Genomic DNA, 72,089 nt, shown 5'->3' with positions numbered 1-72,089 from the left:
TAACACTCATTTCTTCATCATCGAAAAGCGTATCAAAAGCAACTTTATTTTCAATGCTATCATTTGACATTTTTATTAAGGAATAAGTACATGTATATTACCACCACTGTTCGGAGGCTAACTAAATGTCGAGGCCATGCTAAGTGAGAACCAACAGCTTCGCGAACTTTTTCTCTTTCACCAGGTATCGACACAAGAACTAATGTGCGTGTCCAGGCATTAGTGGCACTCCATGTACCGTAACACTCATTTCTTCATCATCGAAAAGCATATCAAAAGCAACTTTATTTTCAATGCTATCGACAGCCAGCTCACAAATTTGTGGACCCTACAATTATGAATCATAAGTTTATATGTGTTTCATATCCTAGAAAACAGACTGTATAAATAGTGAATTCTATGTACAACTTAGTGATTACTAAGTGTAACTTAGTGATTAGTATGTAAAGTTTTAGTGAATAACATATGTATTATAATATTTTTTACCTTTTTCACTACCCTCGTCTTCCACTTGTTCATTTTTGGTTTGTTGGATGGTTCTTGCTCTTCAAATTGTTCTTCACTTTGTTGTGTCTCTTGTTGTTCAATCTCCATTTCATCTTGACTTTTTTGTGTCTCATGTTCTTCCTGAATATCCTCCGGAGTAGTCTTTGGTGTTTCTTGTGTTGATATTTCATCCTATATAGTTTTTTTTAATTATTAGTATCATATATGGGTGACAAGTAAGGTGAATAAGAAATGGAAAATCGGCAGACTGATGTGGCAAATTAAAAATAATAAAATAAGTGTAGAATATATACATCGTTGTAGTTTTCTGGTCTTCCTGCAGTTTGCTTAAATTTTTTATTTGGTCTTGTATAAACCCTGATTTTCTTTATCGTTTCAGTATTTTTTCTTGGACGAGTATTTGGAACTGCATCATTTATAAGAATTATAAAACTAATGGAAATATGAAATTATTGTAAGCAATTTTTAAATATATTATACCTTGTTCCATTGTATTTTCTTGATATGTCGAATCTTCCAAGTCAACAAAGACAGGTGTGGTTTGTCTTATTTGTCGGGTTGATTGTCTTATCCTTGAACTTTGTCATGGTATTATTGTAGAAGCTCCTGTAAAGATTGAACTGAAACATAACAATTTTCTCAGGAATAATACTAGAACAGAACAGAGCAAGGCTAGTTTACGACACTAGGGCCAAGCACATAAGAAACTTTGGCACCAATGGCCAAGTATTTTGTTCAGTTCACTAATACAGGCAAACAACTACCATGCAAAGAATCTATAATTATATCTGTATTACTTTAAATCTCGGTTGTTATAAGAAATTTAGTAAATAGTCACAACCCACAATAATCTGTATACTTTCCTTTTCCACATCCTCGGTTCAAGAAAAATAAAAAACTTAAGTGCCTAGTTTCAAGATAAATTAAAAGTGAATGGTTCTAAATAAGTGATTTCAAGATTCTTCAACAGCAGTTGACTTGTATTTAACTTACATATGCAAAATAACAAAAGTTTTCACGAAAGAAACATCAACATTAAGTGATAAACCAATAAACATTCCACAGTAAATTAAGGATTTTATAGTAAACATCAACATCAATATTCCACAGTAACAACGTTAAACATAACCATAAATAGCAAAACCACCAATAAACCAAAACATAAGTCAGAACAAACAGTAAAATCTCATCATATCGAAGCACAAATTATCCTCAAAACTTATTATCATAAAATTTTCTGTATTAATCCCTAAATCGAACTTAACAAAATTCTATAATTCACATAATATGTATTTAATCTAACTTAAATAATGGAAATCACTAAAATACAAGCATCCATTCATCAAATTAAGATTATATATAAATTTTTGCAGTTTAATGTTATGAATTTTCATTAATATATACGTTCATCTAAATAATAATCTACAATCTCATGTAACTAAATACGTATAATTAATCACTAAACTATGTCTAATATATTGAAGATTCAGTATATATTCTTAAATAATCATTTAATATTTCAACAAAATCAATCAATTTCATTAAAAAAATTATTAAATAAAATGAAATTATGAAATAAAATACTGTAGAACCTAATTCAACATACCTCCTCTAGTCCTAGCCACTTTTGCTTCAATAAAATGCTAAATATGATCTGTTTGAAGATTAATATGTTAGAATACAAAATAATCATTAAAAAAAACCCCTAAAAATCACTAAAATACGAGCATGCATTCATCAAATTTAGTTTATATTTAAATTTATGCATATTATTGTGATGAATACCTCTAAAAGTATGAGATATATACCTCTTCGAGTTGATTTTAGTCAGAAACTTTGAATTGAAGTTCTTCGTTGCAGCAAATATAGAAAAGTAGTTCCGTTGAACTCGTTTTTGAAGGTATACGGAGAAATTATGTTGAAATCGAGTAAATAGATCCAAGAACTCGCGTTGATGGTTGAAATCAGTGATTATTTCTGTTGATGAAGATGATGATGATGCTTATAGAAGATGATGGAGCAGTTTTGTGCAGTTTTATGCGCGTGATTTGTGTAACTATTTTTTAATTTTAATTTTAAGGGAACTTAAAGGAACTGTTTTTATTTTGGGTTGGGTTGGTTTATTTTGTATTGGGTTGGGCTTTTCTAGTTTTTATTTTAAGGCTATTTATATTTGAACAGCCCCCTATATATATAGTGATATTTCATTAGAAATATTTTTATAATGAAAGAAATTAAAATAAAAAATTTCTAAATCACGTTGAAATATAACACATGTGGTATGCAAATCGATCATTGGGAGATGAATAAAAATACAATGAAGTCGGATTTAAAAAAAATTATCGTTTAACGGGAAAAATTAAATTAAGAATGAAGGGGAAAAGCTGAGAGTATGTGTGGTAATGTGTAGTTTAATTTGGTGTTGTGCTTGTGGAAGGCCATTAGATTAGATTGATATAAGAGTGTAGATTAGTTTTTAGTTTTCATTTTAATATTTATTTTCATTTGAAAAATGCTATATATATATATATATGAGCTACTCTAATGAGTAAAAACCAATTTTAGAATAGAAACTTGAAACTAAATATTTTTTTTAAAAAAATTACTTCGAAATATAACACATATGATATGTAAATTGATCGTTGAAAATCGGATTTGTAAATAAATTATTGTATGACGAGAAAAATCAAATCAAAAACGGAGGAGAAAAGCTGAAATTGTGTGTGGGAGAGTGCAAATTAGTTGGGTGTGGTGCTTTTAGGGGCACCATTATATTAGATTGATCTAATACTTAGATTAATTTCTAGTTTTTATTTTAAATTTAGTTTCTATTTGATCATTTCTCCATATATATATAAACTTTAAAATATTTTTATTTTATGTACAAAATATAATAACATTAATAAGTTAATATATTATAACACATGATTCAAATTTTAATATTTTTAATCAATTTGAATGATTTTCTATGTTTGTGAGATTTGAGTTTCTCACCTCCGAAAGTTCTCTGTGAGGTTTTGCAGTGAACGTGACTGAGGTTTGAGATACGTGAGATATTGAATAATATATGATATGTTTAGATGTAAAAGATGATGGAAATGAAAGAATTGGGTTTTGAAGAAATGTAGAGGAGGAGATAAATAAATACGATCTATGTTCAGTGAGACGTTTTCTGTCGGAGAAAAACATTAATAATAGAGCAAATGAAAATAGAGATGGCTAACATTTGGAAACTAATGACAAAATTAATATAAATGAATTGGGATATGGAGTTTTTTGTTTTAACTTTATCATAAGAAATATATGAACGAGGTAATGAATGGTGGTTCGTCGCCTTTCGATAATATCTTGTTGATACCTAATATGGTGCTACCAGGGAAGATCCTCTCAAAGTTTCACTAATATATACTTACATATATATATATATATGAATATATAGATTCAGATTCATGATTTACAGTCAGGTTTCATGTCAAAATCAGTCAAAAATAGTTGTGTATTTTTTCATGTATGATCAAAAAATAATTCGAGCATATGACGAGAATGTGTGCGCATTAAGATAAATCTTGATGTGAGGAAATCATTAAAGAGGAATAAGAAAAGCACACACAAAAATTGGATATAGTTTGTAGTCTAATGCAAATATGAAATGTTAGGGGAATTCTGTTTTTTCGTGTGGCAGGATGATACACACAAATCGTTAATGTAGAAATGTTCTGGATAATAGGGGGATGAATGAGTGAAATAATGGGATAATTCGCTCTGTGCACTGCCTCATTGTTTTGTCAGTCAAGGAAAAAACAAGTAACTCTGGGTCAAGGTAGATTTAAATCCACCAAAACCTAAAGTGACAAATGGTTCAAAAGCACGGAAACACTACACCATTAATTGGATATCGCAACGAGACTGTTAAAAAATCGTTGCGATAAACTGTCTTTTTCAGTAAATTTTACAAAATGTTAGATGTATTGTCGTGCTTTCCAAATTCGTTACAGTTGACTGTGAACAGTGAAAATTTTAAAAATATTACAACAATTTATAAGTTAGTTGCTACAGATTACCAAATTTGGGCTCCAAATATTTGGCGGGCTCCTAAAATAAAAATCGGACTTTCAAATTTTTTTGCGGGTCAACAGGTCAAAACTAAAAAGTATATATCAAAGCTAAAAAGTATATATAACTTGTAATAATTCAGACAAACTAACATAAAACAAAAATTAAAAATTAATTCAGCCATACACACACACACACACACACACTCATAGAGAGAGAGAAAGAGAGCGATAGAGATATCAGCGACGAGAGAGACACAGGAGAAAGACGAGGTTGGCGACGAGAGACTCAAGACTACTGAAAATCGATTGAAGATTAAAGCTCAAAAACTTTTGTACCAAAGCCCGAGAGTTAAATTTTTAAGCTCGAATACTACTGAAGATAAAGCTATATATATACGAGGTATGTCCAATTTGATTTGGGGTTTTGTTTTATAAGTTTAAAATTTTGAATTTTCTGTTAATTAGGGTTTATGTTCAACCGAACTTGGGGGTTTGAGTTTAATAAGTGACTATTTCGATTGGGGGTTTTTGTATAATTAAGGTTCTTATTCTTGAGTTAATTAGGGATTCTTTTCTTATATGTTTATATTTTGTTAATTAGGAGTATTCATTGAATGTGTGAGTTAATTGGAGTGTATGTGTTTGTTAATTAGTGTAAATTTATATTTCTTTTTTCTGCTCTGTTTTTTCTCATTTATTATTATGCTTGTTGTTTATTTTGTGCTCTTCATATTAGTGTACTTTTATTTTTTAATTACTATATATTCTGTTTTTTGCGTTTTTAAGTAGAATTGTCGAGATGATTTCTTGTTCCTCAATAACTATGTCCGGCTTGATCCTCTATAAAAGGAGGTACGTAGGCACATTGTGAGGGCACGTGTTTAAGAGTTCTGAGAAGGCAAACATAACCCTAGCAATCTCAGCCATTTCTTAAGTACAAATCAACGCACTCTGGTAATTTCTCCGATCACCGACCACCACAGCAGATCTTAACTCCGACCTCGAACCTCAAATCTTTGTTGACCAAATTCCTCCGTTAACAGAAGGTTTTGTATTATGTTAGGGAAAATCTTGGTTAGAGATCGATTTTTAGGTTACATGTTTAGTTTAATTCAAAATATTCAATTACAAAATTATTTCAAATATATTAAACAAATATAAATGCGTTGAAGATCATATCGAATTTTGAGTAATTAAATCAAAATATTTTGCTTATATATATATATATTAAAATTGATATAGTTAAAACTGGGTTGAGTTTTTTGAATGGTGATGTAGTTATAATAAAAAATTAATCATAATTAATAATATAATAAGAAATAAATTTAAATTAAGGGCAAAGAAAGTCAATAAAATGATTATGAGGTTAATTTTATTCCTTGCATATTTAAAAATTATAAAATTGTCATCATTTTCTTATGTATACAAAATTAGATAAATTTGTGTTAGGAGAGTATCGTATCACCGACCTCTTTCTTATAATTTCATTTCATAACAATTGTGATACATTGACTTTTTAAGTTTGTTTTAAAAATCTTGTTAGTTAAATCACAATTTCATCCAAATCCAATATTTCATTTGAACTATTAATTAAATAAATTATTAGTTTATTATTTATCATGACTCAGTTTTGTTTATGTTTTGTAATTCTATGTATAACTATATATTTAGTTAAAATCTCGGCCGAGCAAATCAAACCGACCATCTTTTGGTAGACTAAAACGGCTTAAAAACAGATAGGTGGTTGGATTCAAAAATATAAATTGAATTTAAAGGGTTGATTAGGCATAAAATATTTTTTTAGCAAAGCCAACTCGATTTATATTTTAAATTTTGCTTAGTTATTTAATATATATTTATATGTTATATCTAACTATAATATATTTACTTTATTTTGTAATTTTATAATTACATATTATGTGTGTGAATATTATTTACAATATAATAAATTTTATTATTATTCATAATTAAATATTAAAAATGAAATTATATATTATTAGTCTTGTAATTTTATGCATACGATTATATTTAAATTTACGAAACTTATTGAAGTTATTTAAGATGACCCAGCCCAATACAAATCAAAAAAATGATGAGTAGGGTTGGGTTATGAGTTTATAATCATTGATTTGTTTGAAAATTTTCAAATTCAGTTAGGCCTGATTATAAAAACGTTTTCAACCCGACCCGTAGACACATAATATATATTCAGGAAATTATAAATTAATCAATCACACACTACATTTACAAAATAATTATATCTTTTACTTAAAAAAAATTAGAATACGTGATATTTTAGAAAGCGAGAATCACAGTTAATCGGTAAGATCACTATTCATAAATTATTCAGATAATTGGACATTGGTTGGAATGAGCAATCAGATACTGACCGAAATCAATTATTAGTATATTTTTAATAATTTTATTAACTTATTTATACATATATAATTATCATGTCTTAAAATATATTTAAAAATAATATTTAGTTTTAAGTTATGTTTGTTCGTGCGGGGTGCTGATTTTAGATATTATTTGTAAATTTATACATACTGTACGATTGACTCATATATATGCAATTATAAATTTTTTGTTTAATAAGAGAAAAAGTAAGAAAATGCCAAGATCGATCTTTATATAATCATAATAAATTATATCATGTGTTCACCATATAGTACAATATATATATCCAATTTTATATTTAATAAATATACGGTTATTTTGTTAAAATAATCGCACAAGTTTATAGACGTACATGCTCTTATTAAAATAAAAAAATTGGCTAAAAATTACTAAAAAATTAGGATAAATTTGAAATATTGACATTTACCGTATTTTTAGTTAAAAAATATTTTAATATATATAGGATCGTTTGAGAAATTATTTTAGTATAAACAGATCTGTGTCTCGCACGAATATAGGGTGTTTGATATTTACTGTTTTGCCCAGAAATATACGAGGGTCATTATGTAAACTAGGGTGGAGCGTCGTTCAGTTCAGGGTGGTTTTTGACCAAACCTGAAACCGAAACCGCATGTTCTCGATTTTTAAAATTGAAAACCGAAACCGCAACCAAAATCATTGGTTCGGGTTCGGTTTCAAAAACCTCGGCTCGATTTTAATAGGATCAGTTTCGGTTTTAAAATCGCATCACCCAAAATTAACAACACAAATATGATTACTAGAATTTTTAAGTAAACAAATTAAAAGGTACATTTGTTGCCAAATAAGAAACTACAAAGTTTTCAATAAATAACTTTACATTTATTTTCAGTAAAATCATAATTCAACAATTCAACATCTAATTAAAACACATTTGTTGCTTTTGACAGAAGCAGGAACAACACAACAGCGGTGAGCAAAGCATGACTAGAGTCCTGAAATGGCAACAATAATAGGACAATAGATTACCAAAATATGTAGCTATTCAAAACACTATTCTGTAAATGTATGCGTGTATGCCAGACCAGAAGGTTATTAACCTGGAAAATAATAAAATAATAATATCCTTTTTGTAACCTAAACTTTCAGACAATGACATTTATCAATTGATCATTTACGTATCATGAATGTCATAACATGAGATTATATATCATTTGCACTTTATAAGTATCATAATCGTGGGCATTCTATCTAAAAGATTTTATCTTGAACTAATTGAGGTCTATTGACTATGCCAAATTTCTGGCATACCTTAGTTAACGGTCATTTATAATTTAATCTTTCCAAAATTTCATTTTTAGGAGTACTATGTGTTAGGTAATGAATTACACACAGAGGGGGGGGTTGTATTTTTGTGTTTTTATGTTTTTCTTGAAGTATTTATGGTTTGAACAAAGTAAATGTAAATCTTGCAGTGATATATGTTAATACTAAAATTAAACAATCAATAAAGTGAACACAGATCTTTCAAAACTCACTTAATTTATATTAAAATTAAGAATGTTTTGCTATAAAATTTCTAGGCTCTTTTTTGATAAAGAGATTAGCTTCTTCCTTAAGAGATATACAAGATTTTCTTAAAAATTATTGTTACTAACAAAAGGCCAGTGTTAACTTTATATCACAGTTAAAAACGGGTTTACACGGTATATAATACGACATGTTATTTACTTTAGTAAACTGTCACTTATCATTTCCATTTTAGGAAAAGTATATCTTCCATTTCTAGCTTAGCATATCTTTCCATATTGTGTTAACTTGATCCTCCTTTGTCAGTTAATCTTTACCCTTGATCTTGCACACTCTTCAAGCTACTTTTTGTAGACTTGTCAATCCAACTGGTTGGATTATTTGTTGATTGTTAATCTTGGATATTGAACTGATCTGCAATTTATACTTTGAGATTTTACCTCGAGATCTCCAGTTAGGCATATAGAGATCTTGACATCTCGATAAGTATATTGACTTATCGAGATCTCTAATACTCCATAGTTAATTTAACTTGTAGAGGTCTCTGAGTTCTCTATAAGAGAATTTAGCTTTTCGAGATCTCGCATCTTCATATCTTTACTTTGTCTTATCGATATCTCTGAGTTCTCTAGTGACTTATTGATTTGTCGATAACTCAGAGTTCTTTAGTCAAATTTGACTTGTTGATAACTCAGAGTTCTCTAGTGAATTTTGGCTTGTCGATAACTCTGAGTTCTCTAGTGAAGAAATGACTTATCGATATCTTCAATCTTCATGACTTCAATTTAGCTTGTCGATATCTCTGAGTTCTCTAGTAGCTTTCTAGAGTTCTCTAGTAGCTTTCCTGAGTTCTCTATAGGTCATTCTGGAGTTCTCGAATGACTTCTCTATAACACTAAACCTGTGACTTGTAGAGATCTTGACTTATAACATTTTTTCCAAAACAGATTTATTCAACTCCATACTTCTTCATAATTCTTCTGAGGCATGATCTTCTTGATCTTCTTCCAGATAGAATTTTTAGGCTTGATAATGTTTTAAAAAAAAAGATTCTAGTCTGCTCTTTTGACATTTTTACAGACTTTAAATGTTACAATACAAAATGCAAACTAAGATTACAATACAACTTACTTAGGGTTGTCAATTTGACTTAGTCTTGTTAAAGTACAGGCATGTCTTGCACACCACTATGGGAACACATTAGCTGGATTTTAGTGAGATTAGTGATCCATTTCCAACGTCTAAGACCATTTAATATATAATTCCCTAATGACTAGACATTTACTGTATTTTGCCATTTTTTAAATCCAATGCTGAACATCTCCTGAGAGAAAGTGATGTTTGATAATGATACATTGTACATACACCTTGTTCTTTCTAAAGAACATATATGCTAAAGAAATTATAAAATTCTAGTTAACTTTAGAGGTATGTTTTTCTTTTTCAAAGTGACAGATAACACAAATGGTTATTCAAATAAATAGATATCACTGAACTGTAATGGGACTCTTCCAAAAATTACCTATTTCTATCTGCTGCAAGTTTTGTTTTGCATAAATAAATAAAACTTAAATTCAAGTAATTTCTAAAAGTAACATAATCAACTTAATAACATCTATAATACATAGCCTTCAAACTCAAATTACCATTTTTAAGAAGGTGAATGATGTTAAAATAGGTAGATCAAGGTTATGTTCGTGTCACAGATAATTTATTATCTAATTACATCACATTGATCACTGTGTTTCTGCGAAAAAAGTTAATCTATAATATGTATCATATTTTTTAAGAGCGAACAAAAAGAAACGTGCACATATTTTGAACTCACCTGATGAAACGACATCACGATACCAAGTGCTCATAAAGTCATCATTTAAACTAGGAACAATTTCACATTGATCTCATGGCATAGGGAAAAACCACAGCTCAGGTACAGACCAACGACATATCAGCTCAAATACATAAGATAAACTTATACAATTTTATTTTTCTAGTAGCAGGCTACAATGCATCATGAAAACTTTTTTTTGTAGTACATAACACATGGGTCGAATAAAATCTCAAAAACTTGACAGTAGAATATCAAGTAATCATACCTCTACGCTTTAATCATCGATGTTCAGGAACTCAAATGATTTTCCAACACATTTCACATCATCTATAAATAAAAAATAAATAAGCTGAATTAGAGAATTTAAAGTAGAAATGAGCAAAATGCATAATTTTCAACATAACACTATATATATAGCATAAATTGGACAATAGATATATTTCGGCAGAACATAGCAGAAATTGGACAGTAGATATATTCCATCAGTTAATAGCAAATTTAGGCAGTTTGACAGTTTTACAGTTTCAACCAGAAAACATTAAACTGGACAATAGACATATCTCAGCAGTTAATAACAAAAATTGAGCAGAAAGTAGGAAACTGTAAACAAGTTGTGAAAAATACCATTTTTCAATTTTTTCAGCTATAGATAATCCTCGGGATCTCCTCCTAGATCAATAACAATCTCGGAATTCCTTAGCCAGTTTTGGCTACAAACTAATGCTTATGTTGTCTTTGGTGAAAGGGAACTTCGATATGCAACAATTTTCCTTCCACCGGTGTTTTCCCGAAGTAACGGAAGAAACCGGCATACCCAACACATGTTTAGCTATTTCAGAAAGTATCGAGAAACTTGTAGAGTTCACCTTCCACCATCCAAGTATATCAAAGCCCTCTCCTTTTTCTTTCTCTTGGATCAACTAAGTACACGTCAAGCTCCGATTTTCCTATCTCTCCTTCATCTTGATCATCCATGTACTTTTCAAAATCAACTTGCTATAATTTACCCGGTTGATTTATTTGAGGGTTAGAAGAAGAATTTTGATGACCATTCAAGTTCATGTAATAGTCAAAAAGTTCTTGTAAACTTTTCAATACTTTATCACACATGATTACTTTTTTAGTATACCCTAAATTTTGGTGAAGCAAAATTCTACTTAACTCGTTTTGTACCTAGGATCTAACACAATTGATACATACAACAAGAAATTGATATTTTTCACATTATCCCAATATTTTTCATACTTATCTACATTTTCTTAGCCATACATCTCATCAATAGATCTTCACTTGAACACAAATTTATAATGGCCTCTTGAACCTTTACAAGTTCAACAATGAAGACATTTTAAGTACAATATTTGGAACCCGATAATTTTATTGTCACGTCATAAAAAATTTCTATGAATTTAATGAAACGATTGACATTACAAAAATCATCATAAAGTGGAGCACCTTCTACAACTTTCTTCTTCTTTTTCTTTGAATTTTCAAGAATCTCAAGATCATTTGCTTTAAAGAATGCTTCATAATCATTATCTTCAATAACCATTCTTATAAAAGCACCATCATATTTGACCGCAACCTCCAACATGGTGTAGGTTGAATTCCATCTAGTGTCAAGGCACACAATCTTCTCACATTTTATATTCTCTCTTTCTACACATTTCATAAATTTCTCAAGTCTTGTCGGTGAAGACCTAACATATCTAGTTGTAGTTCGAATTCTAGCAATTGGATCATGTTGTTCTTTCAAACCATCATTCACCACTAAATTCAGTATGTGAGCCCAATATCGCAAATGTAGAAACTTATTCTCCAATATAACATCCAGTTCTCTAAGAAATTTCTTTAAATGTGAAATTGCTTTATCATTAGAAGACGTATTATCTAATGTGAGGGTGAATATACGATCAATCCCCCATTGTGCAAATATATTAAGTAGCATATCTCTTATGGAAAACCTTTTATGGCTTCCGATTTGAGGAAAGTTTAAAATTTTCTTGCACATCTTCCAATCATCATTAATCCAATGAGCCGTAAGGCACATATAATTAATATTTTGTACGGATGTCCAAGTATCCGTTGAAAATGAGACTTTTTGAAAAGCCAAACTCTTTTTCAATTTCACTAACTCTTCTTCATATATTTTAAGACAATCCCTAACAACGGCCCATCTACTTGAAATCTTAAATCTTGGTTCCGCCTCATTCAATAACTCTCTAAACCCTTCATGTTCTACAATCCTAAAAGGTTGATTGTCTTTAATACACATTAGGGTAACTTTTTTCCTTAACCTCTCTTGATTAAAAGTGTGAGTTTTAACGGTGCCAAATTTATCTTCCTTTGATATTTTTTTAAATTGCAAAGTCTTTTGAAATTTATCAAGATTCTTTCAAAGTGGTGATTTAGGACATGTATTTTTCAAGTGATTTATCATTGCGGATATGCCATTTCGAGAATAGCATACAATCATTACACCGCATAATCTACATCTAGCTTTCTCTTTAACCGCATACCCCATAATTCTATAAAAAAAATCCATGCTTCTGAACCCTTTTTACTCTCATATATTTCATCTGATTTATCATTACGTTTTACTTCTTCATCTTGTAAGTTCACATTTAACTACAAATTAAGCAAATATATCTCAAATTTGTAAAACTTATAAAAGTAGTATAAATAGAAATTACAAATAGGGAAGAACAGAGTATAAAGTGGATTGGTAATTGAAATGTTTACCGGTTCAGCCCGAGGCTCGGCTTGTAGTGAAGTTTAATTCTCTGATGGTCCATCTCCATGCATTACTGCTTAACTTTATGATTCTCAGTCGACTCACGAATGTATCTGTGTAGCCGATTTACTCTTGCCTTAACCTTACGACATATGAATATATTGTAATTAGATTAGGTCTTGAAAGCTTGTTGAGTGAAGTAACTAGTGAAACCGGAAACTGAAAAGGACCCGAAGGCTGAAGGATGAATGCCCGGTTGTAATGGTGTTAGATATATTTGATAATGTCATGGCTAATATGTTTTATGTTTAGATTTCAGATCTTATTTGAACAGAACAAATCAGTACTTAACTGATCAGTACTTATACTGGAAGTCAGAACTTAAGGTACTGGAAGTCAGAACTTAAGGGATATCAGTACTTATGTTATCAGGAGATAGATATCAGAACTTAAGTGCTGAAGGATGATCAGATAAGGACAGTAGCTGATTAAAGTTAAGAAGATCAAGATAAACATAAGAAGAGATATGCATGAAGAAGGAATTCCGTGAAGAATGGAATACTTGGAATAGAAGATATCTGATTGATATATTTTAGGAAGCAGAATTATATTCCATATCAATTAGCGAATATCTTGTAACTGTGTAGTATATAAACACAGAAATAGAGTTTACACTAGAGGTGTTATCATTATCGAGAATATTATTTATTATAACTCTAGAAGCTCTCGTGATATTTTGTTCATCACTGAGAGATAACAGTTCCAGATTGTAACAGAGTTTATTGTTTAAATAAAGTTTGTTTTCTGTTACATAAGTTCTTGAAGTTTGATTTGATTGTAATAAACACTGTATTCACCCCCTCTACAGTGAAAGTGTGACCTAACAAGTGGTATCAGAGCTATCTGTTAACACACATACAGTTAAAGATCCAAACACAATCATGTCTGACACAGAAACTCCAACTAAGCCTACCAAAACTGAGGAATCATCAAAGATATCAACTCAGAGTCGATATGAGACTATCAGAGTTCCCATATTGAGACCATCTGAATATCCCATATGGAAGGTAAGGATGACCATGTTTCTGGAAGCAACAGATCCAGAATACCTTGATAGAATCAGGGAAGGGCCTCACAAACCTACCAAGCTCGCTGTTGTAGTTGCAGGTGAAGCAGCAATGACCGTACCAAAGGAAAAGACTGATTACACTGCTGAAGATATAGCATCTATTGCTAAGGATGCCAAGGTACGTCACTTATTGCATAGTGCCATTGATAATGTAATGTCAAACAGGGTAATCAACTGCAAGACTGCTAAGGAGATATGGGATGCACTGGAGACAAGGTGTCAAGGAACTGAAACAGTTAAGAAGAACAGGAAGACAATACTCACTCAAGAGTATGAACACTTTGACTCTAGGACTAATGAGTCATTGACTGATGTATATGATAGATTTGTCAAACTCTTGAATGACTTGTCATTAGTAAATAAGGAGTATGATCTTGAAGATACAAACCTCAAATTCCTGTTAGCTCTTCCTGAATGTTGGGATTTGAAGGCAACAACAATAAGAGACAACTACAATCTTGATGAAACAACTCTTGATGAAATCTATGGAATGCTCAAGACCCATGAACTTGAGATGGAACAAAGAAGCAAGAGAAAAGGAGGAAAGTCAAGGACAGTTGCTCTCAAGGTTGAAGAGGAATCCCCCAAACCACCTTCCTCAAAGAAAGATAAGGGTAAAGCTCTTATCATAAAATCTGATACTGAGTCATCAAGTTCTGAGAGTGATGATGACTCAGATTCTGAAAGCTTGCCTGAAACTGATGCTGATGAGGAGATGATGAAGCTGTGTGCTCTTATGGTGAAAGGAATCACAAAGATTGCATACAGGAAGTTCAGGAAGGGAAAGATGTTTTCCAGGAAAGGCATAAGTTCTGATAAGAAGAATTTCAGAAGATCTGAAGGAAAAGGAGAAAAGTCTGACAGAGGAGATTACGCTAATGTTAAATGTTATAATTGTGGTGAGAAAGGCCACATATCTCCTGATTGCAAGAAGACCAAGAATGACAAAGGCAAAGCTCTTGTCACAAAGCAGAAAAGCTGGACAGACACCTCAGACTCTGAAAGTGAGGAGAACTATGCATTGATGGCAAATGCTGATAAATCAAGTTCTGAGAGCAGTTCTGAAGCTGCTGAAACAAAGGTACCTCAGACTACTTATGCTTTTCATACTGATGATATTGATGAGTTGAGAAGATATCTTAAAACCATGTTTGTTAGTTATAGAGATCAAACTTTAACATGTGAAAGATTAACTTCTGAAAATCTTGCTTTTAAGAAAAGAAATGATTTCTTAGAAAAAGAGTTAGTCATGTTTCATCAAACTCAGCAGGATAGAGATAATGCTTTTTATATTAGGGATGAAGTGCTAAAAATGAATGAATCTCTAAAAACTGAGTTAGAAAAGGAGAGAGAGATTATCAGAACTTGGACTAACTCTGGCAAAACAACTCAAAATTTGCTAAGCAGTGGAAACTGGAAAGAGGGTTTAGGCTATGGAGTAAATGAAAAAGGAACTGTAGAAATTAAGCCTGTTGATAAGCAAAAGCCGAAGTTAAAACCTGTTAAGTTTGTAACTGAAAAATCCGAAAATGAGAAATCAGAAGTTAAAAAGGAATTAGCTTCTGACAAACTAAAACAGGAAAAGACAGCTGAAGTTAACATAGGCTTAATGACGAAGAAGCAGCTTAAGCATAAGCTGAAAGATGTTAAGGATGCAAACAAGGTAAAATCACCTAGGAAAAACAGGAATGGAAAGGAAGGTGTGAATAAAAGCAATAACTATAAATCTGTTCCTGATGCTCCTAGGAAAGCATGTCATAACTGTGGAAGTTCTAACCATCTGGCTTCTTTTTGCAGGAAGAATAAGAATATTAACTCCTTATATACAAAGTCAGGAGTTAAGAGTCAGTCTGTTAGATACAAACCACAAAATCCTTGTTTTCATTGTGGTAGTTTATGGCATTCCATTTATACTTGTAAGGAATATCATAGTTTGTACTATGATTATTATCAAATAAAACCTTCTTTAAAGAAAGTTTCTGTTGTTCCTTCTAGTATAAGGTCTGATAAGAAAACTGTTAACATAAAATCTGATGTTAAAACCGCTGCAAATGTTAACAAACCTAAAAAGGCCAAAGGATCCAAGCAAGTCTGGGTCCTTAAAACTAATAATTAGTGGTCTTTTTGATTGCAGGGCAACAGGAAAAATATTCTAGTTCTGGACAGTGGATGTTCAGGACATATGACTGGAAATAAGGCCCTGCTATCAGACTTTGTGGAGAAAGCTGGCCCAAGTGTTTCTTATGGAGATGGCAACATTGGAAAAACTTTGGGATATGGCAATATCAATCTTGGGAATGTCATTATTAAAAATGTAGCTCTGGTCTCAGGACTTAAACACAACTTACTGAGTATAAGTCAAATCTGTGACAGAGGTTATCATGTTGATTTCTTTGCAGAACATTGTGAAATAGTTAGTAAATCTAAAGGAAAAATTGTTCTGAAGGGATTCAGGCGTGGTAACATTTATGAAGCTAAGCTTTCAACAAGTTCTGATGGTTCTGCAATCTGTTTAGTGAGTAGAGCCTCAACTGAAGAAAGCTGGAATTGGCACAAGAAACTCTCTCATTTAAACTTCAACAAGATAAATGAACTGATCAAGAAAGATCTTGTGAGAGGACTGCCAAAATCAGTGTTTGTTCCTGATGGTCTTTGTGACTCATGTCAGAAGGCTAAACAAAGAAAATCTTCGTTCAAGAGCAAGACTGAATCATCAATTCTTGAGCCTTACTATCTACTTCATGTTGATCTATTTGGTCCAGTGAATGTCATGTCTATTGCAAAGAAGAAATATGCGTTGGTCATAGTAGATGAGTTCACCAGATACACATGGGTGTATTTCTTGCACACAAAAAGTGAAACTGCATCTATCCTGATTGATCATGTCAAACATCTGGATAAATTGATCAAAGATTCTGTGAAAATTTTGAGGAGTGATAATGGCACTGAATTCAAGAATTTGATAATGGAAGAGTTCTGCAAAAATCATGGAATAAAGCAGGAATTTTCTGCTCCTGGAACTCCACAGCAAAATGGAGTTGTTGAAAGGAAGAATAGAACTCTAATTGAAGCTGCACGAACAATGCTTGAAGAAGCAAAGCTTCCAACCTATTTCTGGGCTGAAGCTGTGCAGACTGCTTGTTTTACTCAAAATGCAACACTCATTAACAAGCATGGAAAAACACCATATGAGATGGTGAAGAACAAGAAGCCAAATCTCAAATACTTTCATGTATTTGGATGTAAGTGTTTTGTTCTCAAGACTCATCCTGAACAGCTATCCAAGTTTGATCTAAAAGCTGATGAGGGAATCTTTGTAGGATATCCACTTTCTACAAAAGCCTTCAGAGTCTATAATTTGAGAACAAAAGTGGTCATGGAATCTATCAATGTCTCTTTTGATGACAAGAAGATCACTGGACTTGAAGATTGCATTGATCATAATAAGCTGAGATTTGAAAATGAAGATTCATATTCTGATACCTCAAGTCCTGACAGTCTAAGTCCTGATACTGTAAATTCTGATGGATTAAACTCTGATGTTATTGAAACTGTGGTGACTACGTCAAAGGAAGATGCACCATTGCAGGGGGGGCATACTCAAGATTTTATCACATCTCAAGAAGCATCAGAACATACATCTGGCTCGTCAAATTCTGATTCGTCAAGTTCTGATAAGCCAAGTACTGACAGTGCTGAAAATCTAAATACTGAAGGATCCAACTCAGAGAGCATAGTTTCAGGGGGAGCATCAGAAAATGAAATCGAAGACAGCATGAATTATGGGGGAGCATCCAGTTCTAGAGAAAATCTTCCATCTGCAAGGAAGTGGACAAAATCACATACACCTGATTTAATAATTGGAAATCCTGAGGCAGGTGTCAGAACTAGAACAGGTACTTCGAATGAATGTCTTTACAATTCTTTTCTCTCTCAGACTGAGCCAAAGAAAGTGGAAGAAGCTCTTCAAGATGCTGATTGGGTGCAAGCAATGCAGGAAGAGTTGAATGAATTTGAAAGAAACAAAGTCTGGACCTTAGTGCCAAGACCCAAGAATAGATCGGTTGTTGGTACAAAGTGGGTATTCAGAAACAAAACTGACAGTGATGGCATAATTGTAAGGAACAAGGCAAGGCTGGTTGCAAAAGGATATTCTCAACAGGAGGGAATTGACTATGATGAAACATTTGCTCCAGTTGCTAGGTTAGAAGCCATAAGGATATTCATGGCTTATGCTGCTCACAAAAAGTTTACTGTCTTTTAAATGGATGTGAAAAGTGCTTTTCTCAATGGAGAATTGGAAGAGGAAGTATATGTTGAACAACCTCCAGGCTTTGTAGATTCCAAACATCCAGATTATGTCTACAGGCTTGATAAAGCACTTTATGGACTTAAGCAAGCTCCTAGAGCATGGTATGAGACTTTAGCTCAGTTTCTTCTGGAAAGTGGATTCAACAGAGGAACTATTGACAAAACATTGTTCTATCTCAACCATGGCAAGGACTTACTTTTGATCCAGATTTATGTTGATGATATCATTTTTGGGTCTCCAAATGCCAAACTTTGCAAAAAGTTTGCCAATCTAATGCAGTCAAGATATCAGATGAGTATGATGGGAGAACTTAGTTATTTTCTGGGCCTTCAAGTCAAGCAGAGTGAAGAAGGAACTTTTATTTGTCAATCTAAGTACACCAGAAACTTGCTGAAAAAATTTGGAATGCAAGACTGTTCAAGTGCATCCACTCCCATGGCCACTGCAACAAAACTGGATAAGGATACTGGTAATTCAGTAGATATTACTGATTACAGAGGTATGATTGGCTCACTTCTCTATCTAACTGCTAGTAGACCAGATATCATGTTTGCTACCTGTCTTTGTGCAAGATTTCAAGCAGATCCAAGAGAACCTCACTTAACAGCTGTAAAAAGAATCTTTAAGTATCTTAAAGGAACAGCTGATCTAGGATTATGGTATCCTAGAGAATCAGATTTTAAATTAATAGGTTACTCAGATGCAGATTTTGCAGGTTGCAAAATTGACAGGAAAAGCACAAGTGGAAGCTGCCAATTTCTTGGAGGCAGATTGGTTTCTTGGTATAGCAAGAAACAAAAGTCAATTTCCACATCAACTGCAGAAGCAGAGTATATTGCTGCAGGAAGCTGCTGTGCACAGATTCTCTGGATGAAGAATCAGTTACTGGATTATGGGTTAACATATTTCAAAATCCCTATTTACTGTGATAATCAAAGTGCTATTGCTATGACAGGTAATCCAGTTCAACACTCTATGACAAAGCACATCAGCATCAGGTACCATTTCATCAGGGAACATGTGGATGAAGGTACAGTGGAATTGCATTTTGTTCCCACAGATCAACAAGTAGCAGATATCTTCACAAAACCACTGTGTGAAGCTACCTTTTCAAAATTGGTAAATGAACTTGGAATGATTTCAGGTTCTTTCTCTAAATCTGCTTAAACTTGTTCTATGTTATCAGACTTTATGATCAGTATTTACAGAATTAATCTCTTTGTATATTCTGTGCATTAATTGATAAATGTCTTCAAGTACTGACTGTTGTCTGATATATGTGTCTAAACTCTGATAAGTGATATGTCTGTTTCAGTAACTATTCTATCCTATGAGGATAACTGTGCTAGATACTGACCTACTAGTCTTCAATAAACAAATGATCCCATGAAAGAAGTAGTTATTTCTGTGGAAATCTTATGACACAAGCAAATTCTGATAACTGAGCTTAGTTAAGTTTACTTTGTATATCTTCTTACTAAGTCACAAATTAGAATAATGCTACTCATCTGTTTAAGTTCTGATTCTAGTAAAACTGCTGAATGTACTAAGTGCTGATAAACCTCACTTATCAAAAGAAGAAGAACAAAAATCAAAGAATAATATCAGGTACTCCTTTGAGATCTAGAGTAAAAATATGAAAGGGACGACCCAAGTGCATTGCTGGTATTAAGTAAATATGCATTAGAAAAGCAAAATATTTTCTTGGTGACTTTTCACACTCTATGATTACTGGAGAAATACTCTGATAATAGCATAAATTCTAATAAACAGTCGTGACTCACTTACACTGAGAAGCCTCTGTAAAATAGAATTTCAAAAGATGCATAAAATTAGCACAAAAACAGTAGAGGTGAACTCATGCATGAACTCATTTATCAGTAGGTTTCAGGATAATGACAGATCTTTAGCAAAATTTTAATTATGACTTATTTCTAAGATGTACTGAAGTAGATCAGACTTTACTCTTTGTCTGTTATTTAGCTTAATGCACACACACATCACTCCATATAAATGATGAAATTTCTGTGGTGGTCTATGTTATTTTAGATAAACAGTCATTGTGTCACTTCTGCACAAATTCTGAGGACAAGTTCTAGTTACACGTTCTGATGATTAATTTCTGACGTTCATAACTAAGAACTTGTATGAGTATTTACTAAGATAGATATTCCTTGTTCGAGTTAAGACATTATGTTCTGATGACTGTTAAGTTCTGGTATAGGTCTAAGTTCTGATTTTTCAGTCTAACCCTTTACTTAACTTATCTGTGAGTAAAATTTGGTAACAGTCTCAGATTAATTTCGAAATGTTGAAGTGAAAGATTAATAGTCTATGGTTAAAACATAATGGCACTCGTCCTTGAACAGTTCACTCTTGTTCCATGTGCACATTCCTTTTCCAATGACTGTTATTCTTTTTCAAAGTCTAGGGAGACGAGGTAGATTTAATTCTACCTGTCTGCATTCAATATCTTCGCGTCTCCTTGCATTCTCTTGCCTATATACACAGCCACTTCACATTAGTCTTTTCATCACACTTGTATCACAAATTCAGTCTTGTTTTTCATTTACTATCACAAATGGCTGAATTTGGCTGGTTCTACAATTACGGTGATGAGACTGTGCATGTCTTTTTGAATGGAATTCCAACTCCCTACCCTATCACCAACATACCTCACAATCTCTGGATTCAATTTCCAGAGGTTATCAAACGTGATCTGGTGGCCGTTCGAAGAGACCTTCACCTTCGTCGTATCCGTCAGCAAGAGCGAATCATACGACTCGCCATCTTGTTTGTCGAAGATAGGAAGAGGAAGATGACTTAATCTCGTCTTCTTCCTGTTCTTCTTCATCCTCAGCTTTGTCAGGCTTCTTAGCTAGGACTAAAACTGTTGACGTTAGGATTAGAAGCTTAGGGAAAATCTTGTATTGATGTAATTTCTATTTCATTTATGTATTGACTTGATATATTAATGAAAACTGTTTTTACTTCAAGATTTTGTCTCTGAGTTATTTTATCTTGTGTTGTTAAATCCTGCTTGATATTCTGATGACCATTTAAATTTTGTCTTAAGTTCTGATTTAAGTTCTGATTCTTTGTCAGCACTTATTCATCGAAATTATCTCGGTCATTTTTAACATGATTCATTTTCAGAATATTAATGTTGCAGTGCAAAATAACCAATCAGTGATAACGGGTTAAAATTTGAATTGTTTCCCTTGATAAATGGAACAGTTTTTCCTTGAAACTCGGCAAATGGGTAAGTATTGATTACTGTTTTCTCGAGCCCAGTAACTATCCGTTATTACTGCATGTCTGACAGGTGTCCAACGGTAATATTTCTTTTGTATAAGTACAGCAGAGAGAAGATTTCTTTAATCTTTTTAATTTCTTCATCTTCTATCTCTCTTCTTACTTTTACTCTCCTTCACTTTACTATTTCCGTTGTTTTCATGCAGATATTATCTCAAACACCTAACAGGCATACTTGAATTTCAATATTTTTCACATGGCACCAAAGGATTTAATCATTGATGGAGCAAAGTTTGTTCCAAACAACTATGCTGCAATTCTTGATCATGCTGACGCTCCATCTGAATTGCATTTTGTGCAAGATCTTCTTGCACATAGTGAGGTTGGGTACGCCTTAACTCAGCCTGAATTATTTTCAAGTCAACAAGTTCTGCGGTTCTGGAGGACTGGAATTTTTGATGATGGTGGTAAACGAGGAACTCCCAGTATTATCTTCCAAGTGGGTGATTCTTCCTATGTAGTCACTCCTGGTACAGTACGAAGAGCATTACATCTTCCAGAAGATTGTACCTTCTCTATACCAGAGGAATCAGAACTTCGGGGGTTAATGACTGATTTGGGATATGAACAGAGTCTGACGAAACTTGGACAGTTGAAACGGGCTCATATCAGAAGAGAATGGAGTTTCTTCTTCGATTGCATCACCAAGGCTTTTGGGAACAAATGTTCTAATTATGATGCTATCCCAATTCTGAGTCAGCACATCGGGTATGCTATTATCCATCAAACTCATTTTGATTTTGCAACTGGAATAATTGGTTTTATTGGGGATAGGATGACAGAGGATCGAGATGTTGTTTATTTTGCTAGATTCTGTCAACTTATTTATACGTATTGTACTGCTGAACCCCAGTTAGTCAGCACTCAAACCCCACCTTTTAAGGTTGCAAAAAGGTACTTTAACGACTTGATAAATGCTGACACAAAGAAATCAATGGTGAGACAATTACAGATTCCTCAGTCTGTGAAACAGATTCTGGTAAATGCTGATCCAGCTACTTACAAATCTGTTTACTCAAATGTTCAACCAACTCACCATAACCAAAATCCATCAACCTCAGTCCCTACCTCTCATTCTACTCAACCTACCCTCAGAACTTATCTCAAATCATATCTCTCCACTTCACAGACTGCTCAACCTTCTTCTTCAGCACCTACTGTGAAGCCTACATCCTCTAAGCCAAAGAGAACAAAGACTGTTCCTCAAACATCTCAGAAGAAGAGGAGGATTACTTTGAGAGATGAAACAGATTCTGAAGATCAGGTTCCTTCTTCAGAACCTATGATTTATGAAGCTGAGAAGGCAACTTCTCAGAAGGATTCTGCAATTGGGGGTTCTAGGCTTCTCAAGAGGCTTAGACGTATGACTGTTCCTGCAACTCCCAAGGAATCCAAATCAACAAGGAAGTACAAGAAACAGAGGGCACAGAGGCCAGTTTCAGATGATGAGGAGGAAGCAGCTAAGGAAGGGGATCAGGAATCTCTGATCTCACAAGACAAGGAATTTGCTCCAGTCACTTCTTCTCCATCAACTCCATTTCAGGAACCTGTATCTGACAAGGCTAATTTACCTTCTTTATCTCTTGTTGATCCAGGCACAAGTGCTGAAATTGATATTCAGAACTTGGTTGTGCCTGAAATACTTTTCTTAGAAGCTCCAACAGCAAATAATCCTTCCACAACACCTGTTACTGATGCTGTTCAAACTCCTGAGTTATCACTAACACCTTCTCTGCATCAAGATGATGATCAGATTTTAGGTGAGCATCAGGATATGGCTGTTGATCAGAACTTAGTATCAGATCAGCAATTAGAGGATGTTGAAGCCTCCATTGCTACTCATACAGTTGTCTTATCAGAAGATACTGATTCTTTAAGTTCTGATGCTGCAAATGTTGGAGATACTGGTGATGCTGCAAATGTTGGAGATACTGGTGAAGCTGCTACAACTGTAGATGCTGATGCAGCAGGTCCTTCAGGACATACTCCTCCACTGACTCTTCCTAAGTCTGAACTGCTAAAGGAGTTTGTTATCAGGGATGCACCAGTACCTTGGAGTGAAACTCCTGCAGGACAGGAGTGGACTAAGGAATGGAACTCAGTTTCATGTGTTCCAAATGCTTTACATCTTGCTGAGCACTTGACTAAAGCTGATGAAATGTTAAATTCTGATGATTTTAAAACCCAGCTTAGAGTCACTGCATTGAGTACTAAACATCTACAAGGTCTTCATTCCAACACTCATGCAGAGCTACACAAGATTCAGGAGAACTTTATTAAACAGGAACAAGTTTGGAAACTTGATAAGAAAAAGTTCTTCCAACCTACCATTGACAGGGTTGCTTATATTGAGAAAACTCAAGAGAAGCAACAAGCTCAGATTGATCAAATTCTGACAAATCAAGCTTCTCAGCAATCGCAACTTACTGAAATCCAGACCTCAGTGGAACTACTTATCTCTCTTTTATTACCTGCTGATGCCAAAAAGGGGGAGAAGGTAATTAAGTCCAAATGCAAAACCAACAAGTCACTGCAAGGACAGGATGATGGAAAAGATGACCAAGGAAACTCTGGAATGGGTAGTGGTCATAGTCAAGGTAGAAGATTTACATCAAGACAAGCTAGTCACAGAACAAGTTCTGATACTGGGAAAAGAATAAGTTCTGCTGCTGGTAAAAGGATAAGTTCTGATGAACTTCTAGATCTTGATGAGGAAATGTCAAGACAGTTATTTCTTCAAGAAAATCCAGGGATGGACTTGGAAAGTTTAAAGGAAGAAGAAGCCAGACTTAAATCAGAGAAAGTCACATCTAAATCTGAAGCTTCTGGTAAAAAGTTACTTCCAAAACCTAAAGGCATTGTGATCAAAGAGAGGATACATACTGAAGAAACTTTGGCTAGATCACAACCACAGATAGATCCAAGATCCAAGGGTAAAGAAAAGGTTGGTGAACCTATCAAGCCTTATGTACCTCCTGAGGAAGAAGAAATTACTGATGGAAAACATAATCTTGCTCTGACTTCAAGAAAAATTCTTAAAACAACCTCTGACATGGCTCAAGTTGTTCAGAGTCAAGAAATTGTAAGTTCTGATATTCAGAAGAAGCAAGTAACCTCTGACAGTGCTCAAGTTAACTTGATATCAGAAGATAAATCTAAAACACTCCTACCAGGATTCACTAAAGCAAAACAGACTCAATCTTTGAAGACTACTTTAAGTGGTTTTGAAGCAAGAGTAGTTACTGGAAAGGAAGCTAGAGATAAAACTGGATTGGGAAGTGCTGATGAAAGAAGAGTACACAACACTACTGATGATCCAACTTCCTTGAGTGAACCAGGTATTGGAGCAACTCCTGAGAGATTGAATCAACTAGAATCTGTACAGATGGTTTACCATACCTACTTGAAAGAATACATCATGTTGTATTTCATGACAGATGGTAGGGTTTATCATATAAGACAAAATGCCATTCCATTGAAGTATTTTGAAGAATTGGAGCATGTATTATTCTTACTTCAAGTGGATGACAGAATAACAGAGACTGCTGCAAACTACTTAAAGGAACAGATTCAGAGACAGAAAAGACTTTATTCTGTTAAGTCTGACAGCAGATATGTTCCAAAGTACAGAAATCACAATGGTGATATTGTTGATATGAAGCCTAATACTGCACAGATCAGAACATGTCTTGGTATTAAGGGGCTTGAATTCAATCTAGAGTCTAACAAAGCTTATGTCATAAGACTAGATCGGGAGTTGAGAAAAGCAAAGATTAATGATCTCAGAGCTGCAATATTTCAAACTGGTGAAGATACTGCAGAGCTTAAAGATGTCAAACGGAGATTGATTGATGAACTCAGATATGCTGAGAAATGTTTGTTGAAGAATTATCTCAGAACAACTTCTGACATCAGAGAGATCGGAAAATGATGAAGCCAAGTTGAAGATCTACAACTGCTTAAATTCTGATATTTATACAGGTTGAAGTTGTTATCAGAAGTTGAATTGGTAAAAACTTTAAGGACTGTAAGTTGTAGTTATCTTGTCTATTTCTCATGCATTTGTACTTAATGTTTTTGACATCATCAAAAATCTGTTAAACTTGTATATTTTGTTAATTTACAAGTTGGGGGAGATTGTTAGATATATTTGATAATGTCATGGCTAATATGTTTTATGTTTAGATTTCAGATCTTATTTGAACAGAACAAATCAGTACTTAACTGATCAGTACTTATACTGGAAGTCAGAACTTAAGGTACTGGAAGTCAGAACTTAAGGGATATCAGTACTTATGTTATCAGGAGATAGATATCAGAACTTAAGTGCTGAAGGATGATCAGATAAGGACAGTAGCTGATTAAAGTTAAGAAGATCAAGATAAACATAAGAAGAGATATGCATGAAGAAGGAATTCCGTGAAGAATGGAATACTTGGAATAGAAGATATCTGATTGATATATTTTAGGAAGCAGAATTATATTCCATATCAATTAGCGAATATCTTGTAACTGTGTAGTATATAAACACAGAAATAGAGTTTACACTAGAGGTGTTATCATTATCGAGAATATTATTTATTATAACTCTAGAAGCTCTCGTGATATTTTGTTCATCACTGAGAGATAACAGTTCCAGATTGTAACAGAGTTTATTGTTTAAATAAAGTTTGTTTTCTGTTACATAAGTTCTTGAAGTTTGATTTGATTGTAATAAACACTGTATTCACCCCCTCTACAGTGAAAGTGTGACCTAACAAATGGCCACTCTGCAACTTTCTTTTTATTAGTTCAGTTTATAATATATATAAATATATATATATAGAGTAAAGTTCTATGGAGTCCACCTTTAATTGGAGTCCTCAGAGTCCATATATGTTCTGCAAGTAAAATATAGCTTAAAATATTGCAAAACATATTATTTTTCGACAAACATCACTATTCTATCAAAAATCTTGTAGATTGCATACATTTTACAAGCAGAACATTGCAAAAATATATATTCTACAAAACATGTTTAGTTTGCAGAACATAAATGTTCATGTTGCAGAACATATTGCAGAACATACATATTGTACCGTAAATATATGAGATTTGCATGATTTTGTTGAAGTTATGCTATTTGTGTAACATGTTTTGCAAAATAACACGTTTTACAATATATTTTATTTGCAGAACGTAGATGGACTCCGAGGACTCCGATAAAAAGGTGGACTCCATAGAACTCACCCCTATATATATATGTATGTATTAATTTTAGAAATTTATATTATATAAGTATATTATTTATTTATCAATTTTAATAATTAAGATCGGTTTTGAATTTTTTCGGTTCGGTTGTAACGTATAACCGAAACCAGTTTGCGGTCTCAGTTTTTAATTTTCCGATTTTGATTTCGGTTCGGATTTAAACGATTCGATTTTTATCAGTTTTTAACGGTTTCGTTTTCGGTTCTTTTCAGTTTTTTGCTCGGTCCAAATGTAACCTCATGAACTCCATTTTTTTAAAATGACCTACACAAATGATTTGAAATGAAATTTACCTTGCACTCCCTCAACTAAAGTCGCCTCCCTCCTCTATCCCTTCTCCTAGGGTTTTGTCAATTTTCAAGTAAATCGAGGGGCTTCTACTGGGTTTCTCCAGTGAAAAGCTCCAATCCCTTCATTTTTTACTCTTGTTTATTTTTTTTCAATAAAACCCAATTTTTTTTTGGGTATTTGTGTGTCTCTCCTCTTGGAGTGTGTATCTGTCTCTCCTTTTGGAGTGTTTGTTATGTTTTTGTTTAGTCATGCTTGGGTTAATCTGGCTACTTTGAAAATGATTTATGTGGTTTTGTGGGAGATCTGTTTTCCATGCATTAAATTTGGGCTGGTGTCGATTATTACAAGAGCTTACTTTTCACAACTAAAATGTGTTCATCTTTTGAGATCTTTCACTCTCGGCTTGTCTATAGCTGGTTTTTGGCATGTAGATAGCTTGGGTGCTTCTGAACATTGGGCTACAGGTGGTGCGTATGTGAAGGTCATTTGTGATATTACTAGTTACAGAATTGATGCATGTATGATCGATCAGGAAGCCATTTTAATATTTTTTCATTCAAAGAATCGTGAGATTCATTATGTTAAACAGTCTGAAAACATAAGCGACTATTTGCTTAGCTCGTTTATTTGTTTAATCCTGACTGTGTTTTTTTCGATGGGAGTTTTGTTCTTATTGAAATTAAGTTGTAATTTTGGTTGATGCAATATATAAAAAGCATTTTGTCAAAAAAAAAAAATGAAATTTACCTTCAAATATTTTCGTTGATTAAAATAAAGTTAATATATAAACCCTACTAAAGAATTACATACTGTTGACCCGTGGCTGACACCCCAAAAAACCAAAACCTCGTCTTCCTCTTATCAGAAGCAAGCAGCAAAGAAATGGCAGCGACAATATCAATGGAAATAGCCACCGCTACCTTTCGAACATTTGATATATTACATACTTCTACTGTTCGTCGTCAGCCTAATCTTAGATTTTTAAGTAGGAGGACCAAGGCTGTTTATTTACCCACCTCCCAAATTACATACAAACCCTCTGCTTTGTTGTTGAAATCAAACCAATACTCTTCTCCTAGATTCAGATTATTCTCTACTTCTGCTACTGCTACTGACCAAGATTCTTCTGATGTTCTCACCAAGATTCCTCCGGATAATCGTATCCCTGCTACTATTATCACTGGCTTTCTTGGTTCTGGAAAGGTAGTACACCCTCTCCCCGCTCTCTCTCTCTCTCTCCCCCTCCCTCTCTCCCCCTCCCTCTCCCCCTATCTCCATCTCTCTCTCTCCCCCCTCCATTTCTCCTCTCTCTCTCTCTCGCCCCCCTCCTCTCTCTTTATTTTATTCATTTACATGAACACGCACATATATAAATAAACTTATGTGTATGGATTATCTAATTAGACCCTTGTTGGGAATAAACCAATGAACATCGAAGTTGAAACCTTTTTCATTTCAGCTGAGAAAATTTGTGTGTTTGACTCCTCTGACTTTGAAATTTATAGGTTGAGTTGTATCATGTATGTTGATTAGTTTTTTCTGTTCATGTATTTCTTGCTCAGTTTTATTTTTTGATCCATAATTTCCTATTCTTTTTATATTAATTGAATTAATGAAGGTCTGTACTGATATATAGACACGGTTCGGATGTTTTTGAACAGACCACTTTGCTGAACCACATTTTGACTGCTGATCATGGGAAACGCATTGCCGTTATTGAGAATGAGGTATGTATTATTTTCTTTGTTGTTCATGTTATCGACATACATCTAAGTGATTCGACGATACTATAATGTTAGAGTAAATTACAGGGGTGTGGCTAAGTTATACACGCATTTTCAAAATATTGGCCGGACTTTCATATTCACGGAACGGTGGCCGAAATTCCATTCTGCCTTTCAAAAACGTGACCGCCGTCAAATTTGTACTAACGGCGTTAACTTATCAAGGATAATTGGGTAATTCACTAATGTCCATCCAATAAATTATTTATTAAATAATTTATACAAATTCAGACCAATCCATATATTTTAATTAATTAATTATTTCAAAAAAGATGGGTTGCAAACGGCTTAATAAAACAAATGCGGGTCCTCAAGAACACCGGGGCTCAAGAACAAGCCGCCGGATATTTGGTTTTCCAGATTCCGACCGGCTAGCCCCAAGTCCGGTCAGGTTCTCCGGAAGCCTTGTACGAGACTAAAACAGCTCATTTCGCATGGTTTTTTAACTCATTTTCACTCCAAATCACACCTCCAGTACTTGATTAACAACAACACAACTCCCTGTGATTTCTCTGGTGGAAATCGAAAAAAAATCCGGCCAAATAGAGCAAAAATCGGGCGGCCACAACCAAAATTTGAACAAACCTCAGCAAATCTTACTAAAATTCAACTAATAACACATAAGTAGTCTCAGCAAACCTTACTACAATTCAACTAATAACACATAAGTAGTATATGCAAGTGATATCAACAAAATTCATACTAATTCATTCTTCTAAAAATTCATACAAATCCCATTCATTCAAATCCATTAATTATCAATATGCGCAAATTTGTTTAAACTGGATTTGTTAGTGATTGGAGACGGAGAACATGAGCCACTCAAATCACATGTCTCAAAGAGGGCAAACCGACTTCTCAATTAAAATTATTTAAATGAAGACAAGATCTAACAGAGTTGGGGATTTGATTTAGGTTGGACGGGGGATTAGAGTTGGGGATTTGATTTGGGTTGGAGGGGGGATTGGAGTTGGGGATGTGGATGCAGGTGGGAGCACCAGATAGAGAATCGCCGTAGAGAAAATGAAGACAGGAGAGCGGAATTTTTTTTGAAGATGAGGATAATAATCGAAATTCATAAAAAACCAAAATTCATACAAATAGTAAAAATCCAATTTTACCCTTAACTCTATTAGATCCGTTAGTGATTATTCAACGGCAGACACGTTTTTGAAAGGCGGAAAAGAAATCGGCCACCATTCCGTGAATGTGAAAATCTGGCCAATATTTTGAAAATGAGTATATACCTTAGCCACACCCCTGTATTTTACTCTATAATTGTATTACTTCTTTGCAGTTAACAGCTTGCCCAATTCACACGCACACATTTATATATGTAGATATTAGTTATACACACTTCTTTGTTGCTAATGCTTTAGGTAATAATTATTCTTACTATGTGTAGGGGTCAAAAGGGGAACTATCGAAGGATTACTTGTTTATGAGGGGAGATTAATTATTTTTATTTGGCTTCTTTTTGCAGTATGGTGAAGTGGACATTGATGGTTCTTTGGTTGCTGCAAAGACTGCTGTGGCCGAGGACATTGTCATGCTCAATAATGGGTGTTTGTGTTGCACAGTCAGAGGCGATCTTGTCAGAATGATAGCAGAATTGGTTGAAACAAAAAAGGGGAGATTTGATCATATAGTTATAGAGACTACAGGTTAGGATTTCCCCTGTTATTTAAAATTTCCTGACAATTTAAGTTTGTTAAGTTAAAGTATGTTTTACCATCTTACAAATGTTGCAGGCATATAACTGTTTCTTTTCTTTCAAAGTGAATAGTTGTTTTTTTGTAGCCAGATGTTCTTGGTTTATTGTGCTTAACAAGCATGTGTATTCAAAATTTGCAGGACTTGCAAATCCGGCACCTATCATTCAAACATTTTATGCAGAGGAAGATATTTTCAACAATGTCAAACTGGATGGTGTTGTAACTCTAGTAGATGCAAAGCATGCCACTATTCACCTTGACGAGATTAAGCCAAAAGGAGTTGTTAATGAGGCAATAGAGCAAATAGCTTATGCTGATCGCATTATTGTTAACAAGGTACCTTATTGGACTGTTCATATACAAATCAGAGCCCTCGTGTAGTTGAGCTTAACACAGATAGAATTCCCAATATGTCTCTAAATAATATTTCCTGTAATTATCACAATTAGTAAAAGCATGTACTTGTTTCTATTTTGTGTTGGTACACTTAATTAACAACTTGCATACTGATCAAACCATTACCATCTGTTTGGGCTAAATCCGCACCTCATTTAATATCTGCTCCAACTACAATTGCTGTGGCTGATTGATTTTGATTTCTCTCTAAAGTTTATCTGGGTTTTAGAGTGCTGCATCATTTTTAAAGTTGGTTCACATTTTAATCCCCAAGTGTGTTTCCACCTCTATTATGCTAAGCAACAAATTGAATCTTTGTTGTGAAAATCAGATTTTCTAAAACAATAGGTCCTATTAGTCATTAATCAAGGGGAGGTCTTTCTGGCCATGACATTGACTACCTCTGTAGGGAGCTATGACTACTATAAAAAAGTTTATTTTTGGATGTAGAATTTACTTTTCTTAATACACTCTGTTTAATGAATGAAAATGACCACTCTTTTTTCTGTATTGATGTTAGACTGATCTTGTTGGGGAGTCGGATATTGCCTCTTTGACTAAGCGAATAAGAGTAAGTCTCCTTTCTTGTAGCTCATCTCTCAGTTTTCTCATTTCATTGTATTTTGAGATTCTTAAAATTTAACTTTTACAGATCATAAATACAATGGCGAATTTAAAGCGGACAGAGTACGGAAAAGTTGATCTGGATTATGTTCTCGGGATTGGAGGGTTTGACTTGGAAAGGTTATACTCTTAACCTTGTTTATTTAGCTGCTCACTTTGTTGATAGTTGCACTTGTACAGTTTATTTATGCCTCAAATGAGAAACCCAACTACTTGGCAAAAAAATTAATGAAAAATGCCCGGTTATCATATGTAAATTGACACTTAATCAAACAGGAAAATAAGAAAGCTAGAAGTTTTTTTTTGTCGGAAGAAAACTAGAAGTTTTAATTTGCCTTCTTATAGCAAATTGATAAAATAATGTGTAGTGAGATGTTTCGGGAACTTATATGTTAGTGGAGGTTTGCAGTCTCTTTGTTGGCTAGCTTTGATGTGTCAATTCTTTGTAAAAGGAGAAAAACACTTCTGCTTGATGGCTTGGCAAAATAATAAGAGACCTAACTTGTTTTGCTTCCTTGTGCATTTGTGTGTTAAGCCAACGTAATCTTTATCATCTGTTTGGACAACATGTTGCTTCATGAAATCCTTTATGTTGGTTAAATTACTATATATAAGTGAATATATATACACAATCTGGAACTTCTTGACAGAGTTTTTTTTTATTTTGATTTCCAGATAATATTTCCATAGTACATTGACCGTAATTAAAGTTGTGATTACAAGAATCTAACATACTATACTTTAAGTCTTTAACTGAATGTTGTCCACCATTATTTCTTATTTACTTATAATATTACCTCCCAGTGTTCAGTGTTCAATATTACTTAAATTGTTACCTCCCTGTTCAATATATCCCTTTTTTAAATTGTTGGAGTTGTTTGATTATATTATTTAAACATTATCTCCATTTTTCAATTAAACTTGCATATATGATATGCACAATATAGTCCTTTAGGCCAAAATAAGCAGCATTTTGTAATAATAATGAGTATGTGGTTTATAATCAAGTACACAGTCCTTTTCAGTAATGTAGATATGTAATCTTCTAAACAAGCCGGATATTAAATATGTTTGGTGTGCCGAAATGCCTTTAGGCTCCTTCTGTTTGCGGGAAAATGTATTCCAAAATTGTGAGAATATGTTCAGTTTGGAAAATGTTTTTTCTTTTGGAAAGAGGAAGTCATTTTCCAAAATGCACAGCATTTTTCAAAGAAATTTATCCCCCTTGGAAAATTTTATTTTCCTGAGACCAAATAGAAAAATAAACACAGAAAAAATATTTTCTAGGATTTCTGAATTTTTTGTGTTGCTTGATTTCTGGAATATATTTTCCTGAAGCTAAACAAGCGATGGAAAATTAGTAAAACGTTTTCCAGGAAAATGTTTTAATGAACTGAGCCTTAGTGACATTTATTTATATGCATTTAATTCCTCCTGCTTCTGAAGCCCAGTATAACGGAAATGTTGAGCTTATCTGAACTTTTGACAGAATTGAGAGTGCTGTAGATGCTGAAGGTTCAAAGGAAGATCATGCCAGTCACAAACATGACCATGACCACGATCACGATCATCACGACCATGACCATCATGAAGGTGACTGCGGACATGGTAATTCCTTGACAGCGTTGTGATGGATAGGAAATTTTTTACTGTGTTTATATATACATCTGTCGGTATAAAGAGATCTCTTTTTACTTAACCATCAAAACATTTTTGACAAATCCCTTTCAATAATTTTTACATACAAATAAATGTCTGAAGTAAAAGTGTAACTTATTTTTATATGTTCGTGAAGTGGGATATTTTGGCATCAAAACCTTACTTTAAAGGGGAAAAGAATCCCATCTTCATTATCCACGTGTTACTTTTATAAAAGGATTTTTTTTTCTTAGCTATTGTTATTATTCTAACAGTTTCCATCTTTTATTTTTTTAAACCATCTAATGTTTATTTGTCCACATGAAGTTAGGGAGTTCTAGATTCACTTTTTTGTCGCTGAATGTATTAGAATATATTATTTCTTTAGATCTTCTCCAAAAATATTCTCTTTCGCGTAGTCTATAATTTTTCTGGTGTTAACTCTAATATACATTATCTTGTTCCTTTTAGTCACTTAAAGACATATGGTGCATTTTTTAATGTAATTACTAATTTGCAGAACATCATGATGATCACCATTCACATGATCATACCCATGATCCTGGTGTCTCTTCAATGAGCATAGTCTGTGAAGGGACCTTAGATCTTGAGAAGGTTGGTAATATATATAGTTTCATTGGAATGTTGTAAAATTGGAGCTAGCCTGATGGGAACCACAGTATAAAAGCGTGATTTAATATCCTATAAAATTTGCAGGCCAACATGTGGTTGGGTACATTGTTGACGGAACAATCTGAAGACATATATCGAATGAAAGGACTTCTTGCTGTAGATGGGATGGATGAGAGATTTGTCTTTCAGGTGATAACTCCCATTAAAAGTGCATCCAACTTACATTTTATTTCTCCACTTGCCAATGACGTATTGTCTGATAATACTTCAGATATAGAATAATTTACTTTAGACTTGGCCAGTGATTTAATATACTTTTCTTGCCTAGATGTGACTTCTATTCTTTATCCTTCCTTCCTACCCCTCATTTTCTTAAGTTCGTACAAGCAAACAAGGACTCGGGGAAAGTTGAATTAATAGTCTTCCCAAATCTAATTGACTTTTCTCCTTTATAATTTTTTGAGCATTTCCTGACTATTGTTTCAGTTAGATACCCCGCCTATGCAACCAGCTCTTCCCAGCAAGCTTATGATTTAAGAAGTAATGTTGCACTTGGACTTGTATGCTTGGCTTCCTTTTAATTAAGTAAACATCGTTAAGACGTTGACTATCAGCAATGTAAATGCTCCACATTCAAAGCTCAAATGATCATATAATAACAGCATAGAGTTTTCAAAAACGATTATAACTTTTTTACGGCATTTTTGTGGTGGTTTTATGAAATCTAGAATAGTTTATTGGTTATTGTCCCCAACTTGCATGCTGTCCTGGTTCCTTATTTAGCCCTTAATGTCTGGTACAGGGTGTTCATGACATATTTCAAGGTTCACCTGATCGGCTTTGGGAAAAGGATGAACCAAGAGTAAACAAGGTTGTGTTCATAGGGAAGAACTTGGACAAGGAGGAAATCGAGAAGGGATTCAGAGCATGTTTACTTTAGTTTTCATTATATAAAAAGTTGATGTGCTTGATATTGGTACACAGCTGATGACATAATTAAGAACGTGTTTTTGGATTTTTATCAGAGTTATATTTATACCATGAAATATGAACTGATTATGAAGAGTGTATTAGATCAAGTTTGACAATATATTGATTCCTTGTATAAATTTGTATGGTGGACCTTGCAAAAGAAAAAATCTAACTAAAAGGTGGCCGGTTCTAAGTTTTCAAAAGGATGGCATTGTTGTTTTAAAAATATCCGATTTTTAAAAAAATCTCTGATTAAAAAATATTTGACCAATTTATTTTTTTGAAATCTGATTAATATTTATAAATTATTTTTGAATTATATATTTTATAATAAATAAGGTAAATATATTAAATATTATTAAAATATTTAAATATATTCGATTTATGTTCCGATTAATCTCTCATCGAAATCTAAATCAATTAATATCGATTACAGATTTTTACAATCATGGATGGCATCAAGGAAACGATATGCAAGGAAGCATGTAACTTCGATCAATAAAAGATTGTAGGAAGTAGGGTTGCATATGGGTTAACACAGCCCATCAAACCGAACCGACCCTATTTTCGGTTTATAACTTAATATTAGGTAGGGTTAAAAATATGTCAACTCGACTCTAATGGATTGGGTATTGGGTATGAGTTTTAAGTTATTTTTAACCAATCCAACCCAATCCGATTTTTTTTAATATACTTCTTGTATTAATGTGTTGTTCAGTTTCAAACTAAATTTGTTGCTATCAATTATAGTTAATTATATAATTATTTTCCATACACTATTAGAGATCTTTTGTACTTTTTTGTGTGTAGAACACATTTTACTACGAATAAAATTAAGAGTTTAAACGTAGAGTAATGCTATGTATCTGAGAAGATATTAAAAAAAATATTCTCGATTGACACATAACATGATCTTGTTTGCGGATTCGTATGTCTCCGCAAGTAGTCTCATATCATAAATTTATTTTTTATCAATTATTTATTTTAAATAACTTTTAACAAACCATTCAACTCAACCCAGAACAAGTTAAACTGATGAATAAAGGGTAGGGTTGAAATTTTCAAACCGATTTAATTTTGCTAAAATTGTTCTAACCCGATCCATGTGCAACCTGGTAGGAAGCATAGGGTGGATAAAAAAATCTAATAAAAATTACTGTCTCCACAAATAGTCTCATATCATAAATTTATTTTTTTATCAATTATTTATTTTAAATAACTTTTAACAAACCGTTCAACCCAACCCAAAACAAGCTAAACTGATGAATAAAGGGTAGGGTTGGGTTGTAAATTTTCAAACCGATTTAATTTTGGTAAAATTGTTCTAACCCGATCCATGTGGAACCTGGTAGGAAGCATAGGGTGGATATACGACCACAGTGGGAGTCGAACCCACGACCTTTCGATCCGAAGTCAAACGCGCTAATCCACTGCGCTATGCGGTCATATATTATAATTTCTGGAATATTCAAGTGCAACTTGATTCGTTGTTGTATATCAATGTAACAGCTTTTTAAAATTTTAAATGAGTTAAATATCAAAGTGGTCATTCGACTAAACGCCATATATCAGTTTAATGATCAAAGTTAACGGGGTATCATTTGAATCACTAAAATCATAATAAATATCATACATATACCTCAAAATATGTGCTCGAGAATTAAAATTTATTTTATGGAGTTCTATATATTTTTCTTGAATCCTATTACAACCAAATGAAAATGTATGAATTCTAGTATTTTTTATAATGTAATAAGATTTTTTAAAATTTATCTACTATTTATTTTTAATTTTGTAGTTATTTGCTTTATTTAAACAAAAATAATTAGTAGATAAATTTTTAAAAATCTCAAAAAATCATCTAAAATACTATGAATTCATAACTTTTCATTTGGTTGTAATAAGATTTTAAAAAAATGTTTAGAACTCCATAAAATAAATTTTAGTTCTCGAGCACATATTTTGAGGTATTTGTTTGATATTTATTATTATTTTAGTGATCCAAATGATACCCCGTTAAGTTTGATGATTAAACTGATATATGACCTTCAGTTGAGTGACCATTTTGATATTTAACCCAATTTTGAATAAAGTTATAACTGTAATAACAATTCACTTGAACTGGATCTTTGACTTGTGAATAAAATTTGTAGTCCAATGTTTAGTAGCTTTGTCGTCAAATGCAAAGTGTTGAAGTTACATTACATGTACGAGTTGTAGTTTGATATGCAGTGTAATTTGATGCCATAATCTAGGGACTGCAGTGAAGATTTGACTACTGAAATGAGTAATTTGTGAATTGTACAAGTGAACTTAGCTACTCCCCCTTCATCTTGCTTCCCAAGTACGACGGCGTCTGGCTTGAACATATTAGATTCTGATGTGGTACTTCTGTCTGTAGTTTTGAAATGCAAACCATGCATTGATAAACATTACAAATATTGATATAATCAAACTAAAATTGCTCAAGAATTTGGAAGTACCTTGCTTGATGTATTCATCCAACAACTAAATATATTTCCTTGTATAACCAGCTTCCTTCAACACTTCATTCAGAACTTGCTGCCAAAAGTGCAAAATGGGGAGCCTAAGAACAATGTTACTCTTTCGTTTCTGAACGTGAACCTACTGGTGGATCTATTGACTGATTATAGCATCAAGTTCTATCCAAGTTACCCCAGCATTTCATCTTGAGCACTAATATGACACATTACTAAAGCTCTTAAGTCTTAACTAACCATTCACAGGAATACCTAATATATAATGGCAGAATCCTGTGGTTTCAGGGCTGCCTAATTAAGATCATACTGGTAAATAGTCTTCTTAATTGCTGAGGGCCTAGAATTTGGTTGCAACTTGCGGAAACCATTCATGTTTCAGAAGAATTTACAAACAGAGATAAGAGAGTATGACACAACAAACTGGAGGAGAAAAATAGGTAATCAAAGGTGGTCACGCTACACTGTTTTGCATTGCTATCAGCCTGCTGGATGCGACAACTCAGGTTTTTTGCGTAATCAGACTGTGGTTTAGCAGCTTCTACCTAAGGGAATACTACGGATTAATATTATATGTTGCCAACTACAAGAATCTAAAACTTTAACAGGTGTTTCCATATGGACTTTCCAAGTAATGATAAAATTATAAGGAGCACTAGATAAAATAAAGCTGATAAAAGACAGATCACAAGCGTGAAAATATGGACTCTCTCACAAGAACATCTCTGAGGAATATATAATATATTTTTTGTGCCTGATCAGACCTCCACGGCTCAAGCACATCTGCCTAGGGAGTATGAGGAACTTGCCAGAACTCCATTCATGTTATGAATACATTAAATCAGGAAACAACGAAAACTTTGGTTATATTATATACTGTACCTCTCTTTTATCATCCGACATAAACGAGCCAGCCAAATCCTGAAGCACTTCTAAAATGTCATTGAAAGTCACTTTCCCATTATACCCTACATCGTAAACTTCGACGATAACTGAATAAACAATACAGTTTACAAGGTTAGATTGCAGTGTGCTGAAAATCTGCTTTGAAAGATATAACCATATGATCTGAAGCAAAAACACATACTAACAGTTATTACAACTCCCAACAAAACCATCTACTCAAAATGCCAGCTATTCTAATCAAGGTAAACAATCACATCACAGATGATTAATCCCACTCTAATATGTGAATCATACTTGAACCCTATTCCAGCCATGGATGTTTTCAAAGTTTTTTACGCAAATAGACAGCTACGTATTCACTAATTTCATCTATTAACTACTATTTGATTGCCATAGGAACAAATATAAACAATCAAAGCTAGCATTTCTTACGTTCGATTTTCTGCTTCATACTTGCTTTAGCACTGAAAGCTGCCAAGAATGCTGCAAAGTCCTTAAAATTCAAACCATCCACCATCTTCAGTAGCCTCTGCCAAAGCAATCAGAATTTAAGCAGATGCCCCGCCATATAAACTATTAGGCATATTACAGAAACAAACTTACATACACAACAAACTTTCTCTTCTTTTTTTTGGATAATTAAATACTACAACCAACTTCAAGAACTACACAACCTATTCAATAAATATGCAAGTCTTAGGATATCCCTCGTCGTTGATTACCAAACGTTCGATTGAAAGTAGGGTCTGGAAAGATAATAAGTGCACGTAAAGCTTACCATAAGAGCCCTCGTGAGAGATAATGGTTAGAAACTTACAAAGATGTACCAATACAACAATGAAATTTTTCGAAGTTATTAAAAAAAATGAAAAACTCGCAAAAAGTAAAAATGAAATGTAAGCAAGCATTGATGATTGAACCGAGGCCAAACTACAACCAAATGAAACAAAGCAGCTAAGCTACAGGACCAAACGACAACAACAAGAACCAAAAACGAGAATTGAAGAATAAAATCAGAACGATAAAGTAACCTGAGAAAGTGGATTATCTGAGAACTCTGGTACAGATAGAAATTCATCAGCAGAAATAAATCCCTTTGAAGTCCTATCAAGTTGGCAAAATCTTTGGTACATGGACACTATTTCTTGCTGGGATACTAATATCAAAGAAACATTATTCAAAATATCATCCAAAAAAAAAGAGCCCCCGTGAAATTGCAAGTTGTAAAAAGAGAGCTTACATAGATAGTCACAGTGTTGTTGAACTTCTTCAATGTCATACTGAGTTAACATTGATGATGCACTGCCCATTTTGTACAACACAACACAACACAACAATATAAGTCTGAAGACTAAAGCCAATACCTTTACATATATATATATATATATATATATATATATATGTCATCTGTTTATATACTGACACTATGCTTAGCCATCATCGAAGTACTAACAAGTCATCAACGTTGTCTTCTTCTGTTCAAGGTGACGTGACGAAGATTTCTATGTTATATTTATGGAATTCCGCATTTCATTATCATCCTCTTTTATTCGCTTTGTAAATGATAAACCTTTAGGAAAATGACATACAAAAACAATTCTAGTAAGAAATTTGTTATGTTTTGTTTCTGGGAATTAACATGGATACCAAATGTATTTCCCGGACAAATGTGTTCATCGTAATACGTGGCTGAGCTACACAAATTTGAAGTAGAAATGGGCCATACTTTATGTTTTGGGCATTGATATTTAACATCATCTTTTTCTACTTTCGTTTATGCTAATTTTAGGGGGGAAAATATTAATATAAGATCATTTATGTAACAACTTCATATTTCAGAGGGAATAATTTCTAGATATGATATTATAGGCCGGTGGAGTCACTAGGGTTCTCACTCTTTGCCCATGACATTCTCATAATTCAAAATATTTAATTCTAATGCACCCGAATATGTGTATCATGGTTTAACACACATTTTGGTTATTTTTGGTCTCTCATTAGCATCAAATGTCGTGTTCAAAGACCATATTTCGAATCATAACATCATCTTTTCGTCCATTGTCCTTGTTAAGTTGGCAAAATTGTTTGACCTCATTATATCGTTTATATCTATATAATAGCCCAACATTGTCATTCATAAGAATTGAACCGAAGACCTCTTAAATGAAAAAACATCACATAAATCATTTGAGCTACACAAGCATTCACTTCATTATTAAAAAACATTAACCAGATACATTAAGACTGTTGTATTTATATTCTCTTTAATATCTTATTTATTCAAGATCAAGTTATTATTTCAGGTAAGTCTCATATATTGTTTAAATATAGATTATTACCTATAAATTAATAATTCACGTAAATGAATTTTAAATTGAAAAAAGAATCTGAATAATCGGGCTCGAACCATGATTCAGATATAACTCATTTCGAATAAAAATGAACGAATACAAATCTAACTTAATAGTTTAAACGAGTACCAATACAATATTATAGAAACTTTAAGTCATGACGAATTAATTAAGCACAAAAATTAAAATTTCAGTAAGAATCTTTGAAAGGAAAAATTGATGGACTTTCAACATGGACTATATCATATTAAAATTTTTTTTATTATAAAAGGTGATTTATAAAGATATTACAATTTTTTGGAGAACGCTAAATAAGATAACTGAAAGAATATTCTTATTTAGATTATTTTTTATTTTAAATTTATGAATTCAGAATTCGACGTGTAACTAAATCTTTTAAAAAAAATTATAGATATAAGAATAGTGACAAAGACATCAAATTTGGTGTCAGAAAATATATCTAAATGATGTAATATTGATGATATATGAATTTGAAATATTATAACCTGTGATTTAAAGGTGAATTTAGGAGGATTCTATATTCTTAATCAAAAGTCAACCAAATAATAATAAAAAGCGTTTACAAGACCTACTAAAAGAATTGAGTTATAAATTTTACTTGGTTAAAATAAAATAAAATAAAGAAATAAGTTACTTATATTAAAGTCTTAAAACTATCATTTATAATATATCGTCAATCAATATATAACATACCAATTACAAAATGAATCAAACTACAATTAAATTGATTAATCATTTACAAATTAGACTAAAAATAAAGAATTAATTCTGAACCGGATAATCTCAGGCGATATGGTTAAAACTAATATCTGATTAAAGGGAACTAGAACAAGAAAAGTTTTTTCATAATTCAGAATATCGAATATCCGATTTGATCTTCAACAATTGAACATGATATGCTACATTACTCACCCCTAAGAAATACGAGTATCAAAAATTATTTAAAAATGTGAGTTTGCTCAAAGCTAAAATAGTAACTACACAATTAATTGAGCTAAATATTTCATGTTTTTATGAACTTTATAGGGCCTAACTCATATCTACTCTCTTTTTGCTATTTGAAATTGTAGAAAATCATTTATTTGAGATTTGGTTTATAACAATTACATGAAAATCATTAAAAGTCTTAATCATCAAGCTTAGAAAACTAATGATAAAAAATTAAATTTTTATAACGAGTCAATTTTATAACATACTGTATCAAAGTAATAATCTTCTAATATTTTAAATTAACAATAAAAATGTAACACATTGAAGTACTGTATAGTTGATATGTTTATGATATGCCCCATGATGTATTACTTAAACGCCAAATCTATGCTAAAAAGGAAATAAATATAAAATAACACATGTCATACATCTTCATCTAATCACGATTTAGGATATCGTAATTCATATATCAAGAACATGTTTTCATCAAAATCATGTTATATTATATGAAATAATTTAATAATTTTGAACAATAAATTATAGATACTTTTAATGTGGTATAATATATTTAAAATCTAAAAGTTTCAGTATCTATTTCGAATGTAATTTTGAACATATAGATAATATGATAATGACCTTATATCCTAACGAATTTGAAAATAGAAAAACCAGTTCAAATGTATTTTTGATCCATAATTTTTTTTAAAAACATCGTACTTATTATTATTATTATTATTAATGCTATTAGGTTACAAATATTACATTTTCATATTTACATATTTTGTCAAAGAATAAAATATTATATTTACGCTCGAAATAATATAATGACGCATAAATATTATTTAAAAATACTGTATAAACGAACGGCCCGTGCCTCGCACGGGCTTTTATGCTAGTTATACTAATTGTTAATCAGTTCGAAATTAAAAATAATATCAAGTTATTATTCGTGTGAAATATAAATTTATTATTTAAAAGTAAACCGACCTTGAATGTACATTAATAAATAAAAATTAAAGTGATTTTTTTACTGAGAATAAAATGTAATCTGTATTAGTTGAGATTTAATTACAAAGTGAGTATCAAGATATGGTATTCCCGTATTTTAACAAAAAACATGATTTCACTTATTACTTATTAGTATTGAATTTATAATGCATACAAAACACTTATTGGATTTAATATATTAAATATTAAATATTAAATTGGTAGTTACAAAGAATAGTTATGTATTTAAAAGTAATCGACTCACTTATGAAATTTCCTAGCTAGCATAATTCTAGTCCTGTATTATTATTTACTTGATATAGAAATCTAACATATTATATTTTATTTTTTGAAACAAATTGTATATTTATCTTATAAACCAAATATTTGTTATTTTAGATAATTTAATATTAATTAATATTTATTGATAATTATCTTATAATTAGTTTTTTCAATATAGCTTATTTAATGTTACTTAATTATTGATAAAAACTATTTTTCAAATTAAAAGTAAATAAATGTTATTATACTTAATTTAATATTATTTAATATAATCTAAATACAACCCATAAATTTGTTAATGTTAAAAAATGTTTTTTAACTTAAAAGTAAATAAACGGTGTGATGCAACTAATAGAAAATAAATTTTACCGATAATAAAAGTCAATTCGTGTTAGTAATTTACTTTGTAGTTTTCAAATTAAAAATAAATATATGTTATTTTACTTAATTCAACGTAACTTGATAAAATTTTAATATAATTCATAAATACACTTATAAAATATTTTTTATTTTATAAAAGTAAACAGATAATTGAACGACACTAACTAATAGAATTAATAGAATAAAGTTGACACAAGTCGATTTGTGTTGAAAACAAAATTTATAAAGAATAGAATTCAACTTATAAAATGGGTATTAAAGTTTGATATTTTAATATTTTAGTATTTTTAATACTAAATTATAAATAATTTCGTTTAATAATAAAAAGTAAAAATAAAAATAAGAGAATAGTTAAGAACACATTAAGAATATCAGAATGATAGCAGAATTCACATCCCCCTTTGGCATGGGCACTAAATCTAGATTATACTAACTAATATCTGAACTAGTTAGGTAATCAGGCAGAGACAACAATGAGTCTGTTTTTTAGTTTCTAAATATATTCATGAACACAAGTCACACCACCACCACATCTGAGGGACACGATGTTGAGATTGGTTTTTGCTAATTTATGATAGAAACTTAATTGGGCCGCATCCTGGTTAGTTACTTCACAAACATTTTAGAGCTGATTCGTATGAATTGAAGTTTGCCGGATTCTAGAGTGGTCGGATAAAATAGCATAAATACTGAATATTTTAAATTCACGGAAGATGATATGTTACATCGAAATTGGTTCCGATAATTGATTATATTTTGAGCTGTTACAGATAAAATATAATATGACAATATGATAATATATGATATGGAATTTCACTATGGCTCTATACAGATTTAACAAGTATAGTCAATATTCCTGGGTCATCTAAATTTTTTGTCAAGGCCTAAGAGCATCTTAACGGTGAAAACCCTCACCTTAAAATATCTAGCTGAGGTCTAGATTTCGTATATTTGGCATTTTTAGAGAATTTATAAAAAAAATTAGAACTTCAACCTTCAAAATTATTAGCAAAAAAATATAGATATTTATATTTTGTTGGCTACAATGATCAACTATCATGATTATTTAAAATTTTAGCTAAGGATTTTGATATTTAGTTTAATGATTTTTGTCTATGTTTATGGTTATGTAAAATTATATGTAAAGGTTTTTTTGATCGACAAATATGGTCAACCAAATATAATTCTCTATATTTTTTTCTATGGGGATATATGGTTGGAGGCAATTTTTTTTACATATTCTCTAAACATGCTATGTACATGACACGTAGATGCCACCTAAATTTTTTTAGCCAAGGGTTTGTACCATTGGAGTTGCTGTTAGAGCATTTTCGGCATTGAAAAACATTTAGCTAAATCCTACGTGGCACGATATATAACCAACCAATTTGTATAATGATCATCTCCAACCATATGCCCTTAGCTAATTTTTTTTTATATAATCTGGGTTGATTGGCTATATTTTTCTAACCACTACCATTCTCCACTAGTGATGGCAATCGGGTCGGGTATTGCAGAATCAATATCCAAACCCGAAAATTTTATCCATACTTGAACCCGACCTGAAGCCAAAAAATACACGAAAATGAATACCTAAACCCGATCCATCGGATTTCGGATCGGATTCGGGTATACCCGAAACCCAAATTTTTTTTGAATTGGATATTCATACCCGAACCCGAAATCTAATTTTTTTTTATAATTATTGATATTCCAAGTGCTTGGGATCGAACACGCGACTTGTAAAGAAAGAGTTATAACGTGTCATCTTCAACCATTCAACTACATCATTAATTGTATAACTAATATTTAAAAAATTAACTCAATTGATACACAGTTTTTTTAGATTTATTACTAAAAGATGTTTTATTAACCTTATAAACCTTATCACTCGTTTAAATGATTGAATAATTGTATTTCATTAGACTTTATAATTAGTTATTTTTTAACATAAATATAAAAATATATGTTCTAAAAATTATATAATAATATGTATAATGTATATCATAATATATATATATTATAATATTATAACTATAATATATAAAATTCTAATATTATATATATATAAAAAATAATTCGGGTTTTTTCGAATTTCGGGTTCGGATCGGGTTCGGATAGAGTTTCGGATTTTGGATCGGGTTTCGGATCGGTATACCTAATATTCAAATCTAAATTCAAAAAAAATCGGGTTTAAAAATTAAATGCATATCCAAATCCAAATCCAAAAAATCGGGTTCGGTAAATTCAAAATTTCGGGTTTCGGATCGGGTATCCGTCGGATCAGATTATGTTGTATCCCTATCTCCACCTCATCATCTTACCATTTTTAACTCATATTTAAAATATATTATATTGCCACCTCACAACTTGCATTTAATTAATAATAATAAAATGTATATTTTAATATATAGCCAACAAATATAAATAACACAATCGAAAACAAAACATATTATCATTCTCTATAATATAGCTCACTATTATTTTATATTATTTTAGATAACATATTTTAGAAAGTGACCAGATTGGTAATGATATTCTTTTCATTCCTTGTTCCGGACTATGACTTTTGACCTCTTACTTTTTGAGCCCAACTTTAAAACTATTCATAATGGAATAGCCAGATTCCCTGTACAAAACTATGCAATCAGGCCCATGGGCTATGTTTATTCATTTAAGCAACACCCTGCCAATTTGCCAAACATAATTGATGTGAAGCGAGTTCATCAATTTTTTTCCGTCCAATACTGTCTAAGATAGTTATGACCGATTATCGGAGAAAATAAAATTTTTTATTTGATCATGAAAACTATTGGTACAATTGTACCCTTTACATATTTCTCGAAATACAGTTTTATTTATTCACTTTTGATATTATGTTTATAAAGCAATACCGAGAATTTCAAAATTTTCCTCAAAATGTACAGTGTTACATTTTAATTCATGAAACCTTTGTGCCAAAATTTAGTCTTGGGCCGGATTTATGACCCATAGAAGGAATAAATGGTTAACATAATGAATTAGGCTTTCTAAATGACAAAATAAATATTATGGATCTAAGTGGGCTGATATGATAGGGGTATTTAGATAATGGTTAGGGTTTGTTACGAGGGTTATTATAGTAGGAGAATAAGAGAGATCTCTTATAAATTAGCCAATACCCAAAACTTTCTATAATATGCCAAGACTCAGGGGTAGTCAGGTAATGACATTTAGCCGGGATATTTTAATAATGGTGAGGCTTATAGAATTAGAATTCTAGTTGGGAATAAACTCTAGGCCGGGACATTAAGAAAAATAAGACTCATAGTGACCTACAACTACTTATAAACGGATTTACTTGATATATGCATGGAACATACATATATTTGATTGATAAATACAATAACTATACGGATAAATAAGGATTAGTGGTGTATTAGGAGTATGAATCATTGGATTAAGTCTAAACCTAGTTGGATAAGTCTTGGAAGCTGCTATAGGCATAATAAAAACATCATTGGCCCATCATGGAGGCATAAGATTATAGAACAACATATGGACTTGATTCCTGTAAATATAAGATATGTAGGCCATTTGCAAAGGTTGGATACTCGTTTTCTTTACCAAAATACACGGTGGAGCTCTCGTGAGATAATTCCGAGCACCCCCGCGGCTGAGTAGGAATTACTCCTCCATCATGCTCGGAATCTTTGGAAATTTAATCCAAACGCAGCCACAAACACCTCCCGGTTCCGGCATGTTAGGCGTATTCAGCTTTTCACAATACGTCTGATTTCCGACCTAAATCTCCGCGATTCTTCCGTTTTTCCAGCAACAACCTCCCCGAATATTGTACCAAATTCCTCTCACAATATTTTTGGCGCTAGAAGGAGGGGATTGACGATCTTTTGAGGGGAAAGATAAGGAAAAGCTCTAGCGATGAACGTACACTGGCTAACAATGAAGGCGACCTTGAAATCGAGCCCAATAAGGTCATTAATGAAGATAATATAAATAGTATCACGTGGATATGCAGGAGAGTCGATCTCCCATGAAAATAATTTTAGAAAAAATAAAAAACGGTGTTTAAAAGCATGGTTTTTCAGGGAATAGGTTAAAGGCAGATAGCCTCAACCGCATACACTATGGCTACGGTATGAAAGTGTTTTGGCCTTGGTGGAAAAGGTACTGGACATTATGGCAGGAATATATACTTCATGTGTTAATTCCATTCGAAGATGGTTGGAAATAAGGGCCAACCCGTGGCCAACAGGGGAAAATGAAAAATTGGTTTTAGCCGACTCAATTATGGACATGAAGAAAAAAGGGCTGGAGAGAGTCCTCCAGGAAATTTGCTTCCTGATATTGGTCTGGAAATGGATATTAGAGGAACAAATTCAAAAGACACGCATGGTTTTATATTGTTAGAGGCAAAAATTTGGGCTAAATGAAAAGAAGTAAAGGCCACATGGAGAGCTACAGTCAAATGGGCCTATGAGATAAATGGTGAAAGCCCGATCAGAGGTTTTCCCTCTATAAGAAAAGCCCTAGTCTACGGCAGTTCCCGAGTTAAATATTGGTAATTGAAATCTTGGGGCAGACTGTGATCTAGTTTACCCCATACTTGATGTTTACAACCACGAAATTGATAAGGATAAGAACCCTATCTCAGAATACGGGAATATGTGGGGATATTTTGGCCAAGTAGAAGGCCCATGGAATCATCATGATGGATCACAATGGGGAATGTATGGAAATCATGTACATGGAAAACCTCGATACAGATTCTCACAGATGCGGTGAAACCCCAAAATGAATATTGGATGGAAACTGATTTTGGTAAATATCGACAAGGGGTATGTGCCTTTTCATAGAATGTCAAACCACCTTAATCTAAAAATTAGAGAAACCTTGGAATATGATGAAATCAGGGGTGAAGTTGCGCCAGAATGGACAATCGTATCCCCATTTTCCAGGGTTACAGAGGAATCCTATATTCCCCATTTCCAAGGTTATGAAGGAATCTCATATTCCCCTTCTTTAGGGTTATAAATGAATCTACTTTGCTCAGCTGCTACAAAGTAGGCGTTACCCCCAAATATTATGGTATCTCTAATCCAAAAGAATATTTTTATCACTTTAGCATGGAGATAGGGGGTGCATCAGGTGGAAGGAAATGCGAGGTGTAAGTTGTTGGGTGCAGTCCTCTATAAAAAGGTCAATCAATGATTTGAAAAGGTTTTCCCTGAAGTCTATATTCCCACGAGGGCAGATAGAAAGGTTATTTGTGACGTGGTTTCAAGGTCTTATAACGCTCCAACGACTACTGAATTCAATGGTAGACATCTAAATAAAAGGGCATTCATGAGACATTGGGGAAGTACATTTCTCGAGTTAGCAAGGCATGAGCAAATTCAAGGGAAACCCCAATTTAGGGAAGGCCCAAATCTGGCATACCCCCAAATATTACATTTGTGCATTTGGTAAATACGCTCTTATAGTGAAAAATGGAGAATATCAATCTGGAGGTTCTATCTCTTAAGGGTAAAGGCCTATCAAAGTCCATCTTCACGCGAACAAGGGGTTCAATCGAATAAGGGTTTAACCATGCAGTGGTTAAGGCCTACAAAATTACCCTTCAATAAGCCCGAGGTTTCTATAGGAGTATATGTTTACTTGGGCTAGGCATTCAACTGGACTTGGCATTCAACTATACCAGGGGTTCAACAAGCCATGGGTATTATTAAAATTGGACAGCCCCAAATTTACCCCGTACTTCAGCGTATAAGCGGAGTAATTCAGTAAGCCTGAACATCAAAAAGAATACAAACATATTATTTATGAGAAGCAGGAAAAATCCAATACAAAAGAGGCTGTGAACCCACCCCCTGATTGATGGCCAATTCAATAATGTTAATAATCCCCAAAACTAGGCTTCTATGGAAAAGTAGTTTACCCGTACAAGGAACTCATACAGAGGTTCCATGATGGCATGCTCCTGAAGAATAAGTTTCAGAAGCTAGAAGCTTCCCATGGTAGAGGGGTGCAACTAGGAAAACCCCCGGATAGGGGTTTCAAAGAATCCTAAGAAGAGGCTACAACTGAATATGAGAGACCCCATTATGGGAGATGAAATAAGGGTTCTACACTCCTAAATCTCTTTCCCTTAAGGGGATGAACTATGATTTTGAATATAATCAAAACCTCCGACCCAAGGGAGTACTGGAGTTGGATTAATATGGAAATGGAGGCATATAAGGCGTATATCGAGGCTGTTACATTTTATGGTAAAGACCAACAACCATGAGAGCCCTAATGCTGAAGATGATAAAAATATCATCTTAGAATTTATGAGATGGCTGTGAAGGTTGCCCATGTCAAAAGGGGCTAAAGGCATGAGAAACCCTTGGAACATGTTAGTATAAAGGGTATATGAATATCTTCACCTGGCCCAAAAGGGCGTGATAGCCTCTAAGGTTGACTTATAGCAGAATCCCCCGAAAGAAAACTAGCTCAATTTATTAGGGCTTCTATCAGGAGTAATGCTGATCATTGTTATGCCCATGAGGATGATTTTGTTGGCCAAATGTCAGGTCTCCAATATGGGGGGTTTTCTGCTACATTCCCCTCCAACATTATAAGCCAGAAACTAGAGTTGTACAAGCCTATCAAAATGAGCTAGACAATAAAATACCCCTGTAAGGGATGGGAAAAATCTGTAATATCACAATAAAGGATAGAAAAAATCTAAAATACCCCGATATGGGATAAAAAAAATCTGAAATACCCCTGAAGGGGATGAAAGAAATCTGAAATACCCCGGTATGGGGTAGAAGAAATTTAAAATACCCTGGTAGAGGATAAAATAAATATGGAATACCTCGGTGGGGGATGTAAGAAATCTAGAATACCCCTGGTAGAAGGCATATGTCAGAATATTGGTGAAAGTTGTTTACCCTGGTTAATGAACTTATTGAGGTTTCCATGAGTCATGTAATGGTCAATCTCATGGATGCCTATTCACGCTTCTCCTCCAAGAGAATGATAATTCTTATAAGGTTCAACTTTCAGCCATGAATAAAATATCTCAAAGAGTCGGGGGTAGTGGATGCCTCGCTACTTGGGCATAATTCAATTTCATGAAAAACCGGTAAGCCCAAAATATTTCATTAGACAAATTTAATGAAGGTATATATAGTTTGATAAAACCATGGAGGCCAACATACATGAGGAAAGGGGGTTCAACATGTCTAGTTTCCCCTCAGCAAGAGGCATCCTAGGTTTCTAACATTTGACCCCATAAAAAGTACAATAATATTTATGAAATCATCAAAGAAATGTTGTATGGTTTTTATGGGAAAGTGTATTAGAGGTAGTAGACGCTTATCCTATGATACTCCTTATTTCTTATAATGAGAATGCTCACGTAAGCTTAGGGGTTCGAGATAAAAGCTAGTCGAGCCCGTTTGTGGAATATATAAAGTTCCTCTTGTATCTAAATGGCTACAAGGAACCAGGGGTATTGGATGGTATGATGCCCATGGTGGTGTCTTAAAAGTTATAAATTATCAAGCAAATTGGAATTTTCAAGCAATGAATGGATCAGGGTAATTGGATTTTTATAAATCCCATAATGGGGGCTGATTGCATGGGGTGAGAACCCCTAATGGAAATTGATTTTTTAGGAATTCATGGAATCTTGGTCAGGGATTATGTACAGATTGGATTTAGCTTTCATGGATTTCTTGAAATTGGCTTACACGCCACTGATTGGATTTGGCTTTCATGGATCGGCTTTCACGCCATGGATAGGAATATATATGATTTATATATGAATTAGAATAGATAATATATGGATTATACTAGAATGAATTCGGAGATCCCTAGGGATACCAGGGCTATATGGATTTTTAACTTGGCTAGGGTTTACATAAGATTTTGGAAAGCCGAAAATGTGTAAAACCCGAAATGAAGTAGATTTACTTCAAACCTCCGAACCAGGAGGGCCCAAAAGATTAGGTGGAAAACCTAAGGGTATATGGTTATTTTAAGACCATAGGGAAGCTAGGTATATGGATAACATAGGTTGAGAATAAGTGTGGACTATACTTAAAAAGGATATTAAAAATGTATGAGTTAAACATGAATTTGGGAAGGATCCCAATTATTTAACTTACGTGATTCCCTTTGGGTGTTAAGGTTTAACTTATGCAAGAGAATATATATATTTAATGGATGAGTTTGTATGGATACATAACTCCTGGTTTAGGTTCATATGGGTATGTGAACCTCATTGGATAGATTCATATGAAATATGTTTCTATGGATAAGGTAGGATTCCTTTCCATGGGTGCACGTCGATCGCAGGGAAACTGAGCTAGTGTAGATCCCGTGAAGTTTTGCATAAATATGTTTCGAATTGGAGTGCAAGGACCTTACACTGGGAATAGGAACTTACATGGATGATGTAAGTTCAGGTTCCAGTGTGAACCTTGGAATTGGAATTGAATAAAGGATCGAAAAGACAGACAACAAGTATAGAGCTAACCCTATCACTTTTATATTTCACATCAGCCTTTAACTATTTGACCCGTTAATCTACGTCTTCGAGGAAGAGACATCCAGAACTTTGGAAATTGGGTTTAACCTGCCTTAAAGAATGAGAGCCAGATCCAAATAAGGGTTTAGCCATTATCTGTAAACCCCTCTTTTGGGATAGCCCGACAAATTACTCTTGGAAATCTATAGAGCATATGCTTATAATATTGGAGTTATAGATAAGGGGTATCAACATTATCCTCCCCCACTGAACAAGTTCTCATACTTTGCATTCAACGGCTGGTTGCAGATTTCTTGTCATTCATCGGCTAAAGTTGGGTTTCTAGGCATTTACCCGTTGGTTGTGGGTTTCTTGACATTCACCCACATGCTATGTGATGGTTTGGCATATACCTGTTGGATACAGGTTCTTTAGAATTCACTTGATGGCCGCAAGTTCATTATTGTTCACTTATAATTGGATTAGCATACACTTGTGCTCGCCTATAATAATGGATACTATAACATCTAGCTATAATTTCCCCAAGGAGCAGGGTTAAAGGTATTTCTTACGTTCCCTGAATTTACTCTTCACGACAATTGTGTACGGGCTGGAGAAGGATGTCACAAGGGGAAGGAAAAACTGTTGGCTTGGGGGTAGATCAACTCTTCAATATCCCACCACGAAAGGGCTAATATGATAAAAAATGTTTTTTACCAACAGAATACTCTGAAAGAGGATTCAATCACATGGGTTTCCATGGATGGACCCTAGTCTCCATTGAAATGAAATAAGTCCTACTCTCATGCTTTTACATATTCATTATCATGCATGCTTTATGTGTATACATGGAAATTAATTATCGTTAGGCTAAACCCCATATCTCTTATTTTTCCTTACATGTGGATATATTAGTCTAAATATACATATCATATGTTCTCAGGGAATAAAACTTATATGGGTTTACATGTATGGGGTTATTGTACTTCATATATTTCCTTATAGTATGCAGGGTGTTATAATATATTTTTAAACTTATTGGCCGAAGCTTTCAAGTAGATACCTAGGCATACTATATGCCCCATAATGTATCCACTTGGAAGGACATAACAACAATTGATGGGTTTTCCCATGACCTTCCCTTGGTCTCTGTCGGGTAATGAATACAACACAGGGGGTGAATGTGTTTTAAACAATTTTATTGGCTTTTTAAACTTTTAAGAATGGTAAACAAAGTAATCTGTATTATAGAGATAATGTGTTTTAATAGGATAATTAAAATATGCACATGAACACACTTATCTTTCAAAACTCACTTAATTTTATATTAAAATGAAGCTAGTGTTTTGCTACAAATTTATGGGTTCTTTGTATGTTAAAAACTCAGCTTCTCTCTTGAGAGTTACAAGAAATTTTAGATATATTTTGTTACAACTAAAACAAAGCATCCAGTGTTTACTTTATAGAACAGTAAACACTGGTTTTTACATAGCATGCATTAGAAAGTACTAAACCCTACTTTTGGATAACCAAATCTTTCTATTTATGTCTTAGTGTATCTTTGTTAATTTTTCCTGACTGTGACTTTGCTTTGTTAGTTAATCTTGGCCTTTGATCTTATACTCCTCAAGCTGCTTTTTTAGACTTTTCAAATCAGTGATTGATTATTTGTTGATTGATAATCTTGGATAGTAAACTGATCTGTATTCTGTACTTGAGCTTTACTTCAAGATCTCTAGTTAGTCATATAGAGAACTCAACATCTCGATAAGTATAATGACTTATCGAGATATCTAATAATTCTATAGTTGTTTGACTTATCGAAGTCTCTGAGTTCTCTATAAGAGAATTTGGCATGTCGAGATCTCTCATCTTCATGTATTCACTTTGGCTTATCAATATCTCTGAGTTCTCTAATGACAAATTGATTTATCGATATCTCAGAGTTCTCTAGTGACAAATTGACTTATCGATATCCCAGAGATCTCTGGTGATATTTTGACTTGTCGATATATCAGAGTTCTCTAGTGAAGAAATGACTTGTCGATATCTCCAATCTTCATGTCTTCAATTTGGCTTGTCGATATCTATGAGTTCTCTAGTAGCTTTTCTTGACTTCTCGATAAGTTATTCTGGAGTTCTCGAATTACTTCTTTATAACACATAATTCGTGACTTGTAGACTTCTTGACTTAAAATAATTTTCACAAAACAGATTTATTCAACTCCAAGTTTCTTCACACTTTCTCTGAGGCATGATCTTTTTTCAGAGTTTATTCTTATGCTTGAAACTATTTACAGAAAAATACTCCAGTTTAATCTATTTAAATTTTTACAGACTTAAGTTTTACAATACAAAATGCAAACTTAGATTATAATACAACTTACTTAGGGTTGTCAATTTGACTTAGTCTTGTTATAGTACATGTATGTCTTGCACAATAATCTCCCCCAATTTGTGAGAAGATTGATTATCACAAATGCATGCATGTTAACAAGACTAACCCCAAGCTACAATGGACATATAGGTTTTTCATGTAAATTGACACAATTATTACATTCATACATTAGGTGATTACTTGAGTTTAATAGATACACACATCAGACAAATGCTATATCTCCTGTTTCTTCTCTATGAGGTCCTTTAAGTATATAAGAATTTACGATTCCTCTATAATTGGTGTCCCTCTTAGAACTTCCACAAGTTTAAGTTTGTCATGTTTTGAGTAACTACTCAACAAATCAATCCTAAATCTTGAGAATGTGCCAGCTTTGACATTTAGAAATCTTCCATCCTTGGTAACTCTGCTCATCCCTTTTGTCTTGAGATCTTCAGATCTTTTAATAAACATTTATATCTCCTCATCATACTTTCTCTTCCTCTCCTCACTTTCAGCCTTATTTCCTGCTCTTCTTTCTTCCCGTTCTATCACCCATTCAGCTAAAACAGAACTCCATGAATTAGTTGCATTACCCTTTTCCTTTTGTAAGCTTATCACTCTTTTTATTTATGTGGTTGAAAAGGTGTCCATTAAGTTGCTTCCAAGAAATGTGAAGGACCCATCCTTATAGTAGATTCTTACTTCCCTAAGTGTTACAACCCAAACTGTGACCATTTCTTCAGCCAGTTGTTGAAAGTAGTCTTCATCTGAGATACACCAGTTTAGAGGTAGAAAATAACTTTGCTTGTAACAATTCCAGATGGCCCTCTCAGTAACTTGCACTTTCTTAGGTTTCCTCCCAACAGACTTGTAGTGAACTTTGAGTGATGGCTTAATAGAAGATAGGTTTGTGATTTTCTTGAGAAATGTTTGGCTTGAGGTGATTGGTATTTTCAGAAAGGTGTTAGCAGTATGTTTGTACAAGTATTTAGGCTTTGAGATTTGAGGTGGTTTGGTATTTGAGTTTGTTGGCATAGAGGGTTGAGTTTGGTTAATTTGGATTTTTAGGGTTTGTTGTTGTTGTGGTTGTGATCCATCTTTCTTTTTCTTCCTTCTTCTTTCTTCTCCTCTCTTCCTGTCATATCCCTTCCTCCATCTTGCTTTTTGACCTTGTCACCAGTTGCTCTTGAGAATTGACTTGGATTTGAGCCAAAAGGAGGTTGATCACTTGGCTTCTGCTCATCATCGTCCTTGTCATTCTTTAAATTATAATCTGTGGTAGGCAACATGGTGTCTACATTTTGAAGGTATCTCCCAAAGATTCTGATCATTTTCTCATCTTCAGACTTTTTGTTAATTTTTGTCTTTAGATCAGTTTTAAGGGTCATGATCAGTCTCAAATTATTCCGTCCATAATTTTTAGGAACTGTGAAGTATCTGCATTTTCTGGTTTATGAACAGATGTAGACAATCCCCCCTGCTTGGATGGAGATAGGCTTCAAGAAAAGAAGTTGTCTGAGCATTTTTGAGTTCCTTTAGCAGTTGGGTGTCCTCTGGAATTACTGTATGCACTTTGTCAATTATCACATCCAGCTCATATGCTCTCAGTCTTTGAAGATTGGTGAGAGACACCTGGAGACATCTGTCCAGACCACAGTCATTCACATTATCTTTGATTTTCTTTTCCAGATAATTATCAACCTTGACAATCACCACTCTCACAAAGTTAATGTTGTTGGCCAAGGCTTTCTTGTATGTGATGTAGTTGTCGTGGAGAGACACCCTTAAAATTGATAGAAGTTTATTGAATTCCTGATCTTGACAAGGTCCTTCTGCAGCTTTTAGGAGTCTGTCTTGTCCAATATCTTTTGAGAGTTGAGCTTTAGAAAATCCTGTTGTTGATTTACCAGCATCCATGTATTGTTGAATCCTAGCTTCTATCTCCCCCTTAGTCTTGGAAACATGCATGAGCAGGGGAGTTTGTAATTCTAGCCTCACAGACTCAGTAAGTGCAGGTAGTGGGATATTGAGCTTTCCCATGATGGCTCCCAAAGTAACAGAATTTTGCATTTGTAAGTGCTTGTGGAGGTCCACCAATGCTTGAATGTCTGCATGTTGACTCTGCACCAGTATAGTGAGAGCATGCACTTGAGCTGTGAGTTGGTCATTGCAGGTTTGCAGAGTTGAGACTTGACCTTGGAGAGCTTGAATCTGTAGATTTGTGGATGTAGAGGCAGGTTAAGATGTGGAGGAAGTAGAGACCCCAAAAGTGTCATGGACAACCTTCTTGATTTCATCCATGAGCAAGGATGAAGGAGTGTATCTGCTAGAGTGCATTTGATCCAGCTTCAGTCTTGTATTATTAAAATGAATAATATAATTTTGAACTTGTTCATTCAGGGCCACAAATGAGGTCTTGAGGTTCTTGACATGTGTTTCCATTCCACTGAGATCATACCTTGACATCTGGTCAGCAAAAGTTATGAATTTATTTTTTATCTCATTTTGGGAAAGGATGATTTGATCCATCTTTTCCCTCACCATCTTCATTACTTTATATTGATGTCCAGTCAATGTAATTTGAAGTGCTTTTCCAAAGTTATGGAAAGCCTTGATTTGAGCCTTGTATATATCATTGATGGTAGCATACACTTCATGAGGAGTTAGAGATCTAGCATTGCTTCCCAGAATAGTGATATAATCATCTCTGAACTTAGCTAGCACATCATCCATTTCAATAGAAAATTCTCTATCTAGCCAAGCATCACAGTTAGCATCCTGACCAGCTTCATCAACAATCTTAGCTTGATCTTATTCAACATCTATCTGGTAGGTGAGCATGATAGCTTGGTAGTCCTGATTGGACATGTTGGATGTGAGCAACTATTGTGAGATTTGTGCAGGGCCTCAAATCTGGTCAACTACAAGATCTTCAATGGTTGAAGTTTGATCTTCAGTTTCTTGGAGCCACTGGGAGATTATATGAGGTTTTTGAGGTTGAGAAGTTGATGGTTGGTGTGTAGGGTCGGAACCACCTGTGACAGTAGTCACAGTTTGACTCACAAATTGCTCTGTATTTATGATAGTGTATTTTCCTCCATTTATAGTGGGAACCTCCAATTGAATTGGAGGGGATTCGACTGGGTTACCGTCATGTACACCAGCCTCAAACCCTTGTAATTCTTGCAAAACAGTGTCACATAAATATGATAAACTTGCCTCTCCCATAGCAGGGTCATTGGCAATTATACTCACAGCTTCAATTGTCAGAGCAATTTCAGCCAGGGTTTTGAGGGGAGTTGTTCTTGTGACAGGAAACTTTAATTGAATTGGAGAGGATTTACATAGCTCCCCCTCAGGGGTACTACCCTCAAACCTTACAACCTGTGAAGGCCGGTTTGCACATGAAGGTGCATTTGTGATCATCATGGGGTCTTCAGTAAAAACTGATGAATCCCCCATGTTTGTGATGGTGTCATCAAGATCTACCCCAGCTAGTAGCCTCTCACCATCTAAAATTGGTGTATGGGTGGTGAGCAAGGTTTCTTAAATCAAGTCACTTGAAAGGGGCAACACTTGAGGATTTGATTCAAGCGTTTCAGTGTAGGAAGAAGAAATATTAGATATAAGATTTTGTAGCTTAGGATTGAGTGTTGGCAGCTCCCCCTGAATGGATGAGGGAGCTTCAAGAAATGTGTTCTCCTTGTGTGTGCCATCCTTGTTTCTCCTTCCATACACTTGTATTTGTTCAAGTAATGGTTGTGTGGACTCTTTACATGGTGCATTTGGGAGAATGCTCTTTTCAATAGAGACACCCTATTGAGAGGATACCCCTAGAGTCTGTTCAAGTCCCTTGTTTACAACTACATCCTTTTGAGAGGATGCAAAGGTGTCTAGAGTGTTCAACTCAGTTTGCTTAGCCTTCTTTGGTGACCAAGGGTGACTCAGTTGGTTTTGTTCCCCACCACTCTCATTCAAAACAGTAAGGGTTATCTCATTTCTCTTTTTTTTTACTCACTTCACCCTTTTGAGAGGATGAAGTGGTTAGTTTCCTAGTTGCTATTGGTTTTGAGGAATTAGGCTCAACATGTGTAGGTTCTCGTGGGTGTGCATGTGTTTGTGCTTTGTTAGGTCCCGAATTATCATAGAAGGGGGAGGTTGAATACAATAATCACTAAATTAAAAATTCTTTCGAATCTTTAGCGGATATAATATTTAGTACTCGGTTAGTATTTTCGTGTTCTTGAGTTGAATAGTGTTTGGAAATATAAAACGAGGAACACAAGATATTCAGGGAAGTATATATTCATAAATAAATCCTCAACGATGTTGCTACACTGCGGTAAATAAATTAACCGGCTACAATCTAAGAACAACAAAGTTTATAGTTTCTACAAAGATTTACGAATCAAATCTTATACAATGATCTAGCTTTTATTTGTACTAGGATTTAATTACCGGGTAATGATTATAATGCCCCTAAGAATATACAAGAATTAAATCGGGCATTATAATGTTACTCCGTGAGAATTTAAATGGATAAACAAAAAGCTTGAGCTTCTCTGTAAATCTTTGCTGCCATTTTCACTTCTCTTTTTGGGAGAGAAGATGAACAGAAAAAATAATGGCTCCCTTTTTTCTGTTGCAAATTGTGTAGACTTTATCCAATAAAATATGTGGCTGAGGAGAGAAGTTTTCTGTGGCGACAGCTTTATTTCTCTAAATCACCTGTGGCGACAGGGAGGGTGGGGAATCCTGTGGTGACTACACAGTACAAGGTTTACCTTATCTTTTATAAATTAAAACAACACAACCTTACCTGTACAAGTTTGTGGCGACAGCTTTTATTTGTTTTTCCTTTTCCTTTTTCCTTTTTTTGTTTCCTTTTTCTTTTTGTTTTTCTTTTATTTTTCTTTTCTCTTTTTTGTTTTTCTCTTTTTAAGTTTAAATTATAACTAAATTAATTTATAAAATAAACTTTAAATATAACTTATGTGACGCCCTCCAAACCCGGGTCAGAAGCTTGGGGCTCACAACACACACCACAATATTTGAACCTGTATATAAAATATTATATGCACTGACCCTTCTGTACACAACCATGGATCGTAACAGGTTAAAGTATGAAAACAAGCCACAACCAACTAATTCAACTTACAATTGCTAATGATATCGTTGTTACAATCTTGCATAATCCACCTACACTATAAAGCTTATGCTAGCTCGATCCAATTTAACCGGAAACCCTAGCTCGTACACTGGACAGGGAATCCTCGTTACCAACATTTCCTTCTTCAACTGTTGAAAACATAATTTTTTTTGCAAGAGTGAGCATACTAGCTCAGCAAGTAATAATAGCAGCAATTGAGGTTAAACAATCACCAATTGAAATGATTCAGAAGAATCAAGTTTCTGAATAAGCAATGATTAGAATTGGATATTCATTTTTCATTTTTGAAAACCAAGGTTAGGCTGCTGATCAGTCACGTACTAACCCCGAGCAAGGCTCCCAGCTTTGCTCTATATACTGGATCCAAGGCACGCATTGGCCTATTATGACCACGAATCTGGTCTAACCATAAATCTGGTCCACACTTATAAAACCATCCAATTATAAAACAATTTAATATGAAAACCAATGTAAATCAATAAGCTGAATCATAAATAACATTTATCTTGAAGCATAGGGTGATTCATAACACCATGAAGGTATAACCAAAAATTCAAAAAGATTGGCTTTCAATCAAGGAAAGAATCAGAAAGTGGAAGACCAAGGGTTCAAGGGTTCCAATAATTGGTCTTCTGTTAAGCAAGGAATAAGGGTTGGTATGTTAAGAAACTCAATATCAGAATCAGTATGTGGTAGATATGTATTTATGGAGTAGTACCGTATGTGTTTGGATCGTATCTAGGAATTCAACAATCAATGGTTTGTGAAGAACAAGGCTTATGGCTCAAGATCAAGAAGAATCAGGGTTCAAGGTTAAATAGTTTAAAGCACTTGCAATATAAAACATGAGTTATTTGGAATAATAGCGACATGTTATGAAATAGTTCGAAAATATTTGCAATATATCTTAAAGAAAGGTACAGAAGTACTTGCCTTATCACCGACGATTTCCACTTTACTTGTACTCATCTAACAGTTTTATTCATCAAACACTTTTCTTCTTTTTCTATGCCTTACTTCTATTTATCAATCACTTTCCTTCTCTTTCTACGCTTTGATTCTATTTATGGATCACTGATTTCCTTTTCTATGCCTTGCTAACTCTGCTAGGTATCACAAGTATCGATCAATACTCAATCTCATATCATTCTAATCGTCACATAGACGTCATAAGCTTTCATCTACCCTTCGTTTCACCCAAATCCGATTTACGGATTAAAAGTTATGATGAAAACACTCAAACCATAACCACATAGGCATATAATGCATCAATCAGGTCACATATAACACGTAGCACGTAAGATATTCGATCAAAATAATTTTTCAAAGAATATTCAGAGTCAAAATGATTTTCCAGGTATTTAATATGAATTTTTAAACATTTTTCGGAATTAAAACGGGACTCTGAATCATTTTTTAAGTAAATAATAGGGTTCGAACACCCAAATCTGGCTTTAAAATAATTTTATAATAATTATCGAACCTTGAAAATAATTTTAAATAATATTTTAAAGCTCGAAACTATATTTCAGAATTTTTAAATCAATTTTAAATAATTAAATCTATTTAAATAATCAATTAAAATTAATTAATAACTAATTAAATTAATTAATTAATATTTAAATTAATTGACTAATTAAATAATTAATTATCAACTAAATTAATTAATTAAATAATTAAGATTTATTTTTTAATTTTAAAAAAATAATTTTTAGAAATTAAATAATGAATTTTGGAATTGAACTAAATAAATAAAAATAATTTTCAAAAATATAAATTTCAGGGGGTAAAGTATAAGATTATAAAACCAGAATCCTATTTTTTGAAATTATGAAAACTCCAGGGACTATTTCACAAAATCTTGCAAACGGGGAGGGTAAAATGGTAAATTAACATCCCCTCCTTTTTCTTCCACCTCCGGCGGCCGGCAACCATGGCCGCCGCTCGGAGGTTTTCCGACCATCCCTAACACAACCCAGGAGCGCTCTAAATTAACAGGGAACAAGCTACATCCTTCCAGGAGTCGATCTGTAGGCTCGAAACGGCTGAAAAATCACTGAATCGAGCGGAATACTCGACTGAAATTCTTGCCGCCGTTCGAGTCCCTTTTTCCGATCAACCCCTTCCCGACATCGTCTGTTGATTCCAAGTATATCATTCGACTTATTTTTCGACGATCTATAAGCTGGTGTATTCAATTTAAATTAATAACCCCTATATTAAAAACGCCTAAAAATCAATTAAGAACATTCATAGTTAATAAACCCTAATTTACGAATTCGAGAATCAAACTCAATTTTCTATATGTTATTGAACTCCAAATTAATCATATAATATACCAAAATGACCAGGAAGAAATAATCTACACGATTATGCCATCAAATCATATCAAAAACATCAAGAACAAAAATTTGTATTTTAATCCATAATTAATTCGAAATAAAATAATTAAACCAGAAAAATACCTTGATTTCTGGGCAAAAATAGATGGTTGATTCGGAAAGAAGATTTCGAGAGCTTCGTTTTGATATGCTGCACGCCCGAATCGGAGTTCGATAACGCCTTCGTTTGTGCGTTTGATTTTCAAGAACGCGGTTTTTATTCGACATTTTCTCTGTATTTTACGGGGTTTTACTGATTGATTGTGATTATACGAATAAAATAAAATAATAAAAGGGCTATATATATTTATGGAATATTGGATCGTGTTGGATCATTTTGGATCGTTAAATTAGTTACTTAGCCGTTAAGCAACTGCAAAAATGATCTGATTTGATACCTGTATTGGATAATTATCTAAACCGGGATTCTTATAAAACACTAAATATGAAAATAACGTAATAATATTTCGTCTTTCGAAAGTACGGGTTTTGTTGGTTCACCGAAATGATTATCGTATCAAAAATATTGTGTCGGGCCGCGCACGGGTCAAACCGTAATCCGGATCGAAAAAGTCAAAACACGGAAAATGTCCGGAATTACGAGATTAGATTAGGAAGGAATTTTTGGAAGAGTTTCGGGTTGTAAAAACGTAAAAACGGTTGAAGTCGGACGATTCCTGGCTTTATAAAATTATTTTGTAATTATTCAGAAAATAATTAATAAATTCATAAATCAATATAAAATCATTTAACAGCCCAAAAATTACCAGAAAAATACCGTAATTATCTATATTTTATTCTGGTCATAATAAAATAAGCAAACTTATACTGTATCCCATATAAGCATTCACATATTCACACCAATCAGCAGATAATTCACCAAAAATTGCATAAGAATCATATAAAAATTATTTATTGATAAAAATAATTACACGCGATATCCCGAATGTTACATCCTTTCCCCCTTAAAAGGATTCTGTCCTCAGAATCATACTAAGGATCAGATAATGATATAATCAAATATCTCACTTCCATTTTCTCAGGTTAATCTTTCAACCCTACAACTTTTCATAAACTTTTACTCGCAACATCAACAATTACTTAACAACCTCTTGGTGACATCATATTTTATCTGTTGCTCATATAACTCAACTCGAGTCTCCATTTTATATATAATGGAGCTAAATTACCTTTCCTGAGTATACACGTATAAATACCGTATGAATCTGCTAAACGTGTGGCGATGAAGCCAACTTACTTACACTTATCCTAACTATTTTACTGTCTCAAAGGGGACCAGCATAATGCTTACTAATTAGATTTTCTTTGTAATTCTAGTAATTCGTGCTCATGAATGTTTACAATAGCTAATGGTTATCGAACCTCATTCCCACATATTTCTCTATTCAATTAACTTGGTTTTTAATCACTTCGAATCACATTCGAGGCACTTTAGTTGTTCTTTTAATCTTCTCGTCCATCTGCGAAAGATATACTGGAACTATGGCGTATTCGATTTCTAACGTTCTCGAGATTACTCCAGAGTTAAGAATTAACATGAAAATTACGACTGGATATGACTAACGATAAACTTATCACTATATCTTATTTTCCTTGAATCACAATTGAGTATATTCGCCGAGCGAACATCTCTTACCAATTTGAAGAAAGTACACTAATCTGGCGACATCACCGGCATATTTTTAACCCATATCATCATTTATTTTGATTCTAAGGAGTTCTCATACGAAACTGACTGCGATATTTTCCTTGACGTCTAATAAAATATAATGTTTATTCTTTCTTTATGCCATACTATCAGTGAGTCTTCTTTAACATCTACGTCTCGTATCATATCTTCGGAGTAGCTTTAATCTCTTGAGTTATCGCCGTTCAACCAAATTCCAATCTTTTAGTTTCGCCTTATCTAGGAGTAGTACATACCCTTCTTGTTCGACATAATTTATCATATTCTGGATACTCTTGTCAAATTTCAAATCACACAATATTGATTATCTATAATTAGTTTCTGGATCTGATGACGTACCACCATTTCTTCAAGCAACTAACCCACTTATGGGATAAACTATTTATTACTAAATGAAAATGATTAGGTTTAAATAACTTATCAATAATAATGCCATTAACGCTTTCCTCGCCTTGGGTTCTCAGGTGGCATCACCAAGATATTTCTTGGCAAAATATATCCATCTAGTCTTTGTTGTCCCGCCTTAACTCCTTGATATATGTAACATTTGCTAATCTATCCCACCATTTCTTTCTTCATATCTGGCCACCAATAATTTTTCTCTAAATCTCTATACATATAGGTACTCTATGGATGGATTGCATATCTTGAGTTGTAAGCTTCTTGTAAAGTTCCATCATTCAATTCTGTCATTAGGGGAATCCTAAATTCTGAAATAAACTCTGGGAATGCCTTGATCATCTTTTTGAGCATATATATATATATATATATATATATATATATATATTTCTAACGGTTAATATCTTAATCTATTATTTTCCCTTGACATTTCTTTACCTTCTCTAGCAATTCTGGCTGAAAAGTCATACTATACATCTTTGCCTTGTTAGGTTTGCAAACTCTGACTTCTAATTTTAATTTTTGAAACTTTTTGTATGATTCTTCTGACACAGTCAACACGTTCAGTCCTTCCATTCTGTTTAACACATCTATTACTACGTTTGCTTTTCCTGGGTGCTAGTTAATCGTGTAGTCATAGTCCTTGCTCAACTCCAGCCATCTTCGCTGTCGTTCATATTACCCATATCTTATCTATATCCTGACATCTTATATAGTTTCTTTATCATCCTTTTGATTCCACTTCCTTTCCTATCTCCATTCTTCATTCTCATAGCTTATTCAAAACCGAGTTCTTGACATTAATACTCATTTTGTTGTCATATCAAATTAGATATTAATACGAACTTTGATGCTAATAATATCCCATTTGGAAGTAAACATCAATCATCTGTATTAATACCACTTTCGATATTTAACAACAACTTAAGTATCAACATCAGTCAAAACTGAATTAAAACTGTATCTCACACTTTATTCCAAAACAGAATACTTGACAATTCATTATTGTATGATTATTAGAAACAAAATGTCCTTTGATAAAACTTTATTGCAGATGATAACATCTCCCTGACTGTTTAATGAAATCCATATTGGTGTAGTTATTAATTTTCTACTTTATTCCATCTCCCTTCTTCCTTTCTTCTCGTTGCTTCATCTTAAATCTTTAGCTCTTGAAAATATTCTTCTCACTTGTCCATACAAATAACTTTTTATTTCTCTTGTCCATTATGAAGGGCATACTTATCCAAATAAAAACTCACACATTTGCAACAATTTCTGAATTATACTAGCGTCCTTACTTTTTCCCAATTCCTCATTATTTTGATTTCGGATTTGAAAGTCACATCAAAATTTGACTTAATCTAATTGGAATCGATTTCCATCTAACTGACCATTAATTGGTAAAATCAACCAATTAACTTACTTAATTGATCAATTGTACCAAGTGATGACTAGCTAAATGAAATCAAAAACCAATTATATATAGTCGGATTGGATGCAACAACCTCCCTCGAGAACCAAGATCACAATTATTTGGAGTATCACAGGAATATCAATAACATACGAAAGTTTATATTTTATCTTTAAAAGTAGGGTAATTTCTGAAAATTTGAGCAGCATCTCCTTTATATTATTGACTACCAGTCGGGCTTAAGCCGACACCAACAATCAATCAGACAACCTACAGTCACTCAACCAAACAATCATCAACCTTCAAATATACCAATCCACTGCCACCTTCTAAATTCATTATGTCACCACCGCATATAATACTAACCAGTACAACCCATATTTTAGTTCAACCTAGGATTATAGCGAACAATTCTGATGATACCATGTCCTTTCTCATATCTTCTGATTATAACATAATATTAATACTGAGTATAATTATAAATTATTCTAGAATTATTCTGGTTCCTGTTTTAAATAAAGCTCTCTACTTAACAATTCGTCCATCCTTGGCAATATACACTTGTTCTTATTAGTCAACTTGTTCAACATCTGATGACCGACACCTGGTATCTACCAACATTCTTAAAATCTTGCGAATGAGTTCATTTGGTTTTAAAGCTTCACATCTTTAAAATTTACTGCAGTCAAACCACCATACCTTCCTCTCCCCTTATGTCTTTCCATATTTAACCTTCTTTGCCGACCCTGCTACAAGCGTAATTTTACCACAACGTACTTTCTTGAGTGGAAAAGCCCAACCATCCCTTGATGAGCACACTTAAAGTTTATTCGTATCTAGCATTTCTTCGATCTTGAATCTTCATGATAAATATCTCCCACATGATTGAGGTATGTTTCATTTTTACAATGTCTTAATCGATTAAATGGTTATTATTAAGAATTTCTTCATTCACCTTCATTGTCCAATCAATCATTTGCCTCATCTGATATAGGCAGCTTTACTTTCTTATTTCTCTGGTTAATTTACCTTATACGGTTTGCTAATTACTCCACTTCCTGCCAAAGTCTCAGACTCGAAACGTATCATGTATATAGATTTTCCGCCTTTGATTTGATGCTCTCGCAACTATCCCGTTATTGACATAATAGTTCTTCTCTGCACGTAAATGTCCACCATCCTTCGGCTTGTAATTATCCATACTTTTCACATAACTCCATCTGCTACGCGGGTTCATTTCACTTCTTTTTAAGATATTCAAAGAATAGATCTTACACAAGAAGGAATTTGTATATATGATTCTGATTAAAAACTTTCTGTAGGGGATAAGAGTACAAGGAAATAATTGGAGAAATTCATGAATCAACAAATCAGGATTTAAGAAGAAAGAATGAATAATGATTTGAATAGGAATGAGACAACCATATTAGTACTCCAGATGGCCAGTCTTTCATACCATATGGCACACAACACATGATTAGGTGGCGTCCCACCAGACTCTTTGTCATTTCGACAAATCGTCACACCATAACACTACTTGTCCCAATTAGGAAATAATATTGTAAAGAAGGAATGATTTGAAAGGGATTCAACAATCGCCTTATTTTAAGTTAGTTTGAATTATGGGGCAAATAAAATTATTGAATTACTTCAATTTCCATAATCCAAACTACCCAAAATAAATATTAAATAAATAAATACTAAATATCTATGAGTTAGATACTAGCACTTAAATATTTATAATTATCCTTGAGTAAGTACCAATAGGATATATGAATTATATACATGGCAATCACTCTTTGGATAGTTAGTAATTTTAGAAATACTTTTTAAGCGTATAAAATATTGAGAGTTTTATACACATAACTTATAAAATACTTCAACTTTCAATATTAGTGATTTTAGAAATTAAACATTGACTAATATCACTAATACTAAAAGTATCATAATTATTCATACATGATACAAATAACTATGCTGTATATTATTTTAATACAATTCAAATTATGAGACTGATATGGAATGGAATTGTCTACGGTCATATTTTAAATCAATTAAAATAAATTTCAAACTTAATGCTATAATACTTAACTACCACAAATGTATATAACATTGTAATCATGATAATCAAGATAGCAGCATTAAGTACGAGGTACTGGATTACTGATAAATTCACAAGTCCTTTAAATATTGAAGATTTAATACTTGTGAACTTATATGAAGAATTCCTTACAGATGGGATTTCCAACTAATATGCAATGAATGATATCCCACACTTACAAACCAGTCTTGAAAGATTTTTAACAAGTGATTTAATAAGTGTTTCTGCAAATGACTCTTTGACTAAAAGACATGCTCTCGAAGTGATGATACCTGGTATGAAGGTGCCTTGACTTAGAGTGTTCCACAGAGTTGCTGGAGTTGAAGTTATTTCTCATCATAATAAGAAATCCATCTTCTTCCACGAAGTTGACAGCTTCCTGAGATGCTTCTCCTGTCACTTAAGTTAAAAACTTCAGAGATGCTTCTCCTGTCTTTCTTGCAACCTGCATAATCTGATCTATATAGCCAAACATGTTAAGCATAATATCTTTAGGGTACTTTACTCCAAGAGTTGATAGTCCCTTAAGATATCTAATAATCTTGTTAATAGCTATAAGATTGGATTCTCTAGGATCCACTTGGAACCTTGCACATTGGCATCTTGAGAACATTTCATATTGTCTATTAGTATTTGATTAAAGAGTGAGCTTGTCATACCTCTATAGCTTGTTATTCTACCTGAGTTGCACTGATCAAGCTTTAGTGGTTTCTGTTGGTAAGTAGTCTTGGCATGTTCAGAATCTTCCAAATTTTGCATCTTCAAAAGATCCTTAACTTACTTGTATTGCCAACATTATTTTGGTTTACTTGTGCTCCTAAAAGAATTGTTCTTTTGGCTTGCTTGAGCTCCTAAAAGAATTGATCTAATGGATTGCTTAAAGTAATCCCAAAAAGAATTGCAACCTTTCCAACACGCTCCTCCATACCTACTCTGCAATTACTTAGCAAATAATCTTGCACAAGTTTTTGTTAGTAGAACGACATATAACATTATCATGATATCACTGCACATATAACTTAATATGTTTGTGCCTAGTAATAAAGAGAGTTATTAATATGACGACTCTACTAGTTCACATTAAATTGTAACTTCTGTTAGAGTGTCATACCATGTCTTTAACGATTGCTTGAGTAGTATACTAGTTCATACCAACCTGAAGTGAGCTTGTGAAGAAGAGAAATACATAGTCCAATAAATCTGCAACTGCAAATTCCATGAACTACTGTGCATTGACTACTTCCTTTGACTCACGAACTAGGAGTGCACTTGTACACATCTACTAGAGTCCAATTCCAAGTGTAATGTGCATCAGGTGCCTGATATGTCGTAATATCCTCAAGTCTCGTCACTGGTGCTATCTGTAAGATACTGCTTCTTGATAATAACCTAGCATCCAGTTTGGCGTTGTCCCTCATAACAATGCCATTATCATCCAGTATGACTTCTGGTTATCCTAGTACCAATTACAAAGTTGTCATTTAATTTGGATACCAGCTTCCCTTCAATCTGCTTGCTGACTGATTGAGTTCATCTTGCTTTGCAATCACCCAATCAATCCAGATCTATCAGAGCTTCTGTAACTTTCTTAGTTTCTTCTTCAGATAGAAAACTAGAGAAATAATCATTCGCACTCAGTAGCCCTGCTAATCATTACTCCACCATCTAGATCACTTAAGAACTAGACTCCGGGAATAGACTTGACATCAAACCCTTTATCTCGGCAGATATGTTCTTGTTGTGTCCTCTGAATTTTCAATGTGGTGTTGTGTCTGACTAGTTGATCCTTCTACTGCTCCCCCTAAGTTGTTGCTGGGATTTCCTGAAAATCCTTACCCTTGATGACTGGATTCATTGAAATAATGAGTTGTATTATACACTGCCATTCCACTGCTAGGATATGAATCATCAATACCATTAGTTTCTCCTGTAACAGCTTAGAGCATGGAGTTGTTGAATTATGCATTTAGACTTTCAATCAATTTCTGTTGATCAACCACAAATGCCCTATAGGTTGTAGATTCCACTGATTAGCCATGAAGAATATCCTTACAAGTCTTAGCTGCAAATACCAAGGTCTTCAAACAACTGAAAATATTTCATTGTTTGCTCATGTAGAACATTCTCTCCAAACACTTTCAAGTTATTCAGTGTTTGCTTCTGTTGGCCATTAACTCATTAGTGGTCTTCATGTATACATCCAGATCAAGGCTTGTTCTTACGTGTTGCAAACTATTTTGACTGCTCCAGCCCTTTGGCATTTAGAAAGTCTTGATTAGCTTGATATTTCCCTTGTAGCTTTAATCAAGTTCTGGTTCTTTCTTTATACCACTCCGTTCTGACACGGAGCTCCGAGTGCTGAATATGTCTCAAAATATTCTTGATGTTACGGATATTAATTAGAACTGCTTCTTGAATTTAGTCCCATTATCTGACTACAAGATCATTTCTGTTACAGTTGCTTCCAACTTGATCTTCTTTGATATGATCAATCACCATATGTGATGTCTTGTCTTGAGAACGCATGAATAACAACTTTGTTTCATAAGAGTAGTCAACCACCATCACTAAGGTATATCTTTGCTTTGATGTGATGTTATCTTTGACTTCTCTTTCTAACATGCCTCACATTTATCATGTTCTGAATTTCAGAGGAGGTAGTCCTCTCACTAACCCCTTTTTACAAAAGAGTTCCTTGAGTTGATGTTCAAGGGTGAGAGCTTCTAATGCCATAACTAAACACTTGTCAGATGAAGCTTTACAGTAGGAACCATTGATTTCACCTTTCCTGATAGTCTAGCCACGAGCATATCATTTCCTTACTCTAAGAAGAGCAAGCTACTCAATCTTCCTGGCTTCAAATGAGACACTAATCCTTCATTGAATTGACATTTTATCCTTTGATGCAGAACCGTCTGATAAGAGGATTTGTGCCTTGATTCTCCAGTAAGAAGTTGCTTCAATTGTTATCAATGACTCCAACGATTAGTTGTTATCAGTGATACCAATTGTTGAGTCCATAATGACATCCCTTTTCTGCATAGCTTGTCCTGTAATGAAAACCTTTGCTGTCATCTCCAAAGATTCTTGACGGAATAGCTTTTGTTGATCACATTTGATTGTGAGGCTCTTTTTTTAATCATATGCCTTGAGTATGAATTACCAAGAATACATATGAATTAAATAACTGTTATGTCCTGCACTCATAAATGGATTAACAGTTCTTGGTACCCAACTTATCAGTTTGGGTCCAGTTGGATTAGAGATTTTATTATAAACAGAGATAACAACAGCTACAACCTTATCATGCTAATACTTATCTTTGACTGACCATTTTCTCCATTTTAATACCCTTGACAAATTTGTCTCTAGGTTAGGGGAAAATTGGTTCCAACCTTACATAAGGAGGACTAGCAGTCTTTGCCCTATTGTAATTCTAAACATGTTTTTTCTACAATTAATGCAAGTACTAAGAGATGCTTTCATGGCATAAGCATAAGTAAACACTGTGTTAAGAATACATGGCATTCATTCAGAAACATTACGCATAAGAATTAAGCAAGACATGCATGATATGGAATAAACATAATTAACAAGTAAATCACTAATTCTATCTAGTCCAATCATGTTGATGTATCTCATCTAGCTATCTCAATCCAATTATAAACTAATGCATCTTAACAAACAAATCAGATTAAATGAATAAATCACATTATATTAGGATACAGGAGATAAGCATCAACAAAGGTCTTATATGCTGGAAAAACATATACCTCACTAAAGCAATTAATCATGTTCAACAAATATTCAAACACATATTTAAGATCATCTAAAGTAACATACACAAGTAAACATCAATCGTAGTTACCCGAAAAATAATCTAGTGAACTAGTCCAACATTATCTATGTGTGATGCTATCATGCTTATGCGAGTGTTAAACATTTAAATACTATGATCTTATCATGCATTGAATATTGAGAAAAAGATATTGCAGTGGTTCAAGAATTTGAAACCTTGGATATGTGAGTTGGACCATCTTCAGAGATTGCTGTGAAATCAAGATATTCATAATTCTCATCATTTGATCCATCCTAACTCTTTCCCGTGCACTATAAGATTTGACCGGATGCTTTCCTAAGAAAATATTCCACCTTTGTCTCAACTCTTCAACTGAATCCCTATTCATCCTTATTTGTCAAGCTTCTTGTTCTGTTGTAGCAAAACCCATGATAGTTACTTGACACATATTGATTGTCAAACCTGTAGCTATCAAATCTTGTTTATGTCCCATTCTCAGTCTTGTAATCACCTCTTGAACTGAATCTGTAAGAATCTTTGCTTCAGAATAGATAGGCTTGATCCTTGGATATAGCTTATGTATTCCTTGTGAATCTGATACGACCAAACTTCCCTGACATATGAAACACTTCCCTGACGTCCAGTCCCTCAAGTACTTCTACCTGAGCTTCTTCTGATTCAACTATCAGTGACTCCTACATTCTGTCCCGAGGTTCCAATTTTACTGCATGTAACTGAGATATCTGTATGTCCCCACTATTCTCT

The 72,089-nt window shown here is 33.4% G+C and overlaps 2 protein-coding genes and 1 non-coding gene across 5 annotated transcripts; 1 reads left to right on the top strand and 2 right to left on the bottom strand.

Moving 5' to 3' along the window:
* Window positions 1-28,140: 28,140 nt before the first annotated feature.
* On the top strand, window positions 28,141-35,238 carry LOC141684375 (uncharacterized). Of its 2 annotated transcripts, none has more exons than XM_074489301.1 (10): window positions 28,141-28,536; window positions 28,995-29,060; window positions 30,601-30,781; window positions 30,972-31,168; window positions 31,749-31,799; window positions 31,881-31,972; window positions 33,342-33,445; window positions 34,011-34,105; window positions 34,208-34,312; window positions 34,926-35,238. In XM_074489301.1, the coding sequence occupies exons 1-10, from the start codon at window positions 28,216-28,218 to the stop codon at window positions 35,061-35,063; spliced, it is 1,350 nt and encodes a 449-aa protein (XP_074345402.1). In that variant the 5' UTR covers window positions 28,141-28,215; the 3' UTR covers window positions 35,064-35,238. The 2 variants fall into 2 exon arrangements, with proteins under 2 accessions (XP_074345402.1, XP_074345401.1); XM_074489300.1 differs by having other exon boundaries at window positions 33,342-33,460.
* A 1,228-nt stretch (window positions 35,239-36,466) lies between these two features.
* Window positions 36,467-36,540, bottom strand: TRNAR-UCG (transfer RNA arginine (anticodon UCG)). Its single transcript has one exon. It is a non-coding gene; the product is annotated as a tRNA-Arg (tRNA).
* Window positions 36,541-37,229: 689 nt separating this feature from the next.
* LOC141686682 (uncharacterized) lies at window positions 37,230-39,882 on the bottom strand. Of its 2 annotated transcripts, none has more exons than XM_074491731.1 (6): window positions 39,740-39,882; window positions 39,531-39,655; window positions 38,932-39,028; window positions 38,476-38,585; window positions 37,579-37,657; window positions 37,230-37,490 (listed from the first exon to the last, which is right to left on the bottom strand). In XM_074491731.1, exons 1-5 carry the CDS (start codon window positions 39,807-39,809, stop codon window positions 37,604-37,606), a joined length of 456 nt encoding a protein of 151 aa, XP_074347832.1. In that variant the 5' UTR covers window positions 39,810-39,882; the 3' UTR covers window positions 37,230-37,490; window positions 37,579-37,603. The 2 variants fall into 2 exon arrangements, with proteins under 2 accessions (XP_074347832.1, XP_074347833.1); XM_074491732.1 differs by having other exon boundaries at window positions 38,476-38,561.
* Window positions 39,883-72,089: the final 32,207 nt, after the last annotated feature.

Source organism: Apium graveolens, chromosome 9 (genome assembly GCF_009905375.1).
Source record: "Apium graveolens cultivar Ventura chromosome 9, ASM990537v1, whole genome shotgun sequence".
Classification (NCBI taxonomy): domain Eukaryota; kingdom Viridiplantae; phylum Streptophyta; class Magnoliopsida; order Apiales; family Apiaceae; genus Apium; species Apium graveolens.
The sequence above is the reverse complement of the archived record's forward strand: the minus strand, read 5'-3'. Positions and strand labels throughout refer to the sequence as shown.

Bases quoted from the DNA above. Each gene is read 5' to 3' on its own strand.
- LOC141684375 (XM_074489300.1), top strand. From the start codon at position 28,216: ATGGCAGCGACAATATCAATGGAAATAGCCACCGCTACCTTTCGAACA. The intron at 31,973-33,341 runs GTTATACTCTTA...AACTTTTGACAG, and splicing joins GGAGGGTTTGACTTGGAAAG to AATTGAGAGTGCTGTAGATG. The intron at 33,461-34,010 runs GTAATTCCTTGA...ACTAATTTGCAG, and splicing joins TGAAGGTGACTGCGGACATG to AACATCATGATGATCACCAT.
- LOC141686682 (XM_074491731.1), bottom strand. From the start codon at position 39,809: ATGGGCAGTGCATCATCAATGTTAACTCAGTATGACATTGAAGAAGTT. The intron at 38,586-38,931 runs GTAAGAAATGCT...TTGTTTATTCAG, and splicing joins TATGAAGCAGAAAATCGAAC to TTATCGTCGAAGTTTACGAT. The intron at 37,658-38,475 runs GTACAGTATATA...CACTTTTGGCAG, and splicing joins TGTCGGATGATAAAAGAGAG to CAAGTTCTGAATGAAGTGTT.